General features: G+C 34.4%; 1 long non-coding RNA gene across 1 annotated transcript; it reads right to left on the bottom strand.

Moving 5' to 3' along the window:
* Nucleotides 1-8,440: 8,440 nt before the first annotated feature.
* LOC138705630 (uncharacterized) lies at nucleotides 8,441-36,002 on the bottom strand. The gene is made up of 3 exons (XR_011333700.1): nucleotides 35,907-36,002; nucleotides 34,819-35,055; nucleotides 8,441-8,893 (listed from the first exon to the last, which is right to left on the bottom strand). It is a non-coding gene; the product is annotated as an uncharacterized lncRNA (long non-coding RNA).
* Between the last annotated feature and the right edge of the window lie 30,992 nt (nucleotides 36,003-66,994).

Raw genomic sequence — 66,994 nt, 5'->3', positions numbered from 1 at the left:
TAAACTCTGCAAAAAAATATACCATATATAAAATATAAACAAAGGAAACTATCGACATATAATAAAGTAAATACAGTTAGGTCAAGGAGGCTATAAATATGCTGGTATATGAAAAAGAGCAGAAACATACCTTTAACATAATACGTAACGAAACACATCATTATCTATTAAGTATGTGCCAATTAGCCTAAACGTAATTGAACTTTAAATCCTGTAAATACCAAGTGAAAATGAACATGTTTATAAGTAATTAAAAAATTAATTTAAAAAACCAACCGAGTGAGTGTGTGCATCTACAAATTATAGATGGCTCTGACATATTATAGCAGACATTCCGAGTCTTCAACAGAACTAAAACAATACTGATGGGATCATAGAATAGGCGTTTACAATGAACCACCACCTTTATAATTACCTCAGCAACTTTATTGATAAATATAAATATAATATTCAAGATTGGAATGTCATTGGACTTATGTTTGGTGCGCGAGGAAGAATAATTCCCAAATTTACATTGGAGATCCTCAGAAAATTAAAGGTTCCTGACGAGACTCTTCAGACAATTGCATCAACTATTTTAAAATCTTCACTGAACATCATCATTCACCATCTCTATTCATCTTTATAATATTCAATGTTTATTACTTTTTTTAATAAATTGTTATTTTGATAGCCACCACATCTTGTCACAGAATATTCTCTTTTAAAATTTCATTAACTTATGTATTTTTTAACATTAATTTACATTTTCTTTTTTGTTCATTTGAATTGATTAGGATGCCGATATTTTAAATCCAAGATTTGGACGGCTATCATGTTGATATTCTATGGCAGGCAAGAACCTACAACTTGGCTGGAATTTTTCTGCTAGGCTACAAATCTCTTGAACCTCACAAGAGAAAAAGCAATAAATGCAACTTAATCATGAAGAGAAAAAGGCAGTATAAAGTATTTTCTTAAATGTTAGTTATTAAATACGACAATCTAATAGTTTCTGTAAAATATACCTTTAATATTTACCACAGGAAATGTTTCACTTAATTACTTTTCCATATTAAATTCAATAATGATACATTGACATTGCTAAAAATCCAATGCATGCTGTGGACAATGGAACGAGATAGAGAAAATCTGAGCTCAGTTTTGGGTTCAGCACCCCAAGATAAACTAAATGTAGCATACATTTTTAGAAAAGTTTTTATGATCCTTAATTTTGCAGGCTTATGTTAATAATTCCTTCTGTAACAATTGCAGAAATTAATGATAATATACATATTATACAATAAGCATTCTATATTGAAGACTATTATAAAGTGATGAATAATTGACACAAAAACACACACACACACACACACGAGCTCAGAATTCACCCTTCTGGGAATTTCAGGTCCATCTAGCTTTTTTTCCACTTAATTTCGAATTATTTATGACAAGTTTAACTTAAAAAAATCAATTAATAAACAGCAAACTCATAATTGCTCTTGCCAAATCATATCATATCAATGTGGTGAGTATGCATGTTATGATGATGATGATGATGATAGATTTTGTCCCCTAAAACTACACTACCATACTTGAAAACTTATTTTACAGAAATACTTAAATTTTCGTATTTCTATCCATTGGGCAGCAGGATTTATGTCCCCATAGAGGGATTTAACCGTAAGTTCACATTTTGGACTTTTACAGACAGACAATATAATATATGGAACTTCGTGACGTATGCCTAGCATCATGTAATGGGAGTGGTGTACAAGCAGTACGTTATATAAAATTTTGTTAATGTTTCTTAACATAATACAGCCCTACATTGTGTAACACAGCTTCCTGTACTCAGGGGTTCAGCATGGGAAATCAAACTGCCATGGTGGTCTAGTGCCTAGGGCAATGGACTTATAATCCTGTAGACATGGGTTCGATCCCGATTTATAACAATTTGTGCAAGCCCGTGGTCTAGATAACACACAAATTTTCTCTGGGGGTTCCTGCTCCCCTGTGGCATCTCGACAAATCTCCATCACCATCTCGTCTGATTGTGGGTGTAGTGTAGACCAGCCTCCCGTGGCGCACCCTGGGCAACCACTCTGTTGGTAAACTGGTCTACACAACTGGCTTCATATGAGTGAATGACCAACAGTCAAGTGCCCACCATTAGTAACAAAATAACAGTAATAATGGGAAATAATTGGCAGCCAGGTAACTCAGTTGGTAGAGCAGCTGGCTACGGACTGGAAGGTCCGGGGTTCGATCCCAGGTGGTGACAGGATTTTTTCTCGTTGCCAAACTTTCAGAACGGCCCCGAGGTTCACTCAGCCTCCCATAAAATTGAGTACTGGGTCTTTCCCGGGGGTAAAAGGCGGTCAGAGCGTGGTGCCGACCACACCACCTCATTCTAGTGACGAGGTCATGGAAAGCATGGGGCTCCACCTCCATGCCCCCCCAAGTGCCTTCATGGCATGTTACGGGGATACCTTTACCTTTTTAATAATGGTAAATAATTATTTGTAAACCCTACTATATTCCCCATACCTTATGTTTCATAGCAGCATTTTATAAGGTAAAATGTTAAGGGGTTAAAAGGCATTGAAATGCACTATTACTTAGTTCAGAGCAATTAAATTCATTAGGTAAATACAATCTAAAATGTAGTAACTTCATTTGCTTTATTTGTTTCTTCTAGAGGAAATTGTTTTTTATTTCTGTTGTATTCAACATCGAGTTTCGTAGGGCCATGGCAGCACAAATAACACAAAATTAAAATAACACTGTTGATACATTAGGCAAAATCAAGCATACATGTACAATTTTATTTCATTAATTTCTCAAAATCTCTTAAGAAAATAAAATAGTGCATTCCCTTATAAAATATATATATATATATATATATATATTTTTTTTATTTTAGTAGGTTATTTAGCGTCTGAATGAGATGAAGGTGATAATGCCAGTGAAATGAGTCCAGGGTCCAGCACAGAAAGTTACCCAGCATTTGCTCATATTGGGTTGAGGGAAAATCTCGGAAAAAACCTCAACCAGGTAACTTATCCCGAGCGGGAATCGAACCCGGGGCCACCTGGTTTCGCGGCCAGACGCGCTAACCGTTACTGCACAGGTGTGGACAATTTTCTTTATAAAATTCTATCAAATGAATGGGGAAGGCAGTATTTACAAATAATCGACTACCCATGTTAAACGTTTATGAAAGTAATCTGTGTTACACATCATATACCACTATGTACAACTCTACAAAAATTATATGTTATGTTTATCTTTTATTTTTCTTGATTCATATTTCTTCATTAGAGGTAAATAGGCCGACATTAAGTCTGAAGATAGGGTTCATAATTTACGTAATGTCCATACAGTTCAATTTTCAATAGAATTTAAGAGACAAATCGACCTTAAGCCAAGGAACGGGGTTCTATCGTGAGGATGACAAATTTGTGATGAAAGATTCTGCTCCTACGTAATTTGTTGTTAAACAAATGCAATCACTGTTGCGTCTTTGATTTTCGAACACTGCTCGGTGGAGCGAAGTTTTGTGTGCTAGCAATATTTATTAAGGTGTGTTAGTTTAATTTATTCGTGAAATTTATCCTTTAAGGAGTGTTAATTTATAGTGTATTAGGGAAATCGAATTTTACGATGAAGGCAGAAAGATTTTAGCAAGAATTATGTGTCATATGAACTTTTTAATTGTAATATGCGATACAAAAACTTTTGGATACGGATTTAGAACATGGAAGAAAGAACGTTTCGTTTACAAAGGTAATGTACCATGTCTAAGAATGATTTCTTGTTTATTATTAGACTGTTATTCGCGTATTTTGTTTGAAACTTATGCCAAACTAACAGAACCAGTGCAAATTGTGTGTTCGGGTATTCTGTAAATCATTTCCACCTGCCTAGCTTCATACAGTTCGCGCAAAATTAAGTATGTAGGAAGGTCAATGTACCTTTGAAAAAGGAATGACATCATGGCGGATTATAAAAGAATGGCAACGGAAAATAATGTAATGTAAAGAAACGTCCGTTAGTCGCGAAGTGTTGACAATTTCTAAACTAACCATAATAATATAACGGCATGAAATATAAAATAGAAAACATATTAAGATATTATGTATTGCGAAATATGTGTTTTAGGAAATAATGGGCGTAAATAAGTAATAACTGATACAATGCTTGCGTACCGTGTCAAAAATGTCACTTAGTGGTAGCGAATGAAATGGTCAATGTGACGTTTATGAAGAAACGGGCAATGATTAATGATTCTGGGCCGTCCTTCTGTAAAGAAGTAAATACGTAAATAGCTAAACAAAAAATGAAATGAATATAAATGTACATAAATAATTAATTGAATTACGTAAATAATTAATGATTAAATCATTAAATAAATGTAAAAAAATTCTTCCGTCTACATTTAGCCTAGAGGCTACGTAAATTCAGTTGATTGACCTATAAGCATAGTAACAGCGTTTCGAATTTGCGTTAATAGTAATTTGTCAAAATTCTATTAATATATTTATATAAATAGGCCTACTTTCAATTACGAATGCTAATTGTAAAATTATTTGCTCCACGAGTGCCTAATTAAAATAAATTCTGCTTTAATAAAAAAAAATATCACAGTACGGTACTATTTTTATTACTTATCAAGTTATTTCCCGTAATCTATGTGAATATAACTTTTAATTAGTTTGGGTTTATGCTAGTTTGTTGCAAAATAAAAGAAAATCTAGGATTATTTCGTATGAAGTGACGTGAAAAAAATGGAATCAAACACAACAAGGAACAATTACTAATTTTATTCTTATAATCAACACTGATTGGATAAATAGAGATCGTAAACTGGTTCAGATTACATTAATATAACGGTGCCCAGAAAGATAAAATGCAAATATGACAATATTCGCGTTGATATACAATGTAAACATAAAATATCACCGGTAACTTAACCTCAAATTAACCTGATAAAACAGAAATTTAGTTAGCTTACAGCAAGAATGTCAAATAGATCAGACCATATGTCGACAATCATCACATGACCCAATGGAAGACTGTGACGTCACACCCCTAGCAACCGTGCGCCGTGTTTGAAAACAACTTTCCTGTTGCATCGCTAGGCGAAGTGCAATAAGAAAAATGGTTGTGTTTTGCTCCAAAATGTTGTCAATACAGTAAGAGGAACAGTTGTTCATTCCTAAGGTTTGCCATATACTGAAAGACTGAAAAGAATTCGTATACGGAATATAGGTGAAAACTCATTATATCGTACATGTACTATCATAACCTCATCTAGGCTATATAAACTCGAAATGCAACATAATATGAAACGGTATCTAATGACCTGCAACGAATGCATTAAAGCTTAAATAGTTTTTATTATTTTCCACAGGAAGAAAGATAGACTACTCTCCAAAAGCTCTCTCATCTGACGTTTTCTCCCCCCCCACCCCGAAAAAAAAAACAAAAGTTTTATATTGAAACAAAAAAAATATATATAATTACTAAATTTTTAAAATCTAGAAAGCTAGAGAATTGATTGCACTGAAATTTATAATGTCCCCCAAAAATTGAGCCATCAGAGGGCAACCATATAGTGCCTAGAATCCTGGATATACATTAAATAAGCAAACTGTAGTAAACTGTGAAATAGGTGATGATGCCAGGGTTGCCAGATTTTAGATCTACCAAGGAGGGACATCATTTTTCACCATATATAATTTAGTAACTTACGTTTTGTCTCAAAGAGAGTGATATGAATTTGGGGAGAGTTTACATTTTCATGACTATACACAATAAATAAATAGGAAATAAATAAACAAAAAATATCCCGCAGCTGAAGAAAGTAATATGAATCTCAAAATTGTAATTTGAGTACAAGACATATTATAGATACAGGTTTCCAAGTACAAACAATATTTATCTGGCTGTAAGTTACATCACGTTTCTCTGGCGTCTTTCTGAAGGGCTTGTGGCAATAATTATTAACTTAAATGACTTAATAATAGTTCTATCTGGCATCACATGTGACAAAATATTTAAATTTGAATGTTTATTAATTGATAACAATGATAAAATTTATTTATATCCAAATTCATATTTAGTTTGTGCCTTAGCATATTACTGCTCCAAACCCATAATTTAACATACAGTATACATTTTTAGGGCTTCCTACATATTTATCACTGAACTTCAGCATTGTCAACAAGCTTCTTTCCATTCTCTGTGCCATGCATTTCTGATGAACATTTCTTTTTAAATGTTTAGAAATATCATATTCACCACTGAATTCGCTGCTTCAAACCTTACACTTGCCAAAATATTAGTTTTTTTTTTTCCAATGTGCAAACCTACATTGTTAAGAAAATTAATCCAAATTTAATGTAATTATTTAGACTTAGAAGACAATAGTTACTACGTAATGATAAAATTATTCAAGTGATGTTAATTCTCTAAAGGAGGGACTTTTTACTTCCCGCCTCAAATCGAAGCGGGACCCGGGACTTTTATATGAAAATCGGGACATGTCCCGCCAAATTGGGACAGCTGGCAACCCTGAATGATGCCCTTGTACTAGAAGACCTTATTTTAGCAGATACATGGTTCATTATAAGCGATGTAAACATACCACCATCCTTTCTACACCACAGTTTAACACATGCAGATGGAGGAAAAAAAATTGTTGCAGGATTAGGATTCATTTGATCGAGAAAGAAGAGAGTGAAATGTTATCAAATCACTGATTTCATACTAAAATCACTGTTGCAATATTGAAACAAAAGTGTGACACGTGCGTGTTACACTTAAATTTTTTGTCAAAATTTCCTGCTGAAGGAAGTAGAACACCTGTACCTGTATTAAGGGTATATGTACATGAACGACCACAAATATTATCAGAAAATGCAGGCTTTAAATTTCTAAAATTTTATAAGAAAATGAACTCACAATTGCACAAAAATTACAAAGTACCACAACAAGACTTATTAGAACTTAAATATCTGATAAAAGTATAAAGAAAATTACTAATATTTTTCAGAATTCACTTTTTACTTTAAATTAAATTTTCACACATATTTCATAATTCCACAACCATTAGAGATAAAATTCTGAAATTTTGTACACTGATTTAAAATGAATTTATGCAAAAAGTAGAGTACAATAATGCCCATTTCTTTGAAATTAGAAAAATTAGATCACAAAACATTATGTAAATTTTAATATATTTTATATAGGACAAATAAAAAATTAATTGTATTAAAATAAACAACTCTACATGTCTGAAGGTAGTCTACTTTGCAGAAATAAGTGTTTATTACATGCAGGAAAAATATTAAAGATGTCAGAGGGACCACAATATTATGGTTACCAAATAATGTAACTGAAGAATTTTTTTTCATACTCTGATAAAACTGGTTTGAAAAATATTATTAGCACTTTTATCAGATATTTAAGTTCTAATAAGTCTTGTTGTGGTACCTTGTAATTTCTGTCCAATTGTGAGTTCATTTTCTTATAAAATTTTAGAAATATAGAGCCTGCATTTTCTGATAATATTGTGGTCGTTCACGTACATATACCCTTAAGGCAACAGTCAATCCAATTAAGGTAGATACTGCTACCGGTACATTAAAAATTCAATTGCAAATAAAATATACGTATCTCCTATATTACAATAAAATACAGATAGGCATACATACTTATGCCTTGCAGATAGGTCAATAGATAAAGAGGTACATTTATTCATTCATTCTGCAACATTCTTATAGTTGCTTTACAGCTAGAATAAGGAACATGTCAAATTCTAATGTTTAATAGGCTACATAAAATGCAGATATGGTTAATTACCGTACGTATAATAATGTATGATTTACAATATTCAGTACACAATTTAAATATGGTCAGTGAAAAATATAACATTAAAATTAATATTGAAAAATCGAAAATCATGTCATTTTGTGGGAAATTCCCTGTACCAAGCAAAATCTGTTTGAATAATAAAATAATAGAAAGAGTAAATACCTTCACTTATCTTGGCTATACACTATCACCTTATGATGAAGTAGATATTGCTGAAAAAATATGTAAATATAATAAAACAATGGGAATCATTAATAAAATCATGAAACCTTCACTAGTACAAAGGCACACAAGAATAGGCTTGTATAAAACCTTAGCACAGCCAGTATTAAGCTATGGTAGCGAAGCGTGGACTGTGAAGAATAAAGATGTCTGTAGAATAACAGCAAGTGAGATGAGATTTATGAGAGCAACAGCTGGATATACTCGCTGGGATCATAAAAAAATGAGGACATAATGCAAGAACTTCAAATAGAACCCATTATGCAGTTCATCAGCAAATATCAATTTCAGTAGAAGGATCATCTCGAACGAATGAATCGATGCAGAATTCCAAAAGCACTGTTTCATTACCATCCATATGGCAAAAGCTCTCTAGGCCGGCCAAAGAAGAGATGGACTGAAAATTCTAGTTTGAGACTGTAACAGGCCACTTGGCCTAATACTTGTTAGGAAGATGATGATGATGATGATGATGATAATGTATTAAATATATATAGAGGGTTATCACAGTAATATTTATGATTAACATAGCCTATACAATGCAATATGATTTAATTATACTTTGTCTTCAGTTTACCCTGGTCCTGTGCAAGTTTACTGTTTACTATGCCACTTCTTTGTTCTTCTTCCTGAGGGCGTATACAGCTACACAAGCACTTAATATGGCCGGCCAATTGTGTGCCCCATAAACCAGAAATGATCCCAGCAGACTGCAGTGGGGGACCACCTTCATAGTGCAACTGAGTTTGATCTCCTGGGAGACAACTTGTGTTTCCAGAGGTATCTGTGTCTGATAGGCAGGGAGACTCCTCTGGAAATCATGAACATTTTCCAAACAATTTTATTGGCTATTTTACTTCTTTAGAATGTATATTTTCATACCACAAATGGATTTAGTTCAATTCTGATTAGAAATACGTTTATTTTTTTTTTATTAAGGCTGTAAGGGGTGTAGCATTTAAAGACTTGTCAAAATTATTTTTTCATCACAGAATTCTTTTTTATAAATTTCTGAATACAAATCTAGTAACTCTTTGTTCTAAAGTTGGCTCCCTGAAGTTACTAGATGAATGTAGCGGAGGAGAATTTTAATTTACACAAATATTCATTTTACTTTCAAATCCATTTTTCTTTAAGTTTATTTTTCTTGAATCAACACAAACTTTTTTATGCCAAATATTAATCAATCTAGATGAAATTTTTACTGCAAGTATTTATGAGGTAGCTGCACGTTTCTATGCATTTATTTTTATTAACATTTTTCTTTTCATGAGTTATAGAAAAAAATAACATTTTCAAATTAAAAAAAAAAAACAATTCTGACGAATAAATGAGACATTTCATAAAATGAATGGATAGAAATGCTTCTCTATGTTTTGTGAATGTAATCAAGACAAAGGAAGCTTAAAAATTGAGATGATCTACTAAAAACTTGGGTTTGAAAATATTTCTAAAAGAAATAGAAAAAAAAAGCAATAAAATCAAAATCCAAAAACATTTAGGAATTCAAAATTTGGGTTTTGTTAGTCCTTTACATAATAAACATGCTATCAAAATTTGGTTAAAAATGATTACGGGGAAAAAAGTTTTGATTTTTGGTGGAGTGTCCCCTTACATACGGATGACTATGACACAATTGTAATCTTTGTAGAACTTATTTTATTATATAGAGTCACCAGTATGCTGAAAATCTCTGGCTGCCGAAGTAAATCATAGCATAGGGATCTTCCTTTGAGATATTATTTCTACTGTCTTATTGTGGGTAGGAGATATTATATGATCAAAAATTGAAGGTGATACTACTATAGTTATGGTAGACAAGAGTCAATCTACGCCAGCTTGCTTCGAACATGCCCCTGTTTGGATAGAATGATCTTTCTCTGTGGTTCTGTCTGATTGAAGGCAGAGTTGGACATTGAAACACCTCAGACCTGTTACTAAATCTACGTATTATTACTCTGTGAAAAGATTTATTAAATCTACATACCAGTACTTAGACTTCAACAAACAAAATTTGATAACACAATCTCAAGGGAAAAAATGGAACTCTCTGCATCATGATCCACAGTTAATTCCCGATTTACCACGAAAATCGTCTGTAGCTGCATTTAGATTGGCAACAGGCCATGATTGTTTGGCCAAACACCTGCATAGAATTGGAATATATCAGTCCCCTAACTGCCCATTGTGCAATTCAAACCAAGAAATGGATTCGGAACACCTCAAAATCTGTGCTTCAGTGGCTGACCATGACAATATCTTTAAAATATTGGAGTGCAAGAGGTCAAATGACTTTATTGTCAAACACCTGGCATTAGAAAACAACAACACGTTGAAACACCTAAAACTATAAGCCACCAGCGTGGCTCAGTCAAGGTGCTTGTCTGCCGGTCTGAAGTTGCGGTTCGGGTGCGGGTTCAATCCCCGCTTGGGCGGATTACCTGGTTAGGTTTTTTCCGAGGTTTTCCCCAACCGAAATGTGAATCCAAGGTAATCTATGGCGAATCTCGCCAAATATCATCTCGCTATCACCAACTCGACGCTAAATAACCTAGTAGTTGATACAGCATCGTTAAATAACCAACTAAAATAAAATAAAATCTAAAATTGTGCATCCATTAGGCATAACAAGGCATTTTCATGAATATCATATAGCCTACTACCCCCTTTCCTTCCAATGCCACCTTTCGACATTTGTGGTCCTCTCTCCTGACAGTTGCTTAGGCCTATGTGTAATCCACTTGTGAGGTTGGGGGTCCCTGAAAGGTGGGGTTACATCACCCCAGTGATATGATAGGATGATTGTATATTTATGGGCACCAGGAGACGTCTTAAATCTAAACTTAACCTAATTTCCAGACAGTGGACGGACATATGAACAATTCTTCCCATTAAGGAAAAATTTCAGTATTCTAACCGGGAATCGAAACCAGAACCTCAAACTGTAGTCAGAAGCTCAGACAACTAGACAATGAGGTTGGTCGAATATCATATAGGGTGGGGTTGCCAGTACTTGACTGTTTAAGGAAAAATCTTTTGCAAAACAATTATTTAAATTTTTCTGTAGGGGATATGACAAATTTGTATATGGTATTCAAAAACTTGTATATTTTTGTACCTAAAAGCAAATAATGGATCCATAAAGTACAGTTTTTACCATTTTTCAGACAATAAATGATGGTACATGCACAATCGATCAGTAGTTGACCAAGAAAAACCAAAAAATGATCAAGTGTTCAATGCTACTTGACCATGTTGCTTATTTTCTTTCAAAAATCATGTATTGTATTGTATTGTATTTATTAACATTCCAAGGTATTCATACATTCCTTTACAGCTAGAATATGGAACAAGTCAAAAAAACTTAATACTGTTATAAAGTCTTAATTTATAGTCACAGTCTAGATGAAATATATACAGACGAGATTTACAATATAGTCTACTAGTACAACACAAAGTTTTAGTATCAATTTCATGAAGCGTTATTGAATGTCATGAATTCACCTACAGAATAGAAGGCGTGAGAAATTAGGTACTTCTTTAATTTGGCCTAAATAATCTTATGTTTTGAGTTTCATTTTTTATATCGATAGGGAGGCTATTAAAATGTTTACTGCCATATAACGCACTCCTTTTTGATAGCACGATAGACTTGCCAATGGAGTATGAAAGTCATTTTTTGACGTGTATTTATGCTATGAACTGTTGAAATAGTTAAAAAGTTTTCATGATTACATATGAGGAAGATTATTAATGAAAAGATATACTGACAAGCCATGGGCATTATTTGTAGTTTTTTTAAAATAGTCCTACACGATTCCCTAGATTTGGCACCTACTATTATTCTAATTACTCTTTTTTGTAGTAGGAATATACTGTTACTATACTGTGTTTTAAACATTTATTTATAAAGGTTTTAGTTTTTAAGAAAGTTTCATAGCCTATTTGAATAATATACATTTGTTATTGTTGTATTAGGATTAATTATTTTTATTTTCGAAAGATAAACAGATAAACTTGTAATATTATTCCCTAAAATAAACAGAAAGGTCAGTTTCTATCAGATGCTTTTCCAATTCACTGCGGGCTAAAGCAGGGAGATGCACTATGTTACTTACTTACAAATGGCTTTTAAAGAACCCGAAGGTTCATTGCCGCCCTCACATAAGCCCGCCAGCGGTCCATATCCTGTGCAATATTAATCCAGTCTCTATCATCATACCCCACCTCCCTCAAATCCATTTTAATATTATCCTCCCATCTACGTCTCAGCCTCCCTAAAGGTCTTTTTCCTTCCGGTCTCCCAACTAACACTCTATATGCATTTCTGGATTCGCCCATACGTGCTACATGCCCTGCCCATCTCAAACGTCTGGATTTTAAGTTCCTAATTATGTCAGGTGAAGAATACAATGCGTGCAGTTCTGTGTTGTGTAACTTTCTCCATTCTCCTGTAACTTCATCCCGCTTAGCCCCAAATATTTTCCTAAGCACCTTATTCTCAAACACCCTTAACCTATGTTCCTCTCTCAGAGTGAGAGTCCTAGTTTCACAACCATATAGAAGAACCGGTAATATAACTGTTTTATAAATTCTAACTTTCAGATTTTTGGACAGCAGACTGGATGATAAGAGCTTCTCAACCGAATAATAACAGGCATTTCCCATATTTATTCTGCGTTTAATTTCCTCCCTTTACTTTTTAACTTCGGTCTAGAGTATGCCATTAAGGAAGTCCAGGATAACAGAGAGAGTTTGGAATTCAACGAGTTACATCAGCTGCTTGTCTATGCCGATGACATGAATATGTTAGGAGAAAATCCACAAACGATTAGGGAAAACACGGGAATTTTACTTGAAGCAAGTAAAGAGATAGGTTTGGAAGTAAATCCCGAAAAGATAAAGTATATGATTATGTCTCGTGACCAGAATATTGTACGAAATGGAAATATAAAAATTGGAGATTTATCCTTCGAAGAGGTGGCAAAATTCAAATATCTTGGAGCAACAGTAACAAATATAAATGACACTCGGGAGGAAATTAAACGCAGAATAAATATGGGAAATGCCTGTTATTATTCGGTTGAGAAGCTTTTGTCACCTAATCTTCTGTCAAAAAATCTGAAAGTTAGAATTTATAAAACAGTTATATTACCGGTTGTTCTGTATGGTTGTGAAACTTGGACTTTCACTTTGAGAGAGGAACAGAGATTAAGGGCGTTTGAGAATAAGATTCTTAGGAAAATATTTGGGGCTAAGAGGGATGAAGTTACAGGAGTATTGAGAAAGTTACACAACACAGAACTGCACGCATTGTATTCTTCACCTGACGTAATTAGGAACATTTAATCCAGACGTTTGAGATGGGCAGGACATGTAGCACGTATGAGCGAATCCAGAAATGCATATAGAGTGTTAGTTGGGAGGCCGGAGGGAAAAAGACCTTTGGGGAGGCAGAGACGTAGATGGGAAGATAATATTAAAATGGATTTGTGGGAGGTGGGATATGATGGTAGAGACTGGATTAATCTTGCTCGGGATAGGGACCAATGGCGGGCTTATGTGAGGGCGGCAATGAACCTCCGGGTTACTTAAAAGCCAGTAAGTAAGTAAAATAAACAGAAAAGAGAGAGAGAGAGAGAGAGAGAGAGAGAGAGAGAGAGAGAGACTGTTAATAGAAGAAGTGATTTCGCATTTAAATCCCTATGCCAGTGTAATAATACTAATAATATTGTTGCTGCTGTTGCTATGGAAATCAAGCTTGTTGATACAGTTGCTGTCATTTATAAATGGTTTTAAAGAAGAAGTAGTGTTAAAGAAATATATTTAAAAGGACATAAGTTGAGCTTATACATGATACTGTTGGATCCATTACTTCGATTTCTGCAGTATGTAATGAGTTATGGCTGTACTGTGGAACATTCTGGGGCATGTAGGGAACAAATCAGACTATTATAAGGCATACTGAACTAGTTTCTGCACAGAAAGAAAAGAGATACAAGAGACTGACAACGAAATGGAAAGAAGTTACGGTGAATGGTTTCCAATACGACCCAGCACTTGGTAAGTAAACCTTGGGCTCTTAAGAGCTGTCTCGATTTGGCTTTCATTTTCAATTTGTGCCTCTCTCTCTCTCTCTCTCTCTCTCTCTGTCCGTCTCCTTATCACACACATTTTATATACTGTTATATGCTGTATAATCTCAAGTCTGATCAGTTTACTATGTTACTAGTCAGCAATGTATGCAATGCAGGGGAAAAGGAACTGGCCACCAAACCCCAATATCTATTGATTTATTTGCCTCATGAGTGATGCCTTATAGGTGTTACTTATGAGGTCCCAATCAGTCTTCGGACTGTGGACTAAACATACATACATTGTATAGAGGGCTATGGAAAATGATGACTGATGAATTCAGATGACCAGGAAAAAAAAATTAGTGGTACAACTCAGATCTCAGAATTCACCCTTCTGAGAATTTCAGGTTCATCTAGCTTCTTGTTTGTTTAATTTCGAATTATTTATGACAAGTTAAAAAAAAACAGAATTAATAAACAGGAAATCCATAATTGCTCTTGCCAAAGCATATACCTATGTGAAGAGAATGCATATGTTCAGATATTATTATTATTATTATTATTATTATTATTATTATTATTATTAGTATCATTGGGACCTCTCCTATTTTTATTATTTATAAATGATATAAGTAAGAGAATAAATTCTAGCTGTCTTTTATTTGCGGATGATCTCAAAATCTTTTGTAAAATTAATAGTTCGGCTGATTGTCAAATTCTTCAAAATGACATTAATTCAATTTCACAATGGTCTGTTGAAAATGGAATGAAAATTAATCAATCCAAAACTTTTGTTATTTCCTTCTCACGGAAAACTACTTCCCAAAAATTTAATTATTCTCTTAGTAATGTCGTAATTACTAAGAAAGATTGTATTACAGATCTTGGTGTCTTACTTGATTCAAAATTATATTTTCATGATCATGTGCAATATATTTATAACCATTCATTAAGAATGCTTGGTCTAATCAGATCTATAACTTAATTCTTTTTCCACTCCTATGTGTCTATTAATTTTACACTACACGTTGGTTAGATCCAAGCTTGAATATGCATCTGTTGTATGGAACTCCATTACTTCCACTGACTCGGCTAAATTGGAGAATATTCAAAGAAAATTTATTTCCTTGTGTTCTTGTAGATTTTTACCTAATTCCGATTATAACTATGAGATTAATCGCAAATATTTCAATTGCGGTAGTTTGTTTACCAGACGTCAGGATCTTGATTATTTATTTTTTTGTAAAGTCATTAAGGGTGATATTGATTGTGAATCTTTCATAAGCAATATCAGTCTTCATATTCCTGCTAAGGGTTTAAGATTTCATAAATTGTTTTATAATAGGAATTCTAAATCTCTGTCTCCGGTCTGCAGATGCATTAAATATGCTAATTTGCATGGATTCAACTTGGATCCATTTAATGTGTAGTAATACTTTTCGAGTTTTATGTCAGTTTTATTATTTATGCCATTGTTAGACATGTATCATACTATTCTCGTCATTTGCATAACTTTACAATATTAATTATATGATTCCTGTCTTCATTTAAATGATTTCATTAATTCATTTGTAATACATTTTATTTAATTTCCATTATTTTAATTATCTCACTGAACTAATTTTAATAATATTATTTGTGCTATTTATTTTGTTGCATTTTGGTCAATTGAGTAATGTAGACTATTATATTGATTGTATTTTCATCTCAATGCCATTTTCTATCATTCATTCTCATCATCATTTGTTGTTTTGTTCTATTTTGTATCGTGCTAAACTGTAATTAGCCATGTGCTGTTGTTTCGCACATTAATATTCTAAATAAATAAATAAATGAATAAATAAATTATTATTATTATTATTATTATTATTATTATTATTATTATTATTACTCCGACTTTACCATGTTCAATGAAAACCTAACGACTTTACATATACATAAACTTTATGAACTCTGTAATATTTTTTTCAACTTTTCTATTGTTGGCAGCCTGCGATTGCTGGGAGTCGTTATTCACCCATTTTAAGCCAGTTATGTAGACCTATTTACCGACAGAGTTGTTGCCCAGGGTGCACCATAGGAAGGGGAGAAAAACCTTGTGTTACCTGAATCATGGGTTTGCCTAACCCAAGTTATAAATAAGAGTTACTCTGGGGATCGAACCCAGGTCCACAGAATTATAAGTCCAGCCCTCTAGCCACTAGACCACCTTGACGGCTATATACTACCACCACTATTATTTTTATTTTCTACTAGCCGTACCCGTGCGCTCCACTACACCTGTTAGAAATAAATATAAAGTAATTACATAATTAAAATAGGACGTTTGATCCAGGGAACATTCGTGTTTGATAGAAGGATAAATTGTTTAATATGTCACTTAATTTAAATTGTATTTAAATAATTAAAATGCGATCATTTTGGTCCAGAGACACTCATTTGGTGCAATGATAATTCCTTTAACATTTTTCTTAATTGTTATTACATGCAAATAATTAAAATATGATCATTTGGTTCAGAGGACATCCGTTTTTGATGCAATTTGGTCCCATCAAAATTTTGCTTGGAATGAAACGTACCTGAAATCATTTTTAAAGAAACTTTTGTTATGCAACATTTTTCACAAAAATTAATAATAAAGGAGATATTTCGATTTATTTAATTCAAGCCACCTTATAACCTAACTTTTAAATACAGTATTTTGAATGCTATATGGCCTAAAATCTAAGTTACAACGAACTTAATTTATATTTCAATTTTCATATACATCGGTTCAGCCATTATCGCGTGAAAAGGTAACAAACATCCAGACAGAGAGACAGACAGACATACAAACAAAAATTAAAAAAAAAAGCGATTTTCGGTTTCAGGATGGTTAATTATACATGTTAACACCAATTATTTTTGGAAAATCGAAAATTACCAGAAAAATTTTGGCTACAGATTTATTATTAGTATAGATTGTTAATATGCTCTAGAGTATGCCATTAGGAAAAGTCCAGGATAACAGAGAGGGTTTGGAATTGAACAGGTTACATCAGCTGCTTGTCTATGCGGATGACGTGAATATGTTAGGAGAAAATCCACAAACGATTAAGGAAAACGCGAAAATTCTAGTTGAAGCAAGTAAAGCGATAGGATTTGAAGTAAATCCCGAAAAGACTAAGTATATGATTATGTCTCGTGACCAGAATATTGTACGAAATGGAACTATAAAAATTGGAGATTTATCTTTCCAAGAGGTGGAAAAATTCAAATATATTGGAGTAAGAGTAACAAACATAAATGACACTCGGGAGGAAATTAAACGCAGAATAAATATGGGAAATGCCTGTTATTATTCGGTTGAGAAGCTTATATCATCTAGTCTGCTGTCAAAAAATCTGAAAGTTAGAATTTATAAAACAGTTATATTACCGGTTGTTCTATATGGTTGTGAAGCTTGGACTCTCACTGAGAGAGGACAGAGATTAAGGGTGCTTGAGAATAAGGTTCTTAGGAAAATACTTGGGGCTAAGAAGGATGTAGTTACAGGAGAATGGAGAAAGTTACACAACACAGAACTGCACACATTGTATTCTTCACCTGACATAATTAGGAACATTAAATCCAGACGCTTGAGATGGGCAGGGCATGTAGCACGTATGGGCGAATCCAGAAATACATATAGAGTGTTAGTTGGGAGGCCGGCGGGAAAAAGACCTTTGGGAAGGCCGAGACGTAGATGGGAAGATAATATTAAAATAGATTTGAGGGAGGTGTGATATGATGGTGGAGACTGGACTAATCTTGCTCAGGATAGGGATCAGTGGCGGGCTTATGTGAGGGCGGCAATGAACCTCTGGGTTCCTTAAAAGCCAATAAGTAAGTAAGTATAGATTGTTAATATGAACTTGATAATCAATAGCAAGATGCCAGTAGTAGTTACCACAAAGATAGAAGTAGAAATTGGAACATGAGAAAGAATAATAACTACACATTATGCTCAGTAATAAAGTTATGAAAAATAGTCATAACTTTAAGTATACAAGTTGGCAGTTCAAATGTATCCCGAGACTGGGGAAAAAGAATTATACGTCCTGTTGTAATAAACATGGCAGCTTCTCATACTTTTCACAGAAACGTGCAAGCTATCGCTGTTTATGAAAAATTCACAGATTATGCTACTGTAACTGTAAAACATTGAATAAAGTCAGGGCATCAAGATTTTGACGTCAGGAATACAAAAATGTGGAGAAATCAACTTTTCCCCCACAAGTACCTATTTTTGAAATCAATGAGCAGAAGTCTGCACTAACACAAACAAGTGAATTTGCATTGGACAGTTTATAATTCCGCCGAATCAGCTGTTGTAAAGACTGCCGATGCATATTCAAATTTAACGTGCAGTAAAGTATTAAAAGTGACTGAGGCATAGAAGAATACGTTATTGACTGACTGTAAGTAGGCCTTTTAGACACAATATTCTGATTGCATGGTTATAGGCCTAAATTAAATCAGTATGCGTAGCTGTAAATACACTAAGATCTTTGACAGAATCTCTTGTGTCAATTACATTTTGATATAAGTTATAGTTCAGTATAGAGGAGGTAGCTTTCCTAGTAAAGGTTATGACAATAAGTTTCCAAAACATTTATTTTCATACCATCCTCCTCATATCTTAGGCCTAAGGATAGATTTTACAACTATATACTAATAAATAAAGTCGAGGATTTCATCCCCTAAAAATACACTACCGTACTTGAAAACTTATTTCACAGAAATACTTCAATTTTCTGTATTTTTAGCCATTGGGCAGCAGGATTTATGTAGTACCCATAGAGGGGTTTAACCTTCGTGACGTATGCTTAGCATCGTGTAATGGTAGTGGTGTACAAGCAGCACCATATGTGGAATTTTATTCGTGTTTAACATGATAAGCCCTACGTTGTGTAACACAGCTTCCTATACACAGGGATTCAACATGGGAAATAAAGCTGTCACGTTGGTCCAGTGGCTAGAGCAATGGACTTACAATCCTGTGGATCCGGGTTCGATCCCGGAATACTCCAGATTTATAATTTCTTTTGCACAAGCCCGTGGCACAGAAAAACAGAAATTTCTCTGGGGGTTCCCGTTCCCCTGTGACATACCAACAAATCTCCATCATCATCTCATTGTGGGTGTAGTGTAGACTCTGGGCAACCACTCTGTTGGTAAACTGGTCTACACAATTGGCTTCATATGAGTGAATGACAAACAATCAAGTGTCCACCATTAGTAAAAAAATAACAGTAATAATGGGAAATAATTATTTGTAAAACCTACTATCTTCCCCTTACCTTATGTTTCATAAGAACATTTGGTGAATGTAGAGTATCCAACGCCCAATGAACGAATATTTCACTTTTATCACTGCCAATGTTGCGCTATAATCGTATATGCAAAGTAGGCTATAACAAAAACCTAAACTAACCAAACCTAACCTGTCAAAGAAGCAACAAGTTATACTAAATATCTGTAAAATTGGCTTATGTCTATAGTGGGCGGGACATAAGTAACATTGACCGAACATTTTATAAGGTAGAATGTTAAGGGATTAAAAGGCACCTAAATGCACTATTACCAAGTTCAGGACAATTAAATTAATTAAATACAATAATTATATTTAATTAATTCAATTGCTCTGAACTTACTCTATTATTCTAAAATTACTTAAATTATTCTAAAATGTAGTAACTTTATTTCTTTTATTTAACTTTTTATATTTGTTTCTTCTATAGGCAATTGATTTTTTATTTCTGTTGTACTTGACATCGAGTTTCATGGGGCCATGGCGGCACAAATAACACAAAATTAGGAACAACTGGATAATACGCACGGCAGACCAATATCGATAGTCGACTCTACTCGCTGGCCACTAGTCACCGAACCGTATCAAACAAAATATAATCGAAATGGTGGTAGTCAAATTCGCGACTATATTCTTAAATAATTCACTCCATTAGTCAAGTTCAAGGTTTTATGTAGTACAACGGCGGTTTTTTGAATGCATTAAAAGAAAATGAAGATGTAATAAGATAATAAACTAGGTTATCACAAGGAAATTAACAGGATAAAGGTGTGTTTCACGGAATACAATTAAAATGACGGAAAGTAAATTTCCGGTTAATGTTCGCCAAAGCGTAAAGTACGTAATTATGACGGCGTTGCTGTTTTATTTCTGGCCTATAGAAAAATACTTAGCCTTTTACGAAAAAAAAATTTAAGGACCATGAAATTATTCACCGCTTTCATTATAGGCCCATTATTTTTTAACCAAAGCTAATCTAACCTAACCTAACCTATCCTAACCTATCCTAACCTAACTTATCCTAACCCAACCTAATTTATTCTAAACTAACCTAACCCAACCTAACCTATCCTAACCTATCCTAACCTAACCTATCCTAATCTAACCCAACCTATCCTATCCTAACCTATCCTATCCTAACCTATCCTATCCTAACCTAATCTATCCTAACCTAACCTATCCTAACCCAACCTAACCTATCCTAACCTAACCCAACCTAACCTATCCTATCCTAACCCAACCTAACCTATCCTAACCTAACCTTACCCAACCCAACCAAACCAAACTTAACCTAACCCAACCTAACCTAACCTTCTCCCATTCCTCGACCTCATATCACTTATCACATGCGGCTCGCGACAGGATATTGCCTGTCTGCGCATGCGCGGACTTGGCTAATAAAAACCTAAACTAACCAAACCTAACCTTCGTATATCCAAGGTCTGTAACCGGAACAAGAAGGGATCTCAATCATTTAATCTTCAATGTACACGCGAAAATAATTTCAAGGATCACGCTTCCACTGCATGAGAGGTCCGCGCATGCGCTACAGCAAAACTGTTTCTGTCGCGAGCCTCTCATCTAAGCCACTCGTCATAATTTACCCGCAATATTTGCGCAAATACACCTTGTACCTAACAGTGGTGCTTAACATTTAATAAAAAAAACAAATATAGCAAAAATGTTTTGTCTCGAAACTCTCATCTAAGTCATGTAATAAGTTTCAAACGATTATAAAATACGATAATTTGGTCCAGGGAGCATCCGTTTTTGATGCAAAGATAATTCGTTTGGCTTGTTTCTTAAATGAAATTACGAAATGGCGTTCCTGTGCTTAAGTCACGTAATCTACTTGCAATATATTTGCGCAAATATACCTTGTAGCTAACAGTGGTGCTATCTCTCAGTAATGTTCAGAACGAAGGAGGCACAGAAAGAAAATAAACAAATTTCTCTCTCTAATGACGCCACACACCAACATCGTGTTCTTATGTTGGCGAGATTGTGTATTTAGTAAAATTTGGCGCTAAACGTAACGGCACGGTTCAATGATACCGTGGGAATTCTCCAGTATAGCGCAAAAATAAAATAACATTGTTGATGCGTTAGGCAAAATACAGCATACATGTAGAATTTTATTTCATTAATTTCTCAGAAACAATTAAGAAAATTAAATAGTGCATTATGATGAACTTTCAGTCCCTTATAAAATGTATTTTAATTATAAAATTCTAAGAAATAAACGGGGGAAGGCAGTATTTACAAATAATTGACTGCCCATGTTAAACGTCTATGAATAGTGAACTGCATTACGACCATATATGGCTATGTACGCTCTTACAAAAAATTATGTTATGTGTAGGCTATCTGTTGTTTTTCATGATTCGTATTTCTTCAGGGCTAAATAATTAAGTTATGTCTGAAGATAGGGTTCATAATTTACTCGATGGCCATTCTTAAAAGATTTGCTCTCCTCTACATTTACAACGTAATTTCCATACAGTTGAGTTTTCAATAGGGACATGCCAAGAAACGAGTTCAATCGTGAGAATGAGAAATTTGTGATGACAGATTCCGCTCCTACGTAATTTGTTGTTAAACAAGTGCAACCACTGAATGCGTGTTCTGATTTTCGAATATTCGGCGGAGCGAAGTTTTATGTGGTACGTAGTAATGTATGAAGGTGTGTTAAGTTTAATTTATTCGTGAAATAGAGTATTTAAGAAGTGTTAATTTGTAGTATATTAGGGAAATCGGATTTTACAATAAAGACAGGAAGGTGTTAGCAAGAATTATCTGTGATATGAACTTTTTAATTGTAATATGCGATACGAAAACTTCTGAATACGGATTTAGAACATGGCAGAAAGGACGCTTCGTTTACAAAGGTAATGTACTGTGAATAAGAATGATTTCTTGTTTATTATCTGACTGTCATTTATGTATTTTGTTTGAAACTTATGCCAAACTAACAGAACCAGTGCAAATTGTGTGTTCGGGTATTGTGTAAATCATTTCCCACTGACAGCTTTATACAGTTTGCAATAATGAAGTATGAAGGAAGGTCAATGAACCTTTTAGAAAGAAATGACATCATGGCGGATTATAAAAGAATGGCAACGGAAAATAATGTAATGTGAAGAAACACCTGTTAATCGCGAAGTGTTGACAATTTCTAAAGTAACCATAATAATATAAAGGCATAAAATATAAAATAGAAAACATAGGTATTATGATATTATGTATTGCGAAATACGTGTTTTAGGAAATAATGGACGTAAATGAGTAATGACATACAATGCTTGCGTACCGTGTGAAAAATGTCACTTTGTGGTAGCGAATGAAATGGTCAATGTGAAGTTGGTAAAGGGGCAATGATAAAGGATTCTGGTCCGTCCTTCAGTAAATAAGTAAATAAATAGCTAAACAAAAAATTAAATGAATATACAAGTAGATAATTGATAAAATAAATAATTAATTGAATTCAGTAAATAATGAAATAAATTATTAAATAATTAAATAAATGAATGTGAAAGTTGTATTCTTCACTCTGATTAAATAAATAAATAAATGTAGAAATAGTATTCTTCACTTTACATTTAGGCGATATGCAAATTCAGTTAAATTGACCTGTAGGAATAGTAACAACGTTTCGAATTATTTGCGTTAACAATAAATAGTTTTCAGAATTATATTAATATTTATATAAATACTTTGAATTACGAACGCTACTTATAAAAATTAGTTGCTCAACGAGTGCCTAATTAAAATAAATTCAACTTTAACTACAAAAAAATATCACTTATTACGTTAGGTTACTTATTACGTTATTTCCGGTAATATACGGCAATTTAAGTTTTAATTTGTTTGGGTAGAGGCTAGTTTGTTGTAAAATAAAAAAAAATCGGTAATTTGCTAGGAGACGTCGTTGCACATAGGCCAGTTTTACGCTAACCCTAAACATCTTATTAAATATTGAACAAGTTCTGAATTATAACCTAAAATAAGATACTTTCCACGACACTTATTGATAATAAGGTGAAACGTGCAACACATCTTCTATTTTTGGTCCAGGGAAAATACTTCGTTTAACCGTGGTCTATATGCAACGACGTCTCCTAGCAAATTACCAAAAAGTTAAGATTTCATGTAAAGTGACGTGAAAAAAAGTGGGGTAATTTCCTAGAAGACGGGCAAAATTCAACATGGCTGACGAAAACTACCTACAACGATCTGCCAACTATGAAGTTCAAATGCCACCATACATCACAAAATCAAAGATGGAAACTCAAACATATATTCATATTATTAAGGAAGAAGAAGCCCTTAAAAAAAATGAAAATGTTTAATTTTCAATCTTTGATTTTTTTTTTTGGTAGCATTCGAACTTCATAGTTGGCTGTACTTTTCTGTCAGTTTTGATCCACACTTTACTCCAAAATATCACTAAAATATATAATAAAACATAATAATTTATCATCTTACGAAAGTAAATTCACTCCTCATTGACGTCTTCAACGACAACCACTTCACTCCTAGTATATGACACAGGCTTCAAGGCAATCTAAACTTAAACTATGCAGGCAACAAAGAACTAAACCAACAATTTGTCGTACAGTCAACTTCGCATAATTATACCATGTATTTACACAAAATGAAATTCTCTTCGAATACTTATTACGCCTTAACTTATTCGGAATATTCTGTAAACAATTCCTTTAAAACGACAGTCTTCGACACAATTCTTATTCACCAGCGAAAGAACTGAACCAAAATCGACACAAAATTTAATACTCTGTTCTATGTTCACACATCTTTCACAAAAACATCTTAAAATGACCAACTTTCAATAGCTTTAGCCATCAGACACAATATAACATCACGTCACGCCAAACAACCAAGAACAACTGACATAATTACCCATTAAAAATTCTAGAATAATTGACAACTATAACCAATTAAATCGAAAATCACGGCGACAACCACTTCACTTCCAGTATATGACATAGGCTTCAAGGCAATCTAAACTTAAATCATGCAGGCAGAAAAGAACTAAACCAACACTTTGTCGTACAGTCAACTCGCGTAATTAAACCATGTATTTACACAAAATGAAATTTTCATCGAACACTTATTACACCTTAACTTATACGGAAAATTCAGTAAATAATTCCTTGAAACCACAGAAACACAGTTTTCTCCTCATCAATTGTCACAATTGTTATTCACCAGCGAAAGAACTGAACCAAAATCGACACAAATATAATACTCTGTTTATGTTCACACATCTGTCACGAAGATCATAAATGACAAACTTTCAAAAGCTTCAGTCATCAGACACAATATAACACCACTCACGTCAAACAACCAAGAACTAACAAAGTCATTACCTATTCAAAATCACGAAAATTCTAAACAAATGACAACTATAACTAATCAAATCGAAAGCAAATCACGAAAATCATAAAATGACAAACTTTCAATAGCTTTAGCCATCAGACACAACACAGGCCAACACCACTCACGTCAAACATCAAAGAACAACTGACGTCATTACCCATTCAAAATTACGAAAATTCTAAGTCAAATCACAATTATAACCAATCAAATCGAAAGAAAATCACGACGGGACCTAGTATAAAAACCTAGAACTAACATATGAAAGTCGCTAAATATTACTAACATTTAACTCTAAAATAAAAAAGTTGGCAATACTCACTACATTCAACCAGGTGCCCGTCTTATATGAAATTACCAAAAGTGGAATACAATACAAACGAGGCACGATTACTAATTTCATTGAAATAATTATAACACTAATTGGGTAAATAGAGTTCATAAATTGGTAACATTTCCGTTTAGGCCTGCTTAAGATAATGGTGCGCAAAAAGATAAAATGAAAATATTACAATATTCCCGTTCATATACAATATGTAAATATAAAATATCACTGACAACTTAACCTCAAATTAACCTGATAAAACAAAAAAATTAGTTTACATAGAGCAAAAATATTAATTAATCAGACCATATGTCGACAAACGTCTGTAGGTACACATGACCAATTCCAATTAATGTCATACGTAGGCTAAATAATATACCATTCTACCTAGTATAACAAAAATAATAACAATAATAATAATATAATAATAACAACAATAATTTCATTTGTCTATTTACTTGTTCACTTATTTATATTCGATATTTATGTGTTGGATAACAGCTGTTTGCCAATAAAAGTCCAGCACAGTAATAGAAATAATAATAATAATAATAATAATAATAATAATAATAATAATAATAATAATAATTTTATTTATTTATTTATTTATTTTCGATATTTATGTGCTGGATAACAGCTGTTTGCCAATAAAAGTTCAGCACAGTGATACAAATTAATATAATAATAATAATAATAATAATAATAATAATAATAATAATAATAATAATAATAATAATTCTATTTATTTATTTTCGATATTTGTCCTGGATAACAGCTGCTTGCTAATAAAAGTCCACCACAGTAATAGAAATTAATATAATAATAATAATAATAATTTCATTTGTTTATTTATTTTCAATTTTTATGTGCTGGATAACAGCTGTTTGCCAATAAAAGTTCAGCACAGTGATACAAATTAATATAATAATAATAATAATAATAATAATAATAATAATAATAATAAAAATAAAAATATAGACCATTCCGCATGTTGTGAAATCTACCTGTGCATGAGGGGAAGGAAAAAGTCGACTAAGAAGCTTCCCTCCCTTGCTACGCTTCGACTTGTGAGCTACTGTGCAGGCATGCAATAGTTGGTTTCACGAGATGATAATAATTGCGTACTATGTTAGTAACAGCATAATGGTCTCGGTTACTATAGAAACACACATTCTGAAAGATAATATGAAACCATACAGAGAAATATTGTGTTTGGTCAAAAAAAGAATAAATTTAGTACGAGAATACGTCAGATCAGTCACGAAGTAAAAGCATAACAATTTTTAACAACAGAGGTCAGTCTGTTTTACTTAAAGTCTACATAATTCTTCTTAAACACTGCCAAAGGCACTGCAAACAGTGTTCGTATACAAATGGGTCATGTCAACAAAATTATTTTTAAATGTATTTCGTATACAGTGTGTTTTCCTTTTCACACACAGGAAATTTTAAAAATTGTACCAGTAATAAAAATTAAGCTATTTCTAGGTCTTCCCTACAGCAACTTACAAAAGCTTTTCTATGTAAGAAATACACGTTTATTTTCTTTGATGCATAATATAGAACATAAATTCCATTTTATCTTACTTTTTACATTTATTTCACTGTAAATTTACGGGATAAATTGGCCAGACTATCAGTCTGTGGTGGAAATAGTGTTATTAAAAACATTGGATGGTTTGCATGTGAACAGCAATGATTTATATTAAATGTAGAGGCGTTAGGCCTAGGTTATAGTGAAATAACCCAATGCCTGTACAATAACAGCCATGTAATGAGGTGGCCACACCCTTCTTACGCCCAACACCACTGAAACTGTCATGAAAGTAGCCTACATTGTTTGTAATGTTAAATACTACTAATGAAAAGTATGCAATTTATTTCCATTTGTGTGCGTTTTCAACTTAAACGATACAGTTTAAATATGATTTCCTAAATTGAGCCCAAATTAGTAAATGACCAAGTAACAAAAACCACGTATTGAGACTGAAAAAAAAAAACTGTTAGAATGGCATTACCGGTACTCATTTTTATTTCTATGAACTTTGGATTTTTGGCAATATTTATTTTACGTTAACTTGATCAGTTATTCACTTTATGTTGTCACCTGGACATTGCTTGTGTTAAGCTTAACTGTGAATCACTTCAATCATTCATCTCATTTGTTTAAAATATTGTTTCTTTGTTTTTAGTTAGGCCTATTTGTTCTAAATTTAAGAGTGTGATTGCCTATAATTATTTTTTCTTTGAAAAATAATTTCAGAATGTATTTATTTGCTATTTTTTTTAACTTATTTTAACAACCAACCCTTTGTCTTCAGTTTACCCTTGATATGTGTACATTTAATGTTGACTATGCCACTTCTTTGTTCTTCTTCCTAACTGAGGGCGTATACAGCTACACCAGCATTTAATTATGCACATGTAGCCGACCAATTGTGTGCCCCATAAACCAGAAATCATCCCAAGAGATTGCAGTGGATGACCACCTTCACAGTGCAACTGACACGGAGAGGACACGCTCTGTATATCACCAAATTAAATGAGATTTTGTGACATGAAAGTACAAGACGTACTGTTTAAAGTCATACCTGGTATGGGTGGCCAATGACCCCTCGTTTTGAAAATATTGGCTATTGTTTGTGACATACTTCCGTTAGGTGCTCAATAGGGATGCATTAGACTGTGTAAGGGCGTAGCTCATGTGGTTGGATGCTGATTTGTCATCCAGACAACCCAAGTTCGAATCCTAATGCCTTCTCATTTTTTGAAGTTTGATATTATTATCATCATCATCATCATTATTATTTTAATTCACTTTCAGTTGTCAGCTCCTATATTCAAAGCCATGTTGAAATATGTGTGGTATGCATCAAAATTAATAAACGAACGAGAAGTGTTTGTGAATGTGAAGGATATCTGTTTCGCAGCAGAAGTGCGAAAAAATGTGTGTGACTGTGGACAACCTTCTTTCATTTGCTGTGCATGGTGCAGGAAATATGTATGCTTTGTGTGTTTTTATGACATCATAATGAATCGGGTACAAAATGAAATGGAATAGCTGCTACAGAAATAGAACAGACGCCAGTGACACATCTTACCTTCCTACGTGAGCAGCATTTCATTGTTTATCCTTTACAATGCAATGTTAGTTAATTAGTAATTTGTTTAAAACATGATGAAGCATTCAATACATTGAGAAATATGATATACGTATGTAAATAGATAACTGTGATCACAATATTAATCATTATTAAAAGAAAAAAATATAGAAACAGTTAAGATTCGAACTCAGGTTGCCTGGATAACAGCTCAGCATCCAACCATATGGGCTATGCTGTTACACAGTGTAATGCTTCCCTATTGAGCACCTAACGGAAGTATGTCACAAACAATAGCCAATATTTCCAAAACGAGGGGTCATTGGCCACCCATACCAGGCATGACTTTAAACAGTACATCTTGTGCTTTCATCTCACACAATCTTATTCCATTCGGCGATATACAGAGCGTGTCCTCTCCTTGTGAGTTTGATCTCCTGGGAGACAACTTGTGTTTCCCGAGATATCTGAGCCTGATAGGCAGGGAGACTCCTCTGGAAATCATGAAAATTTAAAAAAAAAAAAAAAAAATTATTGGCTATTTCACTTCTTTAAAATGTATATTTTCATACCGCAAATGGATTTAGTTGAACTCTGATTAGAAATATGTTTAATGTTTTTTTTTTTTTTTAATTGAGGCTGTAAGAGTGCGTGGCATGTAAAGAGCTGTCAAAATTACTTTTTCATCAAAGAATTCCTTTTTTACAAATTTCTGATTATAAATCTAGCAACTTTTTGTTCTAAAGCTGAGTTCCTGAAGTTAGTAGATGAATGTAGCAGAGGAAAATTTTAATAGCTTTGTTTTACATAAATATTCATTTTACTTTCAAAATCTACTTTCCGTACATTTATTTTTCTTGATTTAACACCAACTTTTTATGCCAAATATTAACCAAACTGGATGAATTTTTTACTGCAAGTATTTATGAGGTAGTTTCATGTTTCTATGCATTTATTTTGTAAGAAATGCTACTAGTTTGTTTTATTAACATTTTTTTCATGAATTATAGAAATAATAATATTTTCAAATTTTCGAAAAAAAAAAAAAGTTTCGACAGTGAATAAATGATCATAAAATGAATGCATAGAAATGCTTCTCTGTTTTGTGAATGTAACCAAGATAAAGAAAGCTTAAAAATTGAGATCTTCTACTAAAAATTTTGGTTTCAAATATTTCTAAAAGAGAAAAAAGAAATAAAAAATCAAAAACATTTTGGGAGTTCAAAATTTGGATTTTGTTAGTCCTTTACATAGCAAACATGCTATCAAAATTTAGTTGAAAAAAAGAAGTAGAAAAAAAGTTGTAATTCTTAGTGGAGTGTGCCCTTGAACCTGGATTGGAACTAATTTTTTTATACAGAGTCACCAGTATGCTGAATATCCCCAACAGCCAAAGTAAATCATAGCATCGGGATCTTCCTTTGAGATATTAGATCTACAGTCTTGTTGTGGGTAGGAGATATTACTTATTTATGGCTTTTAAGGAACCCGGAGGTTCAGTGTCACCCTCATAATCCGCCATCTGTCCCTATCCTGAGCAAGATTAATCCATTCCCTACCATCATATCCCACCTCCCTCAAATCCATTTTAATATTATCCTTCCATCTACGTCTCTGCGTCCCCAAAGGTCTTTTTTCCCTCCGGCCTCCCAACTAACACTCTATATGCATTTCTGAATTCGCCCATACATGCTACATGCCCTGCCCATCTCAAACGTCTGGATTTAATGTTCCTAATTATGTCAGGTGAAGAATACAATGCGTGCAGCTCTGCGTTGTGTAACTTTCTCCATTGTCCTGTAACTTCATCCCTCTTAGCCCCGTATATTTTCCTAAGCACCTTATTCTCAAACACCCTTAACCTATGTTCCTCTCTCAAAGTGAGAGTCCAAGTTTCACAACCATATAGAACAACCGGTAATATAACTGTTTCATAAATTCTAGCTTTCAGCTTTTTTTGAGAGAGGACTGACTTACAGGCCTACTGCAAGCATTTGAACCATCTGTGTTAATATAGTGGTAGTTTCTTCATTGCTATCATCACGAAAGACTACATCGATGGGGCCGAGTGTATAAATGTTTAAATGTTACTCTCTACTGATTACTCTAGTAAATGTGGAGGTTATTTACATTGTGAACATTCTTATACGAGATGCACCCCAAGTGCAGAAACCATGTCGTTACACAGTTTGGAAATTTTCTAAGATTATCTCCAATATTAGACTGTTAGACAAATACCAGGTAATCCATAGCTAATCCTCGGTCTCCTCTCGCTATAGCCTAACCAATTCTAACATTTCTGTCTTTATAGTAGAAACTACTGATACAACTTATTTGCTCTCTTTTTTCTGACAACTTAATGTAAGAAGGAAGTGGCATTTCCTCACATGAAATGCTGTGCCCATCTTGAAACTTATCTTTATCTCTGGAGAAGACTATCTACCTTCAAAAAGCAGCATTGTATTGGGTGGCTGTCACCATCTTATTGGGTCTGATTGCATTTCATGCCATCTCTCATATTTAATTGAGGTGTTTGATATTATTTACTCTAGCTAATAAATTGCATTAACGAGGACGTAACCAGCTTATTATTTTTATCTAAGTATTACTACCGCTAGAACAGAAAAACAGACAGCCAAGGGAAGGGATTGATGAAATTTTGGTCATTCATCATCGTTCCGTCCAAGGGCAGGTCTTTCACTGCAAACCCAGTATAATCCAGTAGTTCCTATTTTCCGCCTTATTAGTCTCCTCATATGATCCATATAACTTAATGTCGTCTATCATCTGATATCTTCTTCTGCCCCGAACTCTTCTCCCGTTCACCATTCCTTCCAGTGCATCCTTCAGTAGGCAGTTTCTTCTCAGCCAGTGACCCAGCCAATTCCTTTTCCTCTTCCTGATCAGCTTCAGCATCATTCTTTCTTCACCCACTCTTTCCAACACAGCTTCATTTCTTATTCTGTCTGTCCATTTCACACGCTCCATTCTTCTCCATATCCACATTTCAAATGCATCTCTTCACTTCGTCGTAATGTCCATGATACAATTCCACACTCCACACAAAGCACTTGACTAGTCTCTTTAGTTCCCCCCCCCCCAGAGGTCCGCAGAAGATGCTCCTTTCTCTATTAAAAGCTCCCTTTGCCATTGCTATCCTCCTTTTGACTTCCTGGCAGCAGCTCATGTTACTGCTACTGCAGTTTCGCCAATTTATACGGGGCCAAAGCACACCCAATGATTTGTAGTTTTAATATTGTTATCAGTTTCATTTATGAGATTTATTGATTTTAACTTAAAATTCAAATATTGAGCCCACCCAATGTTTTTCTAAAGCTGGCATCACTGTGCTACTGCCTCATTTAGAATTTACAAGTTTACCTTCTTTATTTTTCTTGCTATAACCATGGTCTTCGTCTTGTTTGCATTTATCTTCACCCCATACTGCTCACAGCTGTCATTTAGCTCCAGTAGCATATCCCTTACTGTCATCTCCTCTTCTGCTGACAACGCCACATCAGCAAATCTTATGCAATTTAATCTTCTTCTTCCTACTATCACTCCTCCCATGTTCATTATCAGTAAAAAAAAAATTGCATTTTAGTTTCTTCCTAAAAAAAATATGAATCCGCAATCTCTTATTTGTAAGTTGAGAGGTTTCTGCACTTGGAAGCATAAAAATTACGTCATATTTAAATGGTTGCACCCTTGAACTTTAATTCCAAGCAAACTTTAGGTATAGGTACGCAGTTTTCTCACATTTCTTCAGCACATTTCGTCATGCTCAAAGTGTAAAGCCTCTTACAGTTTTGATACCAGGAACATGAAACTTTTACAGCATGTTCTATATATAAATATTTAAAGAAAATAATCTGCCCTCAATAAGGGTACTAGGTATACTGTTGTTTTAAAAAGAAACACAGTATCATTTTATGATAAACTAAATACTTCCGACATTAAGAAAGTAAAACATGCAGGCCATTTAATAGTGGAAAGTAAAAATTTAAAATTTGAAGATGCATATTAAAAAAACTTTCCATTTAGAAATGTAAATTTGAAGTTGTTGATACTTAAACTTAGTTCTTTTATAACCATATCAGAGACGATGTAAAAAAATCGTGGATGAAGCTTAAATTCTGTAAGAGGAGATAAGTTATTGATAATATGCATTTTTTTTTAAATTTGTATTACTAAAAATACTACTCACCAGGTCATAATGAAACTAATATATGTAAGAACAAGAGTACTTATAGCAAGGGATTAAGTATACAGAAAATGAAGTCCCTACTTACGAATTGTACGAAATGTAAATTTTGCCCATCACTCCCCTTACGAAAAAAAATACAGGAATGCAGCGCACACTTCTGTAAAGAAGTGAGAGCAGTGAATGTATTCGTGGGATACAATTTAGTACACATTGTTATTTGGAAGTCATTGAATGTTGCCTTTTTAAATGTCATCATATAAAGCCGTTGAAGATTTTCAACTCTTTCGCATTGTTCTTCTTCTGATTTCTTCTCAGTCGTTTGAAATATAATTGAAATAATGTTAGAAAGTGACTATTACAGACTAATTTGGATGTTTAATACCATTTCAAATTAAAATCCGATAAGCTAAATAAAATTAAGTTCCATGCCGTGGCATCGCAGTCTATGACATCCTGCCTATTCAATTCAATTCAACTTATTTGGCCATTAAACATACAGTTTTAGGCTTCGTCAGAATACATTGAAAAACATGTAAATACATTTTAAAAAACACTAATAAAAGAAACAGTAAAATTTTAATAATACAATGAAAACATGAAGTAATTTGAGACTTTTAGATTAAAGAAAACTAACTAAAGTACAATTAAACCTATTTATTAAAATGCAATTTCATACAAATTTGTGTTGAAAAACTCAGCAACAGAATAAAAAGTAGGCTATTATTTAATAACCAATTGTAAAATCTAGTTTTGAAGCTATTGATTGGTAATTTGTATTATTGACTTGGGAGCTTATTATATAATTTTATCCCCATAATTAAAAAATTTTTGTTGCTCTTGTGTAATCTACAATATGGAATATTAATTTGTTCACTATTTCTAATTTCATGATCATGTATATTGGCCACTAATGAGTAATTGTCGATATTTTGTCGAGTGTAAAGTACTAGATCATATATATATATATATATATATATATATATATATATATATACATACAAATTTAAGATTGTTAAAATCCGTGATTGTCTGAAAAGTGGCCGACAATGTTCCAGATAGTTTGATTTACATAAAATTCTAATGGCTTTCTTTTGTAAAATCAAGACGCTTTCAATTTTGGTTCCATTTCCCCAGAAAATTAGGGCATATCGGATTATCGACTGAAAGAAAGAAAAGTAGGCACATCTTAAATAATTTTGCGAAACGCAAGTATTTAATTTCTTTAACAAATATAAAACTCTTGATAGGTTTGTGCATGTGTATTCGATGTGCTTAACCCATGTTAAACTGGAGTCTATAAAAAGCCCTAGAAATTTTGTGTAGTTGAGTCTGTTGCCCTTATTTAGTAGATAATTTAGGAATTACGAAATGCGCGCTGTTTCGAATCCTCATGGGGGAAGAAATTTTATCATGAAATTTCGGCCAGTGTATGGGACCAGTGCCCACCCAGCATAGTGATGCACTTGGGGAACTATGATAGACAGGGAAAATCTGGTTTCGCAAACCAGCTATAACAGTTGGGGTGGATCATCGTGCTAACCACACGATACCTCCCATACTGATTGGATGATCGTCCACCTCTGCTTCAGAATACTTATAGCAAGGGGATGAAGTGTAGAGAAAATGAAGTTCCTACTTTAAGAATTGTAGGAAATAGAAATTTTACCTATCATTCCCCTTCACAAGAAAAAAAAAAAAAACAGGAATGCACTCTTTCGTGAAGTGAGAGCAGTGAATGTATTCGTGGGATACAATTTAGTACACACTGTTAACCTGTTTTATGTGAAAGTCTGCAATTTTCATTGTCTTCCAGAAAAGCCACATGCAAGGAAGTATAATTTTCCTTTGATTCATTGCCTTTTATGATGTAGGTCTATATAGTGATAAACATGTGTTTTTTTTTTTTTTTTAGTTTGCAAGGTCCAAAATACTTTAAACATAAAAATCCTTTGTTACTTACCTATATATTTTAATGCTATGTTGTGACAAATCCCCTCTTCCACGTGTTGCTATTGCCAACATATAATAGGCTATGCAAGAGGTCCAAGATAAATTGCTAAGGAAATAGTCTCATTAGTAGACCTATTTCGTCCTGAACCTTTAGAGTCTCTGTATTAGTAACAAGTGTGAGGAGAGGACTACATCAGTGCATTACAATATAGTCCTGAAGATCTCAAATGATTTTAGTATTTAAAGAAAATAAAATTGTGCCTTCTTGAGTGTAGCTTTTCTGGAGAATGACAATTTTTATCTTTAATAGATTTTTCAAAATAGCTAGCTTCCTTTCATGGACCTACCTGCTGCTGGTATTGTAGTTGTTTTTCTGATCCTTTACGTTTTTGTTTACATTAAAGGACAAATATGACGGGTGATGTGAAAACTTTGAAGGAACTGCATTGTCTATGAGCTTGGATATTTCCCGAGGCGCTACAAGAATGTTGCCGTCACTTCGAACTGCTCTGTCTTCTCGTACAATACGTTTATAAAAATGATTCATGCAGACGGTGGCAGTACTGTCAGGTTAGAAATTGTTCCTGTAAATGGAACAGAACCATTGTTGCCTTCTCTGAGAATTTTTTGAAAAGAAAATTGCTTTTCTATAGCACGCGACACAAACTTCCAACTTGCGTTTTCGTAAGTTCTACAGTGCGGAAACTGACAGGTTAGGTTAGGTCAGGTCAGGCTTTTAGTATGCCTTGCGTATACGAATCTGTTAGGTTAGATTAGTGTAGGCTTTTTATATGCCTTGCATATAATAAATTGAAGTGAAATGTGCGTTTCGCGTTTACTTTGAATTGTTCTAGCTCTTATTAAATAATCACTTTTAGGTTACATACACCAATGAACTCTTTCCAATTTTTACTAATTTTCTAACATGTTTTCAAGTCAACTGACATTCTATATGAATTCTTTACATTCCAAACTACCTTTATTCTGAAAATTAAGACAATTTTTCCACTTTCATCATCAAAAAAAACCTTCAGTGTCGCGTGCTATTGAAAACCCAAGAAAAGACTGTCACAACCGTCAGTCAGTGTGTTATAGTTTGATCTACAATAAGAAACACAGCACGTCCAAGGCATGGTGATGAAGTCATTCTTTATTTCCATCGGCTAGTCTGCATTTCGAGAAGTTGAGGTTATGTTGTATGTTCGCATTACAATAATTTACTATTTTTCGTCCATTGCCACAACAGTCTGATGCAGTATCCAGTAAGCTGTGATATACTAACACAGTATAAATTTAAGGTGAAATAACGAATTTTAACACTTATAAAAAGATAAAGCATGCATATATGGAACCCTCGCTCTACACTCCATAGGAAAGCTACTACACTTCATATAACTACAAACACCAATAATATATTACTGTGTTTTATATTCACCATCTCGCAATTTTTATACAGCTGTTACTTTCTGTTCATTTTAGACAACGATTCAGTCTGCCACCCGAACAGTGTTGAGAACACTGTATTAATAAATCCCACATTGCTTAAATTAATTTCCCCCCGTCCAAAAAAAGAAATTTTACAGTGGTTCCCAAAGTGTCGGTAGCAACTCCCTGGGTCGGGGTGCTCGTGAAATGATTTACAAAATAAACAAAAATCGCGTTGGATTCTACCAAAAATTCGCTTATAACGTTACAAATTTATTTTTCCAAATATAATATACAGAGTGTAAGTGGCATTTTTTAATTGATGATTATTAATGTCATAAGAAAGAAAAATTGTTCTCTAATTGTAATATTTAGCGAATTATTAAAGTTTACAATAAGCAACGTTCCACAACGTTGCTGGATGTGAGGAGGGGATTTACAAGTAGGCTACACGGTACAGCTGAAGCGGTGACATACATACCGGTACAAAACAGATGCTTTGTCTGTTCTAATGCAGGGCCGTCCCAGGCCAGCTGTTTACATAAAACGCGCAGCAAATACAAACTTTCAATCTCATTAATAGAACACTAAGGTAAATTTTCATTTTATTTATAAATATTGCTCCCCTTCTTATTGTACGTCTAAAAAATAAACAATCGTTTACTGCACAAAATCACACGAACGTTTTCTTTTTCTAGTGCAAAATTTTAATCTCCCCTGCTTCCGTAAAGTAGTAACATTTTAAAGAAACTTAAAGTTTACAGTATGTCATATTTGAGGACATGACACTTGACGAAAAATCACTTCTTACAGATAAACCATTCATAATTGGTTGTCTAAGTTCAGTTTATTTTCGTATCAATACGAACTCGTTAAATTACATTTGAAAATTGTACATACCGATTTGCCTCAGATTTTCTGAAGGCAGGCATCACGTCTTCTAGTCCAGATGTTGCGGGCACATTCAAGACTCCCAGTTTTTAAAAATCGTTAAGAAACTGTTACATAAGTTCGCCGATTAGGTAACCTTCTTTGCGGAAAAAGGTTGACGGTACATCCTTCCTGCCGCACTTGAATTACGACGACTTTCTCCATAAATTAATGACATATGATATTCCTAAACTGTGAATGACATTGTAAGTTGTTTATTGAATACCCTCTAGTAACTACCATCCGCTTGGCAGTAGAGCTATGGACAGGGAGCTTGTACTCAGCTGATTCGTTCGTACGTCTGTGCAGAGTTCTGCCTGCTGAACGTTGCCACGTCTCTCACGCCAGAATATTAACAAATTAAATTATGCATTTTTATTTAATTTCACGAAAACGTAATAGAACAACAAATATTTATTTCCAACTAATATTAACTTTTTGCTAGATGTATCTACTAATGTAATTGTTTTCGTAATTTTAGTAACGATATAAGCAATATAACGCAAATGAAATAAGGAAAAATATTTTTTTTCTGGGAAAACTGTCGAGTTTTGGCCCTATGTTGTATGGACATTTTTTGATCCTGTAGACCGTCCCCGACGACTGTGAAAAGCACGGGACTTTTATTTATTTATTATTGCTATTAAGTTTGATATGAATACAAATTAATAAATACAATGAAAGATAAACTAGCCCACTCCTGAATGAGTAAGACTCGTGCTCTGGAAGGGATTCCAATACAGACAAAAATAAATTTAAAATTGAGAGTGAATACAGAGTAAATAGTGTTTAATAGCCTATGTTTAAACCCAAACTATAACACCAATACAATTTTCTTTTTATTAATTTTGAGAGGATTCGTGGTTGAAATATTATTGGAATAAAATTTGTTTAATAATCTGGGACCTTGACTCATGCTATGATAAAAAGCTGCATTGGTTTTACATTTTGGTTCAGAAAAACGCAGAGAATTCATATTTTAGTTCTGTATTTACATATATACCTTTCAAAGTTACTAAAATTTCCATTAAAATATTTCAATAAAATAAAATAATATATTTGTTTAATGTTGAAAAATTTGAAATGTTTAAACAAGAATTCAGTTGGGTAGGTAATCTTTCTGCTTTTTTAAACAAATTTTTAATCCTTTTTTTTCTGTAGTAAAATTAACGGATAAAGGTTGGATTTGTAAGTTCCACCCCAACCTATAATACCATAGATTGAAATAATGCTAAATAAATTACACGTAAACAGTTAATTGACAAAATAGTTCTTACAATAAAGTAACAATGTTTTACGTAATTTATTACCAATATAATGAATATGATTATTCCACTTTAAATGATTATCAATAGCTATACCTAAGTATTTAACCTCATCAACTTCTTTAATAACCGAACATTTGCAATTTATATCGGAACCCCGGTAATTTCCTAGAAGACGGGCAAAATCCAACATGGCTGACGATAACTACAAAAAACGTTCCTCCAACTATGAAGTCCAAATGCCACCAAACACCCCAAAATCAAAGATGAAAAATCAAATATATATTCATATTTTTAAAGAAGAAAAAGCCCTCCAAAAAATGAAAGTACCGTAAAGTGGGGATATTTCGGACGTAGGGGTAACATCGGACGGTAATTCAATGTATCATATTTTATGTTGGTAACACCAGTTCTTAGCATCTTTTCCGCGCTTTTTACTATGTTCGTATGTTTCTGCCAACGCGTTAGAAAGAGAAAGATATAGAGTGGTCATTGCGCCGCCATGTTTGAAGAAAATTGAACGACCGTCGGTAATGAACTTATGCGCCCAAAACAAAGTGGGCGTAGTGATTACTGACAATAGAATCGTCAGCTGTCTTAATTTCGTTTGCATAAATCAGTTAAATTGAAGTGGAAAAACCTAGTATTTCGTCAAATACGTGCTAGGAACTTAATCTAAACTTATGTACGCTAAATTTAAAACACTTGAGCTATTCCTAGAAGGAATGGTTTAAAGTATAACCTAAGCAAAATTGTCATGTAGTATGACAAGAAGTCCTAGCAAATATACTGAAGAAAATGTTAATATTCCTAGGTCCTTTTAAATGCGACCTGCGAGATTGCCTATAAAATGAACGAGTATGATTCGGATGATTTTATTAAATTGTTTTCCCAGTCTCTATACGTTGCAAAACTATTTACTATACCATAAGATATAGAATGAAAGTAGGCCCTATCTGTAGTAAACAACATTTACCTCCAAGCTTGTAACGTGGGTGAAACATGACAAAACACGCTTTCAGTTTTTTTGTTACAGTAAAATATAATTATTATCGAAATGTGAACGTGAGGCCAACAGCCGGCTGGTCTGTCTGAGCCTTTCAAGGGCTGTGGCACCACAGATAATTATTAGTGTATAATTGAGTACCCACGTACAATAATGGAGTAAGTAGTTACGAAATATATTCATACTTACCCCATTATTGCACGTGGGTGCTCAATTATGTTCTTTCATGTCCTTCCAGTCAAAATACTAACAACAATACGACCTACCCCAGAGTTCTGCGTTATTTTGGATGCGAGTGTCGAAATACAATTTTAATATTTGATTGCTCTACTAGGTTTGAAACAGAATTGTAGCGGTTTCATCCGTATTTAGTTTAACTTTATTACTAGTGAACCATTTATTTGATTAATCGTTTGTCTTCGAAATAGACCTATTTCTTATAAGCTACAGCTCATCGTCTTCTTGTATAAGCAGTAAGGACAGAAGGAGCAGAAATAAAGGATGCCGGTGTCGAAATACAGTTTTAATATTGTATTGCTATTTGTTTTTCACTGGGTCTGAAACGGAATTGTATTGGTTTTATCCGTATTTAGTTTAAGTACATTACCAGTGAACCATTTATTTTGTTTATGCCGGGCGTTGTTACACATTAATGCATGAAAAAAAAATGCTGCTAATTAACAAAACTATGGACTTAACTTCATAAAATTTAAATGAAATATGATATATCAGTTGTCTTTTTCCTTTTGACATTGCAGTTATATGCAGCACACACAACAGGCATGTTTTTTCTTCGTTTTTCTTGTACTTCTAACCTCCGTTATATAACATTGTAAGCGGACGAATTTTTACAAAGGTGGGCGCTTAGCTCAGATCTGCCGTGTTTCGCGGTGGCACCGCAAAGAGCGCTGTACAGGACAACATGGCCACTCTATAGTCTTCTCTTTCTAACTCGTTGGTTTCTGCCAACGAGTTAGAAAGAGAAGGATATAGAGTGGTCATTGCGCCGCCATGTTTGAAGAAAATTGAACGACCGTCGGTAATGAACTTATGCGCCCAAAACAAAGTGGGCGTGGTGATAACTGACATTAGAATCGTCAGCTGTTTTAATTTCGTTTGCATAAATCAATTAAACTGAAGTGGAAAAACCTAGTATTTCGTCAAATACGTGCTAGGAACTTAATCTAAACTTATGTACGCTACATTTAAAACACTTAAGCTATTCCTAGAAGGACTGCTTAAAAGAATAACCTAAGCAAAATTGTCGTGTAGTATGACAAGAAGTCCTAGCAAATACATATACTGAAGAAAATGTTAATATTCCTAGGTTCTTTTAAATGCGACCTGCAAGATTGCCTACAAAATGAACGAGTATGATTCGGATGATTTTATTAAATTGTTTTCCCAGTCTCTACACGTTGCAAAACTATTTACTATACCATAAGATATAGAATGAAAGTAGTAAACAACATTTACCTCCAAGCTTGTAACGTGGGTGAAACATGACAAAACACGCTTTCAATTTTTTTGTTACAGTAAAGTATAATTATTATCGACATGTGAACGTGAGGCCAACAGCCGGCTGGTCTGTCTGAGCCTTTCAAGGGCTGTGGCACCACAGATAATTATTAGTGTATAATTGAGCACCCACGTACAATAATGGGGTAAGTAGTTACGAAACATATTCATACTTACCCCATTATTGCACGTGGGTGCTCAATTATGTTCTTTCATGTCCTTCCAGTCAAAATACTAACAACAATACGACCTACCCCAGAGTTTTGCGTTATTTTGGATGCGAGTGTCGAAATACAATTTTAATATTAGATTACTATTACTAGGTTTGAAACGAAATTGTAGCGGTTTTATCCGTATCTAGATTAACTTTATTACTAGTGAACCATTTATTTGATTAATCGTTTGTCTTCGAAATAGGCTTACTTCTTATAAGCTACAGCTCATCGTCTTCTTGTATAAGCAGTAAGGACAGAAGGAGCAGAAATAAAGGATGCCGGTGTCGAAATACAGTTTTAATATTGTATTGCTATTTGTTTTTCACTGGGTCTGAAACGGAATTGTATTGGTTTTATCCGTATTTAGTTTAAGTACATTACCAGTGAACCATTTATTTTGTTTATGCCGGGCGTTGTTACACATTTATGCATGAAAAAAAAAATGCTGCTAATTAACAAAACTATGGACTTAACTTCATAAAATTTACATTAAATATGATATATCAGTTGTCTTTTTCCTTTTGACATTGCAGTTATATGCAGCACACACAACAGGCATGTTTTTTCTTCGTTTTTTTGTACTTCTTACCTCCGTTATACAACATTGTAAGCAGACGAATTTTTACGAAGGTGGGCGCTTAGCTCAGATCTGCCGTGTTTCGCGGTGGCACCGCAAAGAGCGCTGTACAGCACATGGCCACTCTATAGTCTTCTCTTTCTAACTCGTTGGTTTCTGCACATTTTTAAAGACCCATTGGTAAACTGGTGTTACCAACATAACATATGATAAATTGAATTACTGTCTGATGTTACCCCTGCGTCCGAAATATCCCCACTTTACGGTATATTTAATTTTTCGTATTTGATTTTTTTTTTGGCGTTTCGTGGCATTCGAACTTCATAGTTGGTAGTACTTTTCTGGCAGTTTTCGTCCGCACTTTACCCCCAAAAATCACTAAAACACAAAACAAAACATAATAATTTATCACCTTATCAAATAAAATTCAATTCTCATTGACGTCTACATCGACAACCACTTCACTTCCAGTATAAATGACACAGGCTTTAAGGCAATCTAAACTTAAACCATGCAGGCAACAAAGATCTAAACCAACACTTTGTCGTACAGTCAACTGTGCATAAATAAACCACGTGTTTACACTAAATGAAATTCTCTTCGAACACTTATTACACCTTAACATCTACAGAAAATTCAGTAAATAATTCCTTTAAGCTACAGAAAAACAGTTTTCTCCTCAACATTCTACACAATCCTTATTCACCAGCGAAAGAACTAAACCAAAATAGACACAAAATTTAATAAATAATTTTAGAACACGGATTCCTTCCTTTCCCTCTTACTTCAAAATTCCAACCTTGTTCACACAAAATAAATTATTGGCTCTGAAAAGTGCCTTTTCGTAAGCATGATGATGCGCATTCGACAAATGCAGACAAATCTACAATATAACATCACTCACGTCAAAAACCAGGAACAACTGACATCATTATCCATTCAAAATTAACGAAAATTCTAGAATAAATTACAACTATAATCAATCAAATCGAAAGAAAATCACAAAAATCATAAAATGACAAACTTTCACTAGCTTTAGCCATCAAACATAATAGCACTCACGTCAAACAATCAAGAACAACTGACGACGTCATTATTCATTCAAAATTAATGAAAATTCTAGAATAAATTACAACTATAATCAATCAAATCGAAAGAAAATCACAAGAATCATAAAATGATACACTTTCAATAGCTTTAGCAATCAGACACAACATAACACCACTCACGTCAAACAACCAAGAACAACTGACGTCATTATCCATTCAAAATTAAAATTCTAGAATAAATTACAACTATAATCAATCAAATCGAAAGAAAATCACAAAAATCATAAAATGACAAACTTTCAATAGCTTTAGCCATCAAACATAATAGCACTCACGTCAAACAATCAAGAACAACTGACGACGTCATTATTCATTCAAAATTAATGAAAATTCTAGAATAAATTACAACTATAATCAATCAAATCGAAAGAAAATCACAAGAATCATAAAATGACACACTTTCAATAGCTTTAGCAATCAGACACAACATAACACCACTCACGTCAAACAACCAAGAACAACTGACGTCATTATCCATTCAAAATTAATTAAAATTCTAGAATAAATTACAACTATAATCAATCAAATCGAAAGAAAATCACAAAAATCATAAAATGACAAGCTTTCAATAGCTTTAGCCTTCAGACACAACATAACACCACTCACGTGAAACAACCAAGAACAACTGACAACGTCATTATCCATTCAAAATTAACGAAAATTCTAGAACAAATAACAACTATAACCAATCAAATTAAAAGAAAATCACGGCGACACCTAGTATAAAAAAACCTAGAACTAACATGTAAAAGTCACTAAAAGATCACTAACATTTAACTCTGAAATAAAAAAGTTGGTAATACTTACTATATTCAACCAAGTGCCAGTCTTCTATGAAATTACCGGAACCCCTTACACCCTGTATACCCAATGGATGAGCTGTTTGGACTTTTTCCATTGCTAATTGTCAAAATTATAACAACGTTTCGAAGAAAGATCCACTCTTCGAAACGTTGTGTTATAACAATTCACCTTTGCTTCCCCCCCCCCTTCATTCGGTTCAATAATAGCCTATATACCACCATCAGTTTCAATTCATCATGAAATAACACAAAATAGATACCAGTCCCGTATGTGATAAGTAGTAAGATGGAAATTTCGGGATTCATTTACTATAGGATATCGCTTAATTTTCGTAAAGTTGGACAAAATATGACGTCACAATATGGCGCCAATGAGGTCACATCGCAGTGACGTCACAACATGGCCGACGTAAACCAAAACAATAAATAAATAAAACTATCTAAAAAAATTTAAAAAACAAATTGACGTTATCCCATTCTACAATATAACCCAACCGCTCTTATCCAAAATACGATATCACCAAAACAATTCACGATATCCCATACTGGAACAGAGCCCATCCGCTCTTATCCAAAATAGGATATCAGCAAAACAATATCACAATATCCCATTCTGAAAACGAATAGATCCACACACACACTCATATATACAAAACCAACAAAAATAAAAACATATATCTACAATAAATAAATTAAACATTATCCTCGATACATAATTACTACCCTAGCAAACGAAAACCTATCTTTATAAAAAACAAATAAAACGCTCACCATCCAAACCTTCTTTTTATCCTCTCAGATCCAAACACATCCTTAACCGGTACGCCATTCAAACCTCATGAATACCAACCACGAAATAAAAAAAATTACATATCTACCAACCTAACCACTACCATCCAAAAACTTACGTCATCAACTGACGTCATAATATCACATCGCTCCATTCTGCAATCTAGCCAACATAAATTCTCATAAAAACAATAACGATATCCTATAATCAATAAAACCCGAAATTTCAATAAAGATAATTCAAAACTTACTGTACTTTTCACACACGTAGCGGCGGATATAAGATAATTCAGCAACAGCCGAAAAGAAATGATGCAGTCTGGCTCGATGACAGACATGTGATCCCGCTTTCCCCTGCTCCCCATCTTCCTTCACGTTCTGAATTCGAGCCCCAGTTCAGTCATCAAGGAAATTGACGCCGTGATCAACTGACAGATGAACAAATCCTTTGTCCTTCAGTCATACGAAGTAACGTATCCTTGTCTCTAGACTCGACAGGGACATTAAGGCCCAATTGTATAAAACTCCCTGACTAAAGATCAACTTTGATCGAAGATCGAAAAGTGAACCGACTTCAGACACTTCTTCTATTGTATAAAACGTTTCTGCGATCAAATTACCTTGGTTCAAATGCAATCAGTGTTTGTTCAGTGTTGCCAATCTAGCGACTTTAACTCTTTTTCAACAACAATTTCTTTTAACTTTTATATTGCTTAAATTGGGATTTAGTTACCTTTTTTAGCACCCTATAGTGACAAAATTTAATCTTTCTTTGTTGATAATGAGAAATCTAGCGACTTTACAACTACTTTTTGGCGACTTTCCGTAAACTGTGTTGGAGACACGGTTTTTTTTTTGTTTGCAATGTAAATAATGGCGGACAATAAGAAGGTTGACTGTTCTCCAAGTTGGTACCATGTTATGGTGTTTGATACTGCTAAACATAATAAAGCTTTATAAAACGACAATTTTCGTTTACTAATACAGTTAATTGAAAATTTATTAATGTACCTATCATATCCATTAATAATTAATGGTTGTTATAAACATAATATAATTATAGGTTATGTTATTTGATACTGCTGAACACGATAGAGCCTTATAAAATATAAGATTGTTTGTGTATTAAGGCAAGAAATTGAAGGAAATATATGTAAATGTACCTACCATATCTATTAATATAAATAATAGTGGATATTTTATTTGCACAATCTGTCACTCGTATATTTCAAATAGAAAATAAATAACTGAACTTGGATCATCTAACTTAATCGGAGAAATTTCTTCAGTCAAAGTTGACTTTAGTTTGAGACAAATTAATCTCAGATTGGACTTTATACAACACAAAATTCCAAGTTCAGCTGAAACAATGATCAATTTAACCTCTGATCTAAGATTAAATGGTTTATACAATCGGGCCTAAATATACTTATTACCAGGATTACCACGTTGCAATCCACCGAAAACCCACCTCCACAATTATATACAGTGGAACTCCACAAATAGACACAGCAACGGTACGTGTGCGAGACGAGGCACGAACTCTGTCTTTCTACAGAGTACTGCGGACATTGGTAAACATAAGGGCTGTACAATGTTTTTTATGGCGTGCGGACCGAAACATAAATAATTAACGTACATAATTTTAAATAATATATTGTAGTATATGGAAAATATATAACAAAACAAATCCGTGATTAAGTATAATAATAATAATAGTAAACTGCCCCCCATTGAGGGTAGCCCTTACGGACTCAGTATATCCTCAAAAAAATTATTATACATATTATGTAAACATAGATATTAAATTTTAAAGAAGGGAAACAAAGAAAAGGGTATGAAAAATTACAATTGCTATTAATGTGGCACCATGTGATTAATTAGGATTTGGCAGGATTTTTTAATACAATTATCACAATGTCATCCCTCAGAGATGTTGGCAGAGCAAACTGCCGCCGAAATTCTTCGAAAAAAGCTGGTATAGTCCCTCGAGCACCTAGGAGCAAGCCGAATACCTCAACACGAATTAAGGCATATTTCAGCTTGAAATTGCTGACTGTAGGCTCATAGATAGACTTCTTCTCAAGGTGGACCTCGGCTGACTGATGACATTCTACTTCAAAACGTATCGTGGGGTCCACAATGATGCCCTGTTTAGTGTCAGCATTGTACGCTAAAATATCTACTCGTCTCGTTGACCCATTTTCAGCTAGACAGGATATTTCTTCTTCTACTATCCAGCCCTTATTTCTTAATGCGGCAGCAATTTTGGATCTTACAAGATCATGTCTAGAGTTCAAAAGCAATCCCTGTTCACATACATTTGAAACATAAAACAAACTTCTGGAGGAAAAACTGTCTAAATGTATCTACATACATTAATTTCAAAACATCCCATTCTAAATAACTAGTTATTTAAATTGAATTGCATTTTAGATTTCGCCTCCTACCACACTCACCCCCACTTTGAAATTTCAAATGGCACCCCTATACTTTTATACTTAAATATGAAAGAGCATTCAATTGTTTATATACCTCATTAATTTGTTTTCGCATCTCTTCTATCGTCGCCTGGCAACCTGGATTATTGTTTTTGTTCGTTAGAGCTGAAGAGAATAAAGCTACAAAAACTTATGGAGCATTTCTTGTAATAGTTGTGTTTGTGTATTAAATTATTTTAAAATGGTGTATACCCTTCAAGAGAGAACATAAACCATCCTTATTGATTAAATTTAGGAAATTTCACAAAGTAAGCTGTGTTTCATCCTACAATTAACTGATAATAACAAAGCTCCTTATAATCACTACAGAATGCCTCGTATTTAGATGAATTTTGTTCTATGCCATGCATTGTTCTGATCGAAATGTCAAATTCTTGAGCGATGGCTCTGATTGATTCACCTTTTTTAACCGTTCCAATAGTTGTAACTTCTGCTTCAACATAAGTACACATTTTCTGTTCCCTGCATTGCTGCCAACGTGTACGAGTATCTGCACACTACTGCACTGGTTAGCCCTGTGCAGTACGGGACAGGATGCGTTGACTTACCTTGTGTCGTGAAGTATACGAGAGTGAGCGTCTATTTGTGGAGTTGCACTGTAGATACTTCTGCTTCCCAATTTTCCCTTCATCAATTCAAACAATGTCTTTTACAACACCATCTACGCACACCTCCCTTAGTAACTCGATCAGTCAACTGCAGTATGACTAGATCTACTGAAATCCGATTCGCGTTCTAGAAAGTACCGAGCGGATCTCTAGTTAAGCACACACAAACAAAATAAGACACAGTTTCCAGAGACAAATTAATACGAGAGAAAAACGTATTACGAAATACAGTAATTGAAAAACTAAACCTCTTCCTCTTTTTATTTCAACTGATTTTCCACAACGAAACACGTTACTTTTCCATCACATATTCACGACAATTCCACAATTTTTATAAATACATTTATCCCACAATTCGCCATGTCTTAGAAAAAAAAACACTGCAGTTCTTCAGTATTCAAGAACGGCCCCTTTGAAAATGCCAAAACTGTTCACTGACAACCGTCACATAAACCACGCACTCCTACTTCCTCCACGGTCGTTAACCGAAAGACTCAATTATCTGTTTTCGCGGAATATAGGCCTACTCAAATTTACTAAGTACACAAACGCCAACTAGATTTAAATCCATGAACTATAATTATAATAGATCTTGATTACAAGACTTTTGACACTATTATAACTTAGGAATATATTATTATGTGATGAAAGTGATTGTCATAAATATAGGCTATTAGAAATAGAATATATGGGAATCAAAATCTTTGTGATAATAAACCTCTTATTATGCATACAATGATTGTTTGAATTAATAATATAAGTCCTATTGCCAATGGATGACTTATTTGTGTGAAGATTATAGTTGTAGTTAGTATAATAATTATAATATTTTTAATGTCAGAAAATAGTTTATTTAAAATATTAGTTTTGGGAATTAATGAAAAGATATAATCTTTTTTCTGAAGTTTTAAAAGGTTTCCCTTATTTTTGGTTTACAAGACCAATATTTTTATTAAATTATTAAAACTAATGAAAATTATCTTTTTTTTCTATTATATTTTTTTTGGTATTTGGGTTTTTTCTTCTAATCGTAAACATTTACTTGTTACTTTATTAAGTTTGGAATTTATTGTTTTGGTTTTGTTTTTAATATTGTATGTTTATTTAAATGGTTTTAATTATGAACTGTTTTTTAGAATAGTTTTTTTAACATTTTCTGTTTGTGAAGGTGCCTTGGGTTTATCTATTTTGGTTTCTATAATTCTATAATACATTAGGAAAAATCGTTGCCACATTAACATCACCATCTTAGATGCATACGGACTTCTGGTCACCGAAGAGCCACATTCTACCACATCAAATAAACACAGAACAAACTTTTATCCCTTGACCGCCACTTTTTAACCACAAGTAAATGCTCTGAAACCGACATTAACTTCGAAAATACGATTTTTATATTTTTTTCGGCGTTGTCATGACTGTTAACATAATTACCGAAGAAATAATCCACCATTGAAGTTGCGAGTGCAACACTGAAAGAAAAATATTCTTTGTTTTTCTGTTTCTACCAATATTTAGAATCTAATGCCACTTTCTCCTTTTTCCAAGTTATTTTTATAAAATTTATCCTTTTTTCGTTTTCAAAATGCTTGCAAATAATTTTGATGCACTACACAGTAGGGAGATTCCTCTATAATTTTTAGTCATTTTTGGTGATTTTTCAAGTAAGTTTGTTATGTCAGCCATTATTTTAGTGTAGGCTTACTTACTTACTTACTTACTGGCTTTTAAGGAACCCGGAGGTTCATTGCCGCCCTCACATAAGCCCGCCATTGGTCCCTATCCTGAGCAAGATTAATCCAGTCTCTATCATCATATCCCACCTCCCTCAAATACATTTTAATATTATCTTCCCATCTACGTCTCGGCCTCCCTAAAGGTCTTTTTCCCTCCGGCCTCCCAACTAACACTCTATATGCATTTCTGGATTCGCTCATACGTGCTACATGCCCTGCCCATCTCAAACGTCTGCAATTTAATGTTCCTAATTATGTCAGGTGAAGAATACAATGCGTGCAGTTCTGTGTTGTGTAACATTCTCCATTCTCCTGTAACTTCATCCCTCTTAGCCCCAAATATTTTCCTAAGCACCTTATTCTCGAACACCCTTAACCTATGTTCTTCTCTCAAAGTGAGAGTCCAAGTTTCACAACCATAAAGAACAACCGGTAATATAACTGTTTTATAAATTCTAACTTTCGGATTTTTTGACAGCAGACTGGATGATAAAAGTTTTTCAACCGAATAATAACAGGCATTTCCCATATTTATTCTGCGTTTAATTTCCTCCCAAGTATCATTGGTATTTGTTACCGTTGCTACAAGATATTTGAATTTTTCCACCTCTTCAAAGGATAAATTTCCAATTTTTATATTTCCATTTCGTAGAGTATTCTCGTCACGAGACATAATCATATACTTAGTCTTTTCGGGATTTACTTCCAAACCTATCTCTTTACTTGCTTCAAGTAAAATTCCCGTGTTTTCCCTAATCGTTTGTGGATTTTCTCCTAACATATTCACGTCATCCGCATAGACAAGCAGCTGATGTAACCCGTTCAATTCCAAACCCTCTCTGTTATCCTGGACTTTCCTAATGGCATACTCTAGAGCAAAGTTAAAATGTAAAGGTGATAGTGCATCTCCTTGCTTTAGCCCGCAGTGAATTGAAAACGCATCTGACAGAAACTGACCTATACGGACTCTGCTGTACGTTTCACTGAGACACATTTTAATTAATCGAACTAGTTTCTTGGGAATACCAAATTCAATAAGAATATCATAAAAAACTTCTCTCTTAACCGAGATTAGTGTAGACTACATACTAAAATTCATTTAATTCAGTTAAACCATAAACAATAACATCATTTGTATACAGTGTGTTTTTCTGGTATAGGTCATATGGATTTAACATTGCCATAAGAAACCTGTGTATTAAAAAATGAAGAAATAACTTAATCAGTGGATCATGTTCAGGAATTAGAAAGTTTCGACAATTTGTAAAACAAGAGAACATCACTTATGGTTGCTAAGAACAAGGCTGATGTTTCTTTTTTTTTTTTTACAAAACATTTCTAAACGTAATCCACTGATTAAGTTATTTTTTCATTGTTTTTATACCCACATAGATTTCTTACGGCAATGTTCAGTCCTTACGTCCTATATCCAGAACAAAACACGGTATAATAAAGGGACTGAAACCTTGAGAAGTTCATTAACACTGGGAAGACTGGATATGGTGACATACCTAGAAAAACTGAGGGGGTCACTTTGACCCCTTGTTTCATATTGCCTTAATATGCATGGAAAACTGATTTGGTTGTGTAACATGTAATGTAATGCGTTAGCAATATATTTTTAAGCATCATAATGATGGTTCTTCACAACAGAAGTATAGTCAGTATAAAAATGCAATAGCTAGCACTAAACAGTAAGATTCTAAATATTCTAGTGTTAGGGATTAAAGTTGATGATTATGATTATGGATTAATTGACAGAGATAACTCGGTTCTTTAAGATTATATTTTTTCTTATATTTCTATAGTTTTCAAGAACGTTGAGTAAGATATTTCGGAATGTGTTTCTGTTCTTTGTTACGTTGTCTTGGTAACCTCTGCTCTTCTGTTTCAGGTAATGCCAGCCTGCCCGGTTCACCGCTGGCTTGTAAGTACTTTCACTTTCTGCTTCATTGTGCTTTTATTTTGTAGGGGAAGTATGCCAAATATCGTACACAAAGGATGAGTTATAAAACTAGTACAGGGAATAGGACGCTCACAACTCAAATGTTTTTCAAAAGTAGTCTGTTTTCATGTGTTATTCCCCGTGTTAAATGTTCAATGCGAGCTTTCGTCACTTGTTTTTACGTTCACGACATCATTGGATTGCTTGCATTGCCTAACCGAAGACAGATGATTCTACTGATTTAATAATTTCTGGTTCTTCCGAATGTCTTAAGTTTCGCACTTAGTATTTTCATTTTTTAAACAATGTCCCTTTTTTAAAACTAAGTACTTTTTGTCAAGTGAACAAGAAAATATTAAATTTAGCTGTAAACAATTCTTAGGCAGGGAGATGCACTATCACCTTTACTTTTTAACTTCACTCTAGAATATGCCATTAGGAAAGTTCAGGATAACAGAGAGGGTTTGGAATTGAACGGGTTACATCAGCTGCTTGTCTATGCGGATGACGTGAATATGATAGGAGAAAATCCACAAACGATCAGGGAAAATACGGGAATTTTACTTCAAGCAAGTAAAGCGATAGGTTTGGAAGTAAATCTCCGAAAAGACGAAGTATATGATTATGTCTCGTGACCAGAATATTCTTCGAAATGGAAATATGAAAATTGAAGATTTATCTTTCGAATAGGTGGAAAAATTCAAATATCTGGGAGCAACAGTAACAAATATAAATGACACTCGGGAGGAAATTAAACGCAGAATAAATATGGGAAATGCCTGTTATTATTCGGTTGAGAAGCTTTTGGTATCTAGTCTTCTGTCAAAAAGCTGAAAGTTAGAATTTATAAAACAGTTATATTACCGGTTGTTCTGTACGGTTGTGGAACTTGGACTCTCACTTTGAGAGAGGAAGATAGGTTAAGGATGTTTGAGAATAAGGTGCTTAGGAAAATATTTGGGGCTAAGAGGGATGAAGTTACAGGAGAATGGAGAAAGTTACACACCACAGAACTGCACGCATTGTATTCTTCACCTGACATAATTAGGAACATTAAATCCAGACGTTTGAGATGGGCAGGACATGTAGCACGTATGGGCGAATCCAGAAATGCATATAGAGTGTTAGTTGGGAGGCCGGAGGGAAAAAGACCTTTGGTGAGGCCGAGACGTAGGTGGGAAGATAATATTAAAATCGATTTGAGGGAGGTTGGATATGATGGTAGAGACTGGATTAATCTTGCTCAGGATAGGGACCAATGGCGGGCTTATGTGAGGGCGGCAATGAACCTCCGGGTTCCTTAAAAGCCAGTAAGTAAATAAGTAACAATTCTTAGAAGGTTTCGTCGAAGAAATTCCTAGAATTGTGGCCAGTTGTACAGAAATTCATTGACGCAGTGTTCAACTAAAACTTTTGTGTAGAAGTAAGTTTCAAGAATATATTTGTAATACTTTGTTGTAACACTAATTTCGTCCTTAATAAATGAAAAATTGAATGGACTTTGGTTGTAGTAATAACATGGATGAAATTTATCTGTTATTTTTAATACTCCGCTGCATTCATTTGTTGACAAAACAAAAGAACAATACCTAATGTTAGCAACAAACATGACCTACATCGTTTATCTGTGCTTTGAGGATTAGGCTTGCTCTGTGAAGATGATCTCATGGATTATATGAACAAGTATCGGAAGCTCTCATTCAGAATTGAACACAGAGTAGCTGATGTTCATTTTAATTTTATATGATGAACGATATTATCCCCTCAAAAATGTTTTATGTAGTTATAGATGTAAAAGTGTTCCTGATATCGTACACCATGTTACTTGTTATAATTTACTGTGTTTAAACTGATATTATTGCACATGATGAATGTTATAATGAATTGCATTTTATTTTACAAAAGAATATAAATGTGTATGAATACAGTAAGATTATCTTTATCTAGATCTACGTATGAGTGGGATCACCTGTAGACAGACACACAGACTTACTGAGCTGCGTTTATTTAGGTAGAACTAAGTGAGACAAGGAGAACAAGGGGATTAAAAGGAGAACAGGGGCGAATAAAAGTGGAAGTCAAGGGGAAGAGTGGGAAGAAAAGAGGGGAACACAAGGAGGACTAGGTGAAACAAAGAGAATGGGAAGAAAAGGGGGAGAGAGGAATAAAAGAGGGGAAGACAAGGAGAACTAAGTGAAACAAAGAGAATGGGAAGAAAAGGGGGAGAGAGGAATAAAAGAGGGGAAGACAAGGAGAACTAGGTGAAACAAAGAGAATGGGAAGAAAAGGAGGAGAGAGGAATAAAAGAGGAGAAGACAAGGAGAACTAGGTGAAACAAAGAGAATGGGAAGAAAAGGGGGAGAGAGGAATAAAAGAGGGGAAGACAAGGAGAACTAGGTGAAACAAAGAGAATGGGAAGAAAAGGGGGAGAGAGGAATAAAAGAGGGGAAGACAAGGAGAACTAGGTGAAACAAAGAGAATGGGAAGAAAAGGGGGAGAGAGGAATAAAAGAGGGGAAGACGTGAAGAAGTAGGTGAAACAAAGAGAATGGGAAGAAAAGGAGGAGAGAGGAATAAAAGAGGAGAAGACAAGGAGAACTAGGTGAAACAAAGAGAATGGGAAGAAAAGGGGGAGAGAGGAATAAAAGAGGGGAAGACAAGGAGAACTAGGTGAAACAAAGAGAATGGGAAGAAAAGGGGGAGAGAGGAATAAAAGAGGGGAAGACAAGGAGAACTAGGTGAAACAAAGAGAATGGGAAGAAAAGGGGGAGAGAGGAATAAAAGAGGGGAAGACAAGGAGAACTAGGTGAAACAAAGAGAATGGGAAGAAAAGGAGGAGAGAGGAATAAAAGAGGAGAAGACAAGGAGAACTAGGTGAAACAAAGAGAATGGGAAGAAAAGGGGGAGAGAGGAATAAAAGAGGGGAAGACAAGGAGAACTAGGTGAAACAAAGAGAATGGGAAGAAAAGGGGGAGAGAGGAATAAAAGAGGGGAAGACGTGGAGAACTAGGTGAAACAAAGAGAATGGGAAGAAAAGGGGGAGAGAGGAATAAAAGAGGGGAAGACAAGGAGAACTAGGTGAAACAAAGAGATTGGGAAGAAAAGGGGGAGAGAGAAATAAAAGAGGGGAAGACGTGGAGAACTAGGTGAAACAAAGAGATTGGGAAGAAAAGGGGGAGAGAGGAATAAAAGAGGGGAAGACGTGGAGAACTAGACAAGGGGGAGAGAGGAATAAAAGAGGGAAGACAAGGAGAACTAGGTGAAACAAAGAGAATGGGAAGAAAAGGGGGAGAGAGGAATAAAAGAGGGAAGACAAGGAGAACTAGGTGAAACAAAGAGAATGGGAAGAAAAGGGGGAGAGAGGAATAAAAGAGGGGAAGACGTGGAGAACTAGACAAGGGGGAGAGAGGAATAAAAGAGGGAAGACAAGGAGAACTAGGTGAAACAAAGAGAATGGGAAGAAAAGGGGGAGAGAGGAATAAAAGAGGGGAAGACGTGAAGAAGTAGGTGAAACAAAGAGAATGGGAAGAAAAGAAGGAGAGAGGAATAAAAGAGGGGAAGACAAGGAGAACTAGGTGAAACAAAGAGAATGGGAAGAAAAGGAGGAGATAGGAATAAAAGAGGAGAAGACAAGGAGAACTAGGTGAAACAAAGAGAATGGGAAGAAAAGGGGGAGAGAGGAATAAAAGGGGGGAAGACAAGGAGAACTAGGTGAAACAAAGAGAATGGGAAGAAAAGGAGGAGAGAGGAATAAAAGAGGAGAAGACAAGGAGAACTAGGTGAAACAAAGAGAATGGGAAGAAAAGGGGGAGAGAGGAATAAAAGAGGGGAAGACAAGGAGAACTAGGTGAAACAAGGAGAATGGGAAGAAAAGGGGGAGAGAGGAATAAAAGAGGGGAAGACAAGGAGAACTAGGTGAAACAAGGAGAATGGGAAGAAAAGGGGGAGAGAGGAATAAAAGAGGGGAAGACGTGAAGAAGTAGGTGAAACAAAGAGAATGGGAAGAAAAGGAGGAGAGAGGAATAAAAGAGGGGAAGACAAGGAGAACTAGGTGAAACAAAGAGAATGGGAAGAAAAGGAGGAGAGAGGAATAAAAGAGGGGAAGACAAGGAGAACTAGGTGAAACAAGGAGAATGCGAAGAAAAGGAGGAGAGGGGAATAAAAGAAAGGAAGACGTGGAGGACAAAGGGAGAAAAAGAATGTGTATCTTTTACCTTACTACACATTAACAGATAAATTAATTAGGCTGGGAATGGATAAAAGAGTGATGCTTTGGATGATTAAGTTTTTAAAAGATAGAACCCAGAGTGATAAAGCAAGAAGAAGAGAAACGAAGCTGTGTTGGAAAGAGTGGGTGAAGAAAGAATGATGCTGAAAGTGATCAGGAAGAGGAAAAGGAATTGGCTGGGTCACTGGCTGAGAAGAAACTGCCTACTGAAGGATGCACTGGAAGGAATGGTGAACGGGAGAAGAGTTCGGGGTAGAAGAAGATATCAGATGATAGACGACATTAAGATATATGGATCATATGAGGAGACTAAGAGGAAGGCAGAAAATAGGAAAGACTGGGTAATGCTGGGTTTGCAGTGACGGACCTGCTCTTGGGCAGAAGATTGTGAATTATTGGTTTGTAAGTAAGATTTTTCGGGATAGTATAGAGTTTAGTTTCTAATTTTTTTTTCGAATTATAGTGCGAACTAATTGTGTTATGTGTGTGAAGTTATAGTACATAGTGACAGTGACAAGATTCTGAGTAGTTTTTGTAGTGATAGTGATGATTGTGGTGAAAGATTATCTGTGCTGAAATGTACGTGTGTATATATGAATATAAATCTGATACTGTATAGGGAAGGTATTTAGACCTACAGCTGAAGTAGATCAAGTGGACATCTTTAAATATTTGTGGTGTAATGTAAGTAGTAACATGAGCTGTCAGGAAGTCAAAAGGCAAAGGAAGATTTTAATAGGAAAAGGAGCACTTTCTGCGGACCTCTAAAAAAAAAGGAAAAGTCTGGTGAAGTGCTTTGTGTGGAGTGTAGCACTATATGGGACAAACATGGAATTACGACGAAGTGAAGAGAAACGATTAGAAGCATTTGAAATGTGGATATGGAGAAGAATGGAGCGTGTGAAAGGGACAGAGAGAATAAGAAATGAAGTTGTGTTGGAAAGAGTGGGTGAAGAAAGAATGATGCTGAAACTGATCAGAAAGAGGAAAAGGAATTTGGTTGGGTTACTGGCTGAGAAGAAACTGCCTACTGAAGGATGCACTGGAAGGAATGGCGAACGGGAGAAGAGTTCGGGGCAGAAGAAGGTATCAGATGATAGACGACACTAAGATATGTGGACCGTATACAGAGATGAAGAGGAAGGCAAAAAAGTGGGAAGATATTAGAATGCTGGGTGTGCAGTGAAGGATCTTCCTTTGGGCAGTGAAGGAATTAAGTTGCCAGGTGATAAATCGCACTCGTTAGGGTTCTAAGTTCGAACTGGATTTTAGGTGGTAATGGCAGAGTTGCGGTACAAACTACGTTTACTGTATTATTTAGGTTTGTTTGAAATTATTCTGACTTTTATTTAGTATGCTGCCTTTACTTACGTAGTTTCTTACATCTTAGAGGTTGAGAAATTTTAAACAGTGTATTTCGCCTTGTTAGTATATATATATATATATATATATATATATATATATATATATATATATATATATATATATATATATGCATTTGTCATTTGTTTTTCGCCTCTCCATGGCAACAGGCAACCACAGACTTGTAACTTCTTTTGTCTTACTGTGAATAACTATGAGTGCTACAATATATTGCTTATGTCTTCACGAAAGCAGTATTAGGCATAACTAAATTTTCGCTTGGGTTCGATACCCGCTTGGGCTATTTATCTGTTTGGGTTTTTTTTTTCCGAAATTTTCTCTTAACTGTAAATCGAATGTCAAGTAATCACATAGCGAAATAACGGTCTAATTTCGTCAAATAAATTTCGCTGGGATTACTTCCTGCGACAATAAATAATGTATTAGTTAATACAGTTTCGTTTAAAATAAGCAACTAAAGAACTTAACTTTGCTTTCACACGAAGGAAATGTAATTTACGCAACTAGTACGAGGGGTATGAGCTACCAAGATAAATTTCGGTGTCAGTAGACGTATATGCTAAAATAACGTGTTAGGCCGTTGTGCATGAATAATAGACTCAACTCTGAAACCTAATAAACAAATGAAAGATAATTCTTACTGTATTTATCGTATCAAATATTTCACACAATTTCTTTGAGCTAACGTTTTAATTACAGCTTTCAGATAAATCAGCAGCTTCACCGAGGATGAAGATCACCTGAGGCATTGTTGTCAGGGGTTTTCCCTCCAAACTCCAAAAAATTTCCCTATTTAGACAAAAATTTCGCTAAATAGGTATATTGACGTTTCTTTCTCCTTGTAAATTGTTTTTAAACTTTTCGAAGACAGAATAATTCCGCATAGCCTATCTTAATATTGTCTATTTTATGATATCTTCTTCTGCCTCGAAATTTTCTCCCGTTCACTACTCCATCCGGTGCATCCTTCCATTAGCAGTTTGTTTTTAGCCAGTGACACAGCCCATGTCCTTTTTTATTCCTGATCAGTTTCACCCACTCTTTCCACCATAGCTTCATTCCTTATTTTGTCTGTCCATTTCACACGCTACATTCTTCTCTATATCCACATTTCAAATGCTTCTAGTCGTTTCTCTCCACTTCGTAGTAATGTCCATGTTTCTGCTCCATACAATGCCACACTCCACACAAAGCACTTCACTAGTCTCTTCCTTAGTTCCTTTTCCAGAGGTTCGCAGAAGATTCTCCTTTTTTTTATTAAAAGCTTCCTTTGCCATTGCTATCCTCCTTTTGACTTCCTGGCAGCAGCTCATGTTACTGCTTATAGTACACCCCAAGTATTTGAAGCTGTCCACTTGCTCTACTGCCTCATTTAGTATTCGCACGTTTACCTTCTTTATTTTTCTTCCTATAACCATGCTCTTCGTCTTGTTTGCAATTATCTTCATCCCATACTGCTCACAGCTGTTATTTAGCTCCAGTAGCATATACTTTAGTATCATCTCCTCTTCTGCTAACAATGCCATATCATAGCAAATCTTATGCACTTTATTCTTCTTCCTCCTACTATCACCCCTCCCATGTTCTGAAAACAGTTCTTCACTAAATCCATCAAGTAGATGTTGAACAGGGTAGGTGACAAAGAGTATCTTTGTCGTACTCCTCTCCATATTCCACTTCCCTCTCACAAATCTTTTCCTATGCTTACTTTGAAAGCACTCTATTCGGAAACTTTATCACCTCCATTTTGTTTTAACAGTTATTGGCGATTGTGGCTTGCTTACAATACGCTGTAATAACCACAGCATCCTATAAATCTCATTGCCAAACTAAAAAAACTTACAAAACACCAGAATTATTAATCCGTCGTTACTTATGAGGCGGCCTAATAAAAACCAGTAAGTTACCTGTCACGTGAACATTCTGAACTGTTCCTTAATTGGAAATCAAAGCTAGGCTAGGTTAATAGTGACGAATGTAGTTACAAATTTTTATATAAGAAAATGCGGAAACGTAACTGTTTTTATCCAATTGTTGAATGAATTTTCTTGTAAGTAAAAAACTAAAATAGAATTATAGGTATATAGTTTGTAAAATTAATTGTTGCATACACCGCTTCTTGAACGTCTACATCTATAGCGTTACTAAAGAGAAATAGGCTTCTTGTAATTTTTTTCATATTTATTATTAACATTTAAAAAAAAATCGTAAAAAAAACTAGTACGGCACCTATTCGCTTATTATTTCAAAAGAAATTTACCGTTATTTAGCAACAATTCCCTTTTCTCTCTACGAATATGACTATCCCATTTTTTTCAGGAAATTTCCCTCCCCCTGACAACACTGATGGAGGCCAGTGACGCACCTGCTAACGAAGTAACTACTCTGTGGTTTTTGTCTGGGTGTGCGATATTAGGAATGTGTACGATATTTGACAAACTTCCCTTAAACGTTTATGCTCGAGTTTTTAAATGAATAACGAAAATTTCACTATCTGAGTCAGTTGCTTGGCAACGGATCAGACTCTTACATTGATATGGTATTTGCTAGAAGGTTACACTTATTACATAAAAGTTATTCTAAAGTAAGTTCCCAGTTTGAAATGGCTGTATCTTCTGTAGATATTAACAGTTTGATTCCATTGTAGATACCATTATACTGTAGAGAGGTTCTTTTTTTTTTCTTCGATAAACATTTCGTTGCTATGGTAACTGTGTCACGCTTGTATAAACAATTGCGGTTCAAAATACAGACTACAATAAATTTTTACAGTGATATTGTCTTTACCAGTTGGTATTGGCCTCGTTGAGTGCTATTACGAATGGAATAGACAATATCCCAATGCATTGAGGAGATTTCAAACTTACATGGATTGAGAAATGGACTATCCTCTGTAAAATCATTTCATAAGCTGGTGAACAAATTTGAGAAAAATGGAGGACAAATATTTTTTATTGAACTACAGGGTAGTGGTCATATTTAACTTTCTTTCTCCTCCTCCTCTTCTCCTTCTTCTTTTTTTCTTCTTCTTCTTCTTCTTCTTCTTCTTCTTCTTCCGCTTATAATAAACTACTATTTCTTTCCGAAATTTGTGTTTCTTGCGGAATATAAAAATTTCTCAAAGTTATGGCCATTTTAAACTGGGAACTTACTTTAGAATTACTTTGTTTATGTTATTTCTCTCATCACTGAGCAATAGTAACATTTCTCCCGAAAATAATTTCAGATTAACACAATTCCATTGTAAATACGTCTGCAGTTACATGATATAATAAGTAATAGATAATATATGAGCTGCTCAGGCGAACATAATGGTAAGAGGTGCCATCGTGTATGTTACGATATTCGACGACTTATTATTATTTTATACGCTGTGGTAGAAATTACGAATTCTCTGTCTCCAGGCAAAATGTGATGTCATTTGTTACACTTTTCAGAAGCGAGCGTATAAAATCATAGTAATCATGTTTCATAGCAACGAGTTAGAGAGAAAAATAAAAGAGATACACATGCCATCTCTTCCCACAATAAAGATACTATTAGGATGCACAACGTATCGCAAAATCTCATTTTCGCCAAAAATTGACGTATCACTTTTTGCCTTGGAGCCCCAGACTTTTTGTCCTATCCTGCAATTATCCGTTCGCTGCTGCGTCACTTCGACAACTTTCGCTTGTATTCGCTTCAGCTGAGGGCTTCGTGCTGCTCTGGAACACGTGGGTGCCGACAACTACTTTCGTTTTCGTTCGTATCAGCTGACAACTGTTGTCCTGCTGCGATAAATGCCTGTAAAAAAGAAGGGCGCGCGTCTCCTGAGATCGTAACAATATTATACACAATTTTCAAGAAGACAAAGATGCTTTCAATTCTTTTTATAACAGCGATGGGAATCCCAAATGGCTCTGGTGACTCAGAAATACGTAGATTTCCATTATGAATTGTACTTCACGTATTTCGCGAACATAATGGTAAGTATCTTAGCTACTGTACCTTTCTGAAGTATGTGCATTTGCAACTTACAGTCAAATTGCTTCTGTATTAGACTTCGAGTTTGATGATGATGATGATGATGATGATGATGATAATAATAATGATAATAATAATAATAATTATAATACATAAAAACACTTTTGCATACCCGGAGGTTCATTACCGCCCTCACATAAACCCGCCATTGGTCCCTATAGTGAGCAAGATTAATCCAGTCTCTACCATCATATCCCACCTCCCTCAAATCAATTTTAATATTATCCTCCCATCTACGTCTCGACCTCCCCAAATGTCTTTTCCCTCCGGTCTCCCAACTAACACTCTATACGCATTTCTGGATTCGTCCATACCTGCAACATGCCCTGTCCATCTCAAACGTCTGGATTTAATGTTCCTAATTATGTCAGGTGAAGAATACAATGCATGCAGTTCTGTGTTGTGTAACTTTCTCCATTCTCCTGTAACTTCATTCCTTAGCCCCAAATATTTTCCTCAGCACCTTATTCTCGAACACCCTTAACCTGTGTTCCTCTCTCAACGTGAGAGTCCAAGTTTCACAACCATACAAAACAATCGGTAATATAACTGTTTTATAAATTGTAACTTTCAGCTTTTGTAAACACACTGGAAGACAATATCTTTTCAATCGAGCGCCAAGGTATTTGAACTTTTTCACCTTTTCAAAGGATAAATTTCAAATTTTTATATTTCCATTTCGTACAATATTCTGGTCACGAGACATAATCATATACTTTGTCTTTTCGGGATTTACTTTCAAGCCTAGCTCTTTACTTGCTTCAAGTAAAATTGATACTTACTTACTTACTTACTGGCTTTTAAGGAACCCGGAGGTTCATTGCTGCCCTCACATAAGCACGCCATTGGTCCCTATCCTGAGCAAGATTAATCCAGTCTCTATCATCATATCCCACCTCCCTCAAATCAATTTTAATATTATCCTCCCAACTATGTCTCGGCCTCCCCAAAGGTCTTTTGCCCTCCGGCCTCCCAACTAACACTGTAAAATTAATACTTAATAATAATAATAATAATAATAATAATAATAATAATAATAATAATAATAATAATAATAATGCCGGCTAGCTCAGTTGGTAGAAAGCTGGCTACGGACTGGAAGGTCCTGGGTTCGATCCCAGGTGGTGACAGGATTTTTTCTCGTTGCCAAACTTTCAGAACGGCCCCGAGGTTCACTCAGCCTCCTATAAAATTGAGTACCGGGTCTTTCCCGGGGGTAAAAGGCGGTCAGAGCGTGGTGCCAACCACACCACCTCATTCTAGTGCCGAGGTCATGGAAAGCATGGGGCTCTACCTCGATGCCCCCAAGTGCCTTATGGCATGTTACGGGGATACCTTTTTTAATAATAATAATAATAATAATAATAATAATAATAATAATAATAACAGTAATAATAATAATAATGCTTGTTGTTATAGCTTGCAGGTAACCAATGACACATGAAAAATAAATGATGAAGAATCAGTCGCTGCAAATAAAAAAAAGAAAAGAATTGTATATAGTATTTGTGGACCTGACTTTTCCCAGAGTAGATTGGAATAAATTGTTAAGTATCCTGAAGAAAATTGACGTGAATTGGATAGAGAGGATCTGTCCAGTAATATTTATATTAAACAATGATTCAAAGTCAGGATAGGAGAAGAAATGTCAGAAGGAAGTGAAATAGGGAGAGGAGTACGACAAGTATGCCATATATCACATCTACTTGAAGGATTCAATGAATAACTGGTTTTAGAACATGGGAGAGGTAATAGTAGGAGTAAGAAAAATAAAATGCGTAAGATTTGCTGATGTTATGGCGTTGTTAACAGAAGAGGAGACAATACCAAGGAATATGCTACTGGAGCTAAATGACAAGAAAAATGCAAACAAGACGAAGACCATGGTTTTCGGCAGAAAAAAACTTGCGAATACTGAATGAGACAGTAGAGCAAGTGGACAGCTTCAAATACTTGGGGTGTACTATAAGCAGTAACATGAGCTGCTGCCAGGAAGTCAAAAGGAGGATAGCAATGGCCAAGGAAGCTTTTAATAGAAAAAGGAGCATCTTCTGCGGACGTCTGTAAAAAGAACTAACGAAGAGACTAGTGAAGTGCTTTGTGTGGAATGTGGCATTGCATGTGCTTTATATGGTATTGTACGGGGCAGAAACATGGACATTACAACGAAGTGAAGAGAAACGACTGGAAGCATTTGAAATGTGGATATGGAGAAGAATGGAGCGTGTGAAGTGGACAGACAGAATAAGAAATGAAGCTGTGTTGGAAAGAGTGGGTGAAGAAAGAATGATGCTGAAACTGATCAGAAAGAGGAAAACCAAGGCTTAAGAAGAAGAAAATGCCTACTGAAGGATGCTCTGGAAAGAATGGTGAAGGGGAGAAAAGTATGGGACAGAAAAAAGTTATCGGACGATAGACGACATTAAGATACATGGATCATACGCGGAGACTGATGTCTAATAATTATTTCAAATTTTAGTTATAATTATGTTACTGTAACTATGTATGCTTTTGAGTGAGACAGTTATACCTGTACTACTCTCTTCCAGTTTCTTAAATATATTAAATTGTGCTCCTTTTCTCCTAGTTTTATTTAATTTGTTATGAAATTAAAGTGGTTATAAAATGCTCTTATTAGAAGCGTAATAATAAAATTATTTCTGATTTAAAGAGGAACTGCAAATTTATTCCCTGTATATCTTAAGATTTTCATTATGGCAGTTACCATTATGTTCTTCCGAGCAGCTATATTTAAGAAAGAAACAAAGGAAAGGTGACAATTAATAATGCATTACGGTATTTCATCCTTAATCATATTCACATTTCTTACAAATAATAACTAATTCCTTTAAAACCTGAATGTCGCAATAACGGCCAATCCAGAGCATAAACGTTTGATGTAATTGCTTTGTAGGAATGCTATGCATAACTGCTGCTTTTTAATGCGATTTTAGTCTTGTAATTAGTTTGATATTTTTTCTTTCCTGTACTTTATTGTGAGTTATTCTGATTTACGATGTGTTTTTGTGTATTTGATATCGTGTGTGTTGATTGAGCACATTGACTTTGCTGTGGTTTACAAAATCGTGTTTTGTTTTTGTTATATCTATTCAATTGTTTATTGTCATATATTTTTTTAGTTTTGTATACTCTTGCGAAGGTTAATATTGTGGATGAATTACATTTTTATTATCGTATTTCTAAGTTGAGCTTGCGATTTTAACTGATGTCACACCTATGGCCGGTTTTTCCAAGTATTGTTAGAAAATTTAACGACAGTTAAACTCTAAACAGTTTGTTAATTAATAAAATTGTATATTTTCAACAACAGTTTGGTTTAACAGATTGTTAACTGTTTGTTAATTTTAAATGTAGGTATTTCGGGCAGTTAACTCGTTTAACAGTTAGTTAAATATGGCCGATGTCTCCACAGCTGTTCGAGCAGAAGTTGCGAAATTAATATTTTGTGTCTCTCTGTAGAGAATGTTTAGCATATGACTGGTAATATAACATTTAAAAAACACTTTGGACGGTTTAAATACATCAGTGTTATTTTATTTCTTTCGTATTTCGTATCCATAATAGCAATGAGGAAATATAACCTTACTTTGTAATTATTATTCAGCACGTCACCTACAACTTTCATTTGGCAACTGTTTGTTCACGGAGCGTGTCCTACTATAACAGGTTGTCATTTTATGCAAGTTTCATGACTCACTCTATGATATAGAATTTAAAGATTAATTTTAGCCAATCAAAAATTGTCTTACATGTGTAGAATCATTACCAACTGCTGTTGAGTAGTTAAAATAGTGCTAACAGACGTTATAGTTAAATGTTGGTTATCTTAAACAAAATTATGTTGAACAAATGGAAAATACATTAACAAAGCGTTAAAAATAAACAGACTGTTAATTTAACATTCGTTCAGCAAAATTAAACATTACTTGGACAAACTGGCCATTAGACTTTTTGTCATCGTCTGAAAACTCCGATTAACCACGTGAGTCGCGTTAGTGTGTTTATATTAATTTATGGTTTCCATGTTTGCGACTTCATTTGATGTATTCGACGGTTTTCTTTCTTTTTAACGTGCGACGTTTAAGTGGCCACCTATTCGGGAAAAATGTCCGTTACTCTTTCTAACTTCAAAAGTTATGTATGGATTTTATAAAAATTGAAAAATTGTAAATATATAATATATTATATTCTTATTGTGTAGTAGACATAAGATAAATTTTATTGTATTATATACTTCTTAATTTCAATTCAGGAATCCGCCCCTGAGCACGAGTTGTACTCTTTCAGGGGCGAGCTAAAGTTTTTCTGTTTATTTTCTATTTTACTAGTGCCTTGTGCAGCAAATGCTGCAAACTAAGTTCATTAGACGTTCAAATAAACATTTTTCAGATTTATTTTCAATGAAGAATACCGCACATTCTGAAAGTTATTTGCTTCCATAATAATGAGAGACACTCTCTCTCGAGCCAATACTGAAGAGAAACACGCATATAAATATCTACACCACACCGCCATTAAATATATGAAAAAGACCCAACCCCACTTGATTAATAACTATAAAAATATTTGATTTTTAATAATATTATTATCTTACGTAAGTTTTATAGCTTTCAGTAACATATACTATATATACTATATAGCCGCCACTCAGTAAAATATAGAAATCAAAATCTAATTTAAGTTATTCTCTACATCTATTTATATAACCCCAAAAAGTTTCATTTTCATATCATAAGTATGGAATTAATATGTATAATCAATGAAAAATAGTCGCATCATGGCATTAACTACAAAAATATTTCATTTCTAATGGTAATAATGTCATCAAACCACCTCAAGTTTTGTAGCTTTTAATATCCAATACACAGCTGTACCCAGAAAATTACACACCACAGAATCGAACCTGTAAATTATTTTTAGTAAGTTAAGTTTTTAATAACCAATTTAATTTGAGCTCTAAATGTGTCAGCATTCTTGCAGATCATGGCCTTCGTGTAATATTGTTTACTGTAGTGTGTGTTTTGTTTTATTCTGAAATGCAACACGGCCGACTTGATGCTCGCTTCGCTTCTCGAAAAAGCGAAGGGAACATCAAGTCGGCCGTGAATGCAATTAGCTAGTTCTCAAAACTGACGACAGATGGATTTTGGAAAATAGGAAAATTATGTTGAAAAATTGACATTTCACTATTTTTCTGAAAAGCTTTGAGTTCCAAGCTTCAAAGTGAGGGGTCATTTATTAAAATCTGTTCAGCCGTTTTCCCTTAATTTCCATTACCAGTTCAAATTATATATATATAGATGTTACAATTATTAGCAAAATAAATCAAATTAAAGCTTGGAAGTTGTGACCTTCTGTGCCGTATCCGAGGCAACAGATTTGAAGTAAACAAACTCAGAGTATTGGCGATGTGCATCAACCTCGTTTAAAAACATAGTAACTATGGGTTACGAAACCATAACTGTGGTTAACATGTAATAATTTTTGTGTACCATTTATAATCACTTACACAGTGGTTAGCTAACGCTCATTTAACCAGAATAAAGTCTGTGATGATACACTGTTTCTACAAAATGACGAAAGGAAAGGATCAATTCCTTTGCAAAGTCGATAGTCATCGTTCAAAAACGACTCCGCTCTACATCGAAACGAACGTATCCTATATTTTCGGGTAGCATTTGTTTGTCTTTGGGCGCTGTTATTATGTTTGCGGATTGCATTTGTTTGTTTTTCATTGCTATTAGGTTAAAATCTTCGAAAATGGCAAATGAAAAGCGGAAATGATTATATTCCAATATGAATCCCTAGTCCCAAGAAAAACTGTAAACATGGCGTGATGGGTCTTTCCACGGTGAAAAATTCCGAACATAAACTATACCCCCATTCGGATGTGCGGGAGGGGATACTGGAGAATAACTTTTTTTTTTTCAACTTGTCTAAGTCAGAATAGGAGAAGAAATGTCAGAAGGAAGTGAAATAGGGAGAGGAGTACGACGAGGATGCCCTTTATCACTTTCTCTATTTAACATCTGCTTGGAAGTTTTATTGAATAACTGTTTTCATAACATGGGAGGGGTGATAGTAGGAGGAAGAAGAATGAAGTGCTATGATTTGTTGATGATATGGCATTCTTAGGAGAAGGGACGATAGAAAGAGATAGCTAAATTACAGCTGTGAGCAGTATGGAAAGAAGATAAATGCAAACAAGACGAAGACCATGGTTATAGCAAGAAAAATAAAGAAGGTAAACGTGCGAATACTAAATGAGGCAGTAGAGCAAGTGGACAGCTTCAAATACTTGGGGTGTACTATAAGCAGTAACATGAGCTGCTGCCAGGAAGTCAAAAGGAGGATAGCAATGGCGAAGGAAGCTTTTAATAGAAAAAGGAGCATCTTCTGCGGATCTCTGGAGAAAGAACTCAGGAAGAGACTAGTGAAG

Source organism: Periplaneta americana, chromosome 9 (genome assembly GCF_040183065.1).
Source record: "Periplaneta americana isolate PAMFEO1 chromosome 9, P.americana_PAMFEO1_priV1, whole genome shotgun sequence".
NCBI lineage: Eukaryota > Metazoa > Arthropoda > Insecta > Blattodea > Blattidae > Periplaneta > Periplaneta americana.
This window is presented reverse-complemented; position numbering and strand designations above follow the sequence as displayed.